Source organism: Mixophyes fleayi, chromosome 4 (assembly GCF_038048845.1).
Source record: "Mixophyes fleayi isolate aMixFle1 chromosome 4, aMixFle1.hap1, whole genome shotgun sequence".
NCBI lineage: Eukaryota > Metazoa > Chordata > Amphibia > Anura > Limnodynastidae > Mixophyes > Mixophyes fleayi.
Window position 1 is genome coordinate 88,942,397 of NC_134405.1, and position 72,089 is coordinate 89,014,485.

The following is a 72,089-nucleotide window of genomic DNA, read 5'->3' on the forward strand; positions in this document are numbered from 1 at the left end:
CGCCCGCGGCGGTGCTGTATACAATACAGCACCGCCGCAGATGCTTCTTTGACAGCGCCGCGGCTGTTATATAGTACAGTGCCACTATGTAGGGGCTCTCTTCGCTGTTTCCTATTCTATATGGAGGTCTTATAATGTCTGTGCAGAATAATTACATAAACGTATGTAGGAATGCACCTAATGTTACTGTTTTGACAAGGCTGGTATTGTTACATTAAAAGTCAATACTGGGTGTTTTTCTTCCACATCCTGATCACAGATGCTCTTGGAAATAAGTTAAGAGAAAGTAGCAAATCTCCACTGTTTTGGTTTGCAGAACTATTCACCCATCCTGGCCAAAACTTTATAGAAACAAATAAACCCAATTACTGTACCTCCGAAGAGCACAATACAATGTTCAAAACCTTATGCTTTAATAAAACCTTTCCTTTTTTACGCTATGCACTTTTGATTAAAATACAGGAAGAACAGTATCCCAAGGGCACACAATCTACAAAAATGAAAAGTATTACCTACAAATTACATCTCTTTTATTCCCTATTATGACAGGGCTTCAAATTAGTTCAATGAGCAATAGACCAGACTTTGCTCTCCTTAAACATTTTGCTGTAAGATTCAGCTGAACTGCTGGCGACATGTACCATAATGTTTAATCAGCGGTTTGGGTTTACTCAATATGTTGATTACAGGGGGTGAAACTACAAAGTTAGTCCTACTCATGCATATTGGCATTCAAGGAAGTGCTTGTTGGTGATTGCAAACAGAATTAGAGAAAGTGTGTTTTATGTTTTTGTTTGTTTGTTTAGTGCTTTATTTTGCAGCTTATACCCACAACTTTTTGTCCATTTCTAGGAAAGGTGCTAGGAAACAATTAATTGTAAGTTCCATAACACCTTATCTGAACCTGGTATTAGCAGTGACAGGGTTAGAAGGACAGTGAGCTGAAGAGTCAGCCATAGCCATCAGCAAAATTATTTGTTTTATCTGAAACTGCTGCTCTAAGTACTGAACCCATTTTAATGAAAGACCAGATAAAGCTGTGGAGTCAGTTGCCTCTATCTTTCTTGAAGGCGTATCACAATTGGAGGATGCTGGACAGACAGGTGAATTGAATGAATCGTGTCTGCTCTCTTACAAGCTAAACACCTATCATGGCACCATTTACCTTCTTCTTGCTCCATACTCCTGTTTGAAGGCTTATAGAACGATAACTGAAAGTTTAGCTGAAGACAGTACATAAGCATCTGTAAGATGATTCTGCTGTAAGACATGCATTAGAAGTGTGTGGTGTCTGAGACGATAGTTATGGGTGGATTTTTTGCAAATACCTTATTTTTAAAATATGATGCAGAGACATAAGGGGGTAAATGTATGAAAGTCCGTTTTTTTCATCTCCCGGCAAATCGGCGACTTTGCAGCTAAAATTTAAAGCGGCGATGGCTTGTAAAGCTTGCCTTTACAAGCCATCGCCGCTTGCCTTTACAAGCCATCGCCGCTTTAAATTTTAGCTGCAAAGTCGTCGATTTGCCGCGAGATGAAAAAAACGGACTTTCATACATTTACCCCCTTATGTCTCTGCATCAAAGTTAGCTCTCAATTTAAAAACACAAATGTATGGCCCAAATATATGGGACTCTCATTGTTTAGAGTAGGACCATCCTATTAGCAAAAGCAACGTGGAGTGGTGGGTGGCTTCAACATACATTTGCAAATGTGTGCAACTAAGACTTTTGCATTTTCATCTACAGTAGAAATAGCAGATCTGTTGCTGGCTATAGCAGTGTACTGGGGGTATTTGTCTGTGTTTGTTCCTTTTAGGATAACCCCACCCTTTCATGCACCTGATGTAGCCTATAGATTGATTTGAGCAACTTCCCTTTTCTTTATTTGTCTGAGAGGCATGTTGATGTCAGTAGCTGAGGGGGAGTGCTGACATTGGATTGCTATTTGGAGGCTTCTGGGGTACCTCTTTGGTAAGTTAGCTCTCAATTTAAAAACACATATGTATGGCCCAAATATATGGGACTCTCATTGTTTAGAGTAGGACCACCCTATTAGCAAAATCACCGTGGAGTGGTGGGTGGCTTCAACATACATTTGGAAATCTGTGCAACTAAGACATTTTTATGTACAGTAGAAATAGCAGATCTGTTGCTGGCTATAGCAGTGTGCTGGGGGTATTTGTCTGAATCTAAGGCATGAAGAATGCAGGCAGTTCTCATATTAATAAGGAGGACCTACCCAGTGCTTACCCAGTCTCTCTCTCTCTGTATATATATATATATATTAGTGGTCAAATTGGGCTGATATACAGTGGTATGTCATACTGTCATTTCTCCTTCTGCCTTCATGGTAAAACTGTGAAATTCCTTTCAATTACATTATTCATCCCACCAATTCTAAATTTACACTTTGACCACTATATATATTGTAGATAGATAGATGGATGGATGGATGGATAGATAGATAGATAGATAGATAGATAGATAGATAGATATTAGATAAATAGATATTAGATAGATAGATAGTAGATAGATAGATATGAGATAGATAGATAGATATGAGATAGATAGATAGATATGAGATAGATAGATAGATAGATAGATAGATAGATAGATAGATATGAGATAGATAGATATATATGAGATAGATAGATTGATAGATATGAGATAGATAGATAGATATGAGATAGATAGATAGATAGATAGATATGAGATAGATAGATATATATGAGATAGATAGATTGATAGATATGAGATAGATTGATAGATATGGGATAGATATTAGATAGATATGAAATAAATATTAGATAGATAGATATGAGATAGATATTAGATAGATAGATATTAGATAGATATTAGATAGATAGATAGATATTAGATAGATAGATAGATAGATAGATATGAGATAGCTAGATAGATATGAGATAGATAGATAGATAGATAGATATGCGATAGATAGATAGATAGATAGATAGATAGATAGATAGATAGATAGATAGATAGATAGGAGATAGATAGATAGATAGATAGATAGATAGATAGATAGATAGATATGAGATAGATAGATAGATAGATATGAGATAGATAGATAGATAGATAGATAGATAGATATGAGATAGATAGATAGATAGATATGAGATAGATAGATATGAGATAGATAGATTGATAGATATGAGATAGATTGATAGATATGAGATAAATAGATATGAGATAGATATGAGATAGATATTAGATAGATAGATATTAGATAGTTAGATATTAGATAGATATTAGATAGATATTAGATAGATAGATAGATAGATACTAGATAGATAGAGATAGATAGATATTAGATAGATAGATAGATAGATAGATATTAGATAGATAGAGATAGATAGATAGATATTAGATAGATATTAGATAGATAGATAGATAGATAGATATTACATAGATATTAGATAGATATTAGATAGATAGATAGATAGATAGATATGAGATAGCTAGAGATAGATAGATAAATAGATAGATAGATAGACAGACAGACAGTATCATGGGTGTGCATTGAACCTCATCAAGTGAGGAAAAAATCATATTTTCTTCATGTTAAAGAACATTGACCTTGTTTTTGACATACTGACCTTGTCCTTGACAGTGTGTAATTTTTCTGTGGAGCAATTGATAACCTGGAGACACAGAATGACATACACAAAGAGAACAATATTGGAGAATAGGAAATGTGCAGCCATTAAGCCACAGAACGATATTTAGTGTACAAATGCTTCAATTACATTCTAGTTTACTCTAGCAGCCAAAAGACAGTTTGGAGATTTATTTAATTTTAGTTAGGTGAGATTCTGCTTACATTATGTAAACTGCATTGTTCACATTTAATTAATTCTGGTTAATCCTGTGAGCATGATTAATTTATGATTCAGTCACTTTATTACATAGTTCCTTAAAAGGGGATCTGCTCAGTACCCCTGTTCACCTAGGACAGAACATGTAATAAATATAGTGTACTCACAGCTAGCTTCCAAGTCAAGTTGTCAGAACATGATTTGCTCTCTCCTGGTCTCCCTAATACAAAGCTTTATTGCTAGAATGCACCTGTGAACCCTGTTTTTTCTTGCCAAATACACAATTCAAAAGGCATTATATAATAAACACACTGACAAATTCTCCTTAACTACTCACTGACCAGAGGGATTCCTCCTTTCATCATCAAGCCAGATTTGCGATCTGGGGGTCGCAGGTTTCATCAATAATAACTTCATTAATTTATCCGTGTAAATTTTATATTGTTTTTCCCAGAAGAGAGAGGCAATTTTTCTGTTACTATATTGAAGTAAATATAATTTTTAATTCTGTTATACAAAGAAAAATAATGGAAAAAATAAAGAATGAATATTTTTTTAAAACAAACTTTTTTATTGGATTCTTTATTACATTAAATAACAAACACCATTAACAAACCCAAACAAGACACAGCTACACCCAACCCATAGCAAAATAGTACATTCTAAGGTACCCTTGCAAGGATTAACGTAACACAAGGTACTCAAGACAAAATCAGGTGAAAAAAATCAGGTCACTTCATAAACTCTATATACAGTAAAAGGTCACAAGTCAACAATATAATAAATATCTGATAAAGCAAAGAAAAGACTTAAAGAAGTTAGCAATGGGGTAAGGTACAAACACAAATCTCTACCCTCATGAAGCAAATTGTGATGTATATGAGGCACATATAAAACACAAATAGTAGAAAACACATGAACGGGACTGCGCGCCGCAGCGGAGAGATCATGTAATTCATCGAACAACGATTGCGATGCATATCTAGAGTTGGTCCACATTGATCAAATTTTGTAATATTTTACCATAGCGTTCCTACTAGTATGAGTATATATTTCATGCCCGACTGCATCGTTCACCAAAGCAACCCGTTTGTGGAAGGATTCTGGCTATAATAATAATTGGAATGCGGACAGCAGTTAGAGTAAGCTGTACACTGGCTCAGCTCTTTGCCCAAGCTCCTACTTTTCCTCACTCTCACAAATATAAAGCATTAGATATTTCTGAATACTGTTGACAATTGACAGAGCAGCGCTGAGGATTAACTTCATACCTAAATCAAGGCTGTTTTATGATCTACTGAACTATCATCCCTGTTCAGCTGTGGGACTCACAGAGTTCAACTGTTATTGCTGTTTCAACATTGTTTAGCTGCTTACTGAGCTCAATTGTAATTGCTGTTGTCATCTCTGTTTGGCTGCTGGACCCTCTGTACCCAACTGTCATATCCTGGACCTCATCATGTCAGAGTTACAGAAACTACTCTATTAACTCCGCAGCCCTTTCACATGGTGGTCTCCATTTCACCCACACTCCCAGACCTGGAGGGCAATAAGGAGGTGGGGATGGACTACTTCTCTCCCCACAGTGCACATTCACAGTTCTACCAAATGTCCCATCACTCACATTCTCACCTTTTGAAGTACATACTGTTAGGATTTTTAACCCATTCTCAATGCGTGTTGCTGTCATCTATCGCCCCCCTGGACCCCACCTACAATTTGTTGAACACTTCTCTGCATGTTTCCCTCACTTATTATCTTCTGACATCCCCACCATCATCATGAGTGATTTCAACATCCCTATTGCTAATCCACGTTCCAATGCTGCTTCCAAACTACTCTCTCTAACCTCCTTACTTGACCTCTCCCAGTGGATTGAATCCTCTACTCATCAGGATGTCCACTGTCTTGATTTTGTTTTCTCTATACTATGCTCAGTTTCTAATATTTTTAACACTCCTTTCCCCCTCTTGGATCATCACCTTATTAGTTATTAGCTTAATCCTAGTTCTTTAACCTTCCTGCTGTCAAACTCTTCCAGGCCTCCTCATAATCGCAGGAATATTAACTCTATTGATTTTCAACCGTTTTCCACCTCTCTCCAACACCTTCTCTCCCCAATTTCTACATTCTCCTGCCGATATGGCAGTTCCTCATTTTCACCAAAACCTAGCAACTGTCTTTGATTAAGTGGCTCCAGCGACTCTTCATACTCCACGTAGACTTCGTTGTCAACCGTGACACACTAAAGTAACACGAAATCTACAAAAACTTTCTCGGAAATCTGAATGTCACTGGCGTAAATCTTGTACCTCTAATGATTTCAGTGCATATACTGCTATCTACCACTTCTATCGAAGTGCTCTGGACACTGCTAAACAAGCATACTTTCAATCTCTCATCTATGCTCAGGCTTCTAACCCCAAATGCCTTTGTAACACATATAAATCTCTTCTCAATCCTCCTGCCCCAAACCCTCCGACTACCATCAGTGCCCAGGATCTTGCTTCCTATTTCAAGAACAAAATTGATAAGATCAGACTTGAAATGGTATCATCTCCCTCGACTAGCAATTGGCTCAATTCTTACCCAGCACCCTCTGATACTCTCTCTTCGTTTGATCCCACAAAGGAATAGGAAGATTTTACTCTCTTCTTATCTTCCTACTCTACCTCCTGTCCTCTTGATCCCATGCCCTTACAAATTGGCAGGTCCCTGTCTCATGTACTCATTCCACCCCTAAATAAAATCTGTAATCTACCTCTCTCTACTGGTATCTTTCCATCACTATTCAAGCACGCAGTGATTGCTCCTATTCTAAAAAAAAGTAAATTCTGCCCAAACTCTCTCTCAAATTACTGCCCCATCTCTCAGCTCTCGTGCCCCTCCAAACTTCTCGAGCAAATTGCCTACACTCGCCTCACATGTTTCCTTTCTGCAAGCAACCTATTGGATCCTCTTCAATCAGGCTTTCGCTCTCAACACTCCACAGACACTGCGCTGACCAAGGTTGTCAATGATCTCATCACAGCTAAAACTAAAGGGGATTACTCTATTCTAATTCTCCTGGATCTCTCTGCTGCATTCGACACTGTTGATCACTCTCTCCTCATACAGACGCTACAATCCCTAGGTCTTCAAGACACTGTCCTAGCCTGGGGCCTGATTCATTAAGGATCTTACATGAAGAGGATCCTTATTTCAGTCTCCTGGACAAAACCATGTTACAATGGAAGGGGTGCAAATGAGTGTTCTGTTTTGCACATAAGATAAATACTGACTGTTTTTTCATGTAGCACACACATATCAACTTTAAATTTCAGTGTACAAATAAGCTATCAAGTATTTGTGTGCTACATGAAAAAAACAGTCAGTATTTAACTTATGTACAAAACAGAACACTCATTTGCACCCCTTCCATTGTAACCTGGTTTTGTCCAGGAGACTGAAATAAGGATCCTCTTCAATTAAGATCCTTAATGAATCAGGCCCCTGGTTCTCATCCTATCTAGCCAGTTGCTCTCTTCCAGTGTTAATTTCTCTGGAACAACCTCCACTCCGTTTCCTTTATCAGTTGGAGTACCACAAGGCTCACTCCAAGGTTCTCTGCTATTCTCTATCTACACCATTTCTCTAGGAAAACTAATAAGCTCCTTTGGATTTCAGTATCATCTCTATGCGGATGATACACAATTTTATCTATCCTCTCCTGATCTCTCACCAATTGTGTTGTTTCGCGTTACTGACTGTCTTTCTGCCATTTCATCTCGGATGTCCTCATGCCAACTCAAACTCAATCTTTCAAAAACAGAATTAAAAATATTCCCACCCATACAATAGAAGATTACTGCTTGACATTTCTATTTTTGTTGACAATATGACCATAAATCCCACCACATAAGTTTGCTGCCTAGGTGTGATCCTTGACTCGCAACTATCCTTTGTTCCCATCAACTCCATATTTACATCATGCTGCATACATCCAGAAAACATTTCCAGAATACATACATATGTCACACAAGACACTGCAAAAACTTTAATTCATGCACTCATCATCTCCCGCATTGATTATTGTAATTCCCTCCTTACTGGTCTTCCCAAAATCAGACTTGAACCCCTACAATCTATTTTGCATGCAGCGGCTAAATTGATTTTCCTTGCAAATCGTTTTACATCTTCTGAGCCACTCTGTCAGTCTGTAACGGATTTACTGGATAATACTACTAATCTTGATTAGCGCTGGCTAACCTGAGGTGCGGAGTCTAACAATCTTCCCGGTGTTCACCAAGAACCGCCGCTTCGCTGCCAGGAGTCGCAGGTCATGATCCTCAGGTTTGCCCCAAGATGTAGTACAGCGGAGTAGGAGCAGGATGAGGGTAGTCGGACAGGCCGGGTCATTACACAGGAAGGTAATGCAGACAGAATCAGAAAGCAATCTCGGAGTCAATCAAGCCGGGTTGGGTCACCAGAACAGAAGAGTAGTCAGCTAGCCGGGTCGGCACACAGGTATGGCAGATATGCGAGTAGAGAGAGGAACGTCAGACAATCCGGGTCAAGAGCACAGGCAATCAGAGTGGTCAGCAAGCAGGGTCGGTACACAGGTGAAACAATATCCAGAAAGGTAAGCAAGCCGGGTTGGTACACAGGAGGTCAAATACACTGGGAGCAGGCACAAGGAGGAACAGGGATCAGGGGCCAGGAACAGGTAAGTTGCTCTGACACGTACCAAGTGTCAGAGCGATATTTTTATACCAAGCCCAGTTTGAATTCCCTGCCAAGGTCTTTAGTGGTAATGTGACCGCCGAACCCGGAAGTGCGGTTTCCGGGTCCGACGGAGCGGCGGGGGAACGCGGAGGGGTAAGTGTTCGTTACACAGTCTCTACATTAGTTGCCTGTTTTTCAACTAATCCAATATAAAATTCCTCTTAATCTCCCTAGGTTACCCTGTTACTAACCTCTACACAGCTAACACAAGACAACAACCCTCTGGCCAACATAGTTGTGTGACTGATCATACAGCCCACTAAATACTGGACAAATATTCAATATGCTGTAGCACTTACCCTTGTGTATCAAACCATTGTCCCATAGATTGTAAGCTTACGAGCAGGGACTTCTTACCTCTACGTATGTATGTATTACCCAGTATTGTTTTATTACTGTTTGTTCCCAATTGTAAAGCGCTACGGAATCTTCTGGCACTATATAAATAAATGTTGATGAAGATGAAGATGATGATGATGAACTCCAGCCAGTGAGTGGTAAATTATACGTCACCTCTTCCATTGCCCTGCACAATTTTATCAATTGTTCCTTTCCATTTTCTCATTACCTACCTTAGATAATACACATTCATTCACATCTCTCCATCATGCACCTACTCAATTTACACTCTCTCCTATTTACTATCACCACACTTCTCTTCAAACTCCTCTTCTTTCTTCATCATACTCCCTCCCCTTGTACCCAAATCCACACGTACACAATGACACCTAAGTACCCTTAAACCAATCCACTTCTCATCTTCGCTAAAACAACTATTGTCTCCTATGTCTGCATTGTCCTGCCCTAATCAGGCTGCCTCTTTCCACAACAAAACACTCAATTCTGACCTAAACTCCAGCTACCACTTACAGTCTCCGACGATCCAAACTCCAACCAAGGCACAACAGACCCGCTACCTGCAAAAGTGCTGCCGAACTGCTGAGCGCCACTGGAGGAAATCTCGTTCCTATTATGATTTCCTAAACTATAAATTCATCCTTTCACCTTACAGTGCTGCCCTTTCAATTGCCAAACAATCATATATATCCTATTTTGAAGCACTTTTCATGCATTTATTAATGTAAAAAGCAAAAGGGTGCAAGGTTAACACAATTTATGCAATAATATTTCTTCTATTCAAACGTAAATATATATATTCAATCGTGTTAGTTGATCTCTGCCCCAACTCTCATTAAGTGATAAAAATTGAGAATTGACTTCTGCATAACCTACTTTGTAAAGTATTGATTTATAGCTTTTCATTAAGAAACAATACACAAGGAAGCACCAGAGTAATTCCTGGACTCTCCTTTTACTTGCCTCATACACGGTAACTAGTGTGAGACACACCAGTGTTTATTTGAATCCCACCACTGTATATATATATATATATATATATATATATATATATATACATATATATATATATATATATATATATATATATATAAAATGCATTTGCAAATATGTGTAGCAGAATTCTTTCAGTAAAGTGCTAGCCACACCCCCACATTACGGTGGCCACACCCACTTGGCAAATGACACTCCCATTTAGATGGGGGGATGCCAGTGTCCTGTCTCGCAGGGCACTAAAATGTCTAGTTACGGCACTGACCCTGCCCACTGCTTTATTCCTCAGATCCAGACTCTCTCCTTGTCCTGTCACCAGAATAGGCCCTTTTCTTGCTCAATCAAGGTTTCCCACAGCCTTCAAATCTTTAGGTGCTCTCTAAAAACCCATCTCTTTTTTGATGTTTACCTTATCTCTGATGATACTATTCACACTAATACACGCTCACAGCTGTCCTAATCTCCAGTCTAAGCCACACTCACTCCTCTTGTTTCAGCTGTGCGCTTCCACTTAGAATGTAAACTCTCTAATGAGCAGGGTCCTTCATACCCTTTGTTTTCATGCCTGCATTTATTTTGTCTGCCTTGTATTTCCTTGTTTTATATATGTCCTGTTTTCCCTACTGATATATAGTGGAGTAAGTTGGCTCTGGAGGAAGATGAGGCTGAAGAAAAACAGTTGGAAAGCAGCAAGATCGATCTGGAAAATGTATAGATGGAATAGACGCAAGAAAAGATAAGTTGAAGGGCATCTCCATCACAATGGAGATGAAGTCCATTGGGAATGTTGTAATCACTGGTATGAGTGTAAGACAGGTCAAAGAATAGGAAATAAGTGAATCAGGCATTAAAGTTTTCAAGAAATTGGTAAACTGGACCTGGTGAGTGATAAATGACAGCAACACAAAGAAAAGAGTGGAGAGCATAGACAAATAGTGGGGACTTCTGATGAAAAAAAGGAGAGGGAGGTATGACTTGGAAAGTGCATCATGGAGAAAGTAGTATACCTACTCCAACACCTTCACTGTGGGTCTGGGAGTGTGTTTGAGTGTGAGGCTCCCGTATGAGAGCAGGGGACAGTGTGTCAGAGGATGTAAGCTAGATTTCTATGTTGGTAAGAAGGTTGAGGTATGTTGAAATTAATAGATCATGGATGGATTATGGATGGATCATGAATGAATATGAGTATGCTACAAACATATCTCATGTTCCAGAGTGCACAGCAAAAAAAGGGAGTGGGAGTAAACTTGGATAAAGTTGGTGGAATTTGAAATACAAGGTGGTTTTGTACGCTTGTTGGAAAGTTGTTCCTGCAGTATTAGCTATGCTATCCAACTTTAAATGATGTTTCATAGCAATTGTGTTCTTAACACATAAAATAAAGGGTTTTTGTATATGTTCGCAATTTGGACGAAAGTATCTGAGGGGTTTGTCTGTTGTTACGTGGACACATCTGCTACTCATTCAGAGTTGGACCATGTACACACCTGCGTGCAACTTTTTAAATCACAAGTTAAGGTTGTGATTGTGTTCTACTCAGGCCCATTGTGTGTATGATTGTCCAACATCTAGAATATATCCTATGGTATGTGTCTGAATGATATATAGTGATATATACATCTAACACAGAGTTAATTTAGGTCAGAAGAGAAATAGTTTTTCTTGGGTATACTGAAACGACCTTTGTGAGGCGTTAACTAATGAAATTAGTTGTTAGATGGGCATTAAAGTATTTGCCTCACTAACAGCCCCTCTTTGACATTAGCACATTCATTTACAGTGGGAATGGCAGCCCAGTGTAGGGTGTGATGTCTCCAGTAGCCATGACAAGGAGCAGGGTTGAGAAAGAGGACATGTAAAGATGTTTTGTGTTGATTCTGCTTATGTAGGTTGGTAAGTAACCTGACTGCAGGAACCAAAATAGTTCATGGGTGCAGACTAGCAAGGAGGGAAGTGGTAGTGATGGGGGAAAAATAATGGTGGAGGTAGAAGTATGATAAAGGAAAGAGAAGAGGTGTTTGGAGAGATGTGTGGTGAAATTGAATAGGAGAAAGAGGAAAGTTAAATTGAGTAGGTGCATGATGGAGTGATGTGAGAGATGTCAAAAAATGTGGACTAGTTGGTAGTTAAGGAGAGAGTGGGGAGCAACAATAGCTCCTGGTAGGGCAATGAAGGAGCTGGAGGCTCCTATGCCACCCCCGTGCTGGGGTAATGGGAAAGACATCCACCAATGCTTGGACATCAACTCCGGGACACTGACAATTGGACTCAGTGTTTACAGTGACCAAACAAAGATGGCAACTGCAATCACAATTGAGATCAGTGGGTCCAGTAGCTGAACAGAGATGGCAACAGGAATGAAAGTTGTACTCAGTGGGTCCAGTAGATTTAGGTGTAATGTCAATCCTCAGCACTACTGTGTCATTAACCAACAGTATCCACAAATCTTCCATGCTTTATAATTGTGAGGATAAGATAATGTGTTAGGTAGGTCCTAGAGCTGAGGTAATATGAAGCTATTTTCTAACAGCAATCCATTGCAGACCTGTTAAGTAGTAATGTATAACCTGTCCACGCCACTACAGGCAGCTGAAGCCCCTTTAGGACATTGTCCTTTTGATACAGGTAAAAAGCTGAATGTAATCATAAAAGTTACAGGGAACTCACAGAGTTTGCACCAGTGTTTGAATCCATCAAATCACACAGTACACTTCTGTAAAGCAAGTCTGACAAGTTTTTAGTCACTCCATTTCTTAGAGATGCACCTCCCTCCTAACATGGCAGCCTGCTGCAGAAGAGGGAAATAGAGCATGGTGGATTTATTAAGCAGAAACACTTGTTGTTTCATGTATATAATTCAGCTCACTAATAAACAACCTTTGTCATATATTAATATCAAATAGTGGCTTTATTTATTTTTTTAAAGGCTGACATCAATGCTTATTTCTGTGTGAGTATTTTTTGAAATCTCATCCCTGTGAGACTAAAAAAGTTTCCCCATCTATGAACGCCATCTGTCCTCACATACCCACCAACAGGTGTCAGCCCTTCCCTAGAACACTAAACAGCTTCCCGTTAATTACCACAATGTATATCCAAGCCTGTGATTCTGATTGTGAAACATCAATCAGCCCATCTGACTGCACATTATATGTTGTGTTCTTCTGAGCCTGTGCTAATAAATTCAGATTTCTGTTTGTCTGCACCACAAACTTGTCAATACAGTTGTATTACCTTATATATGTGATACCTCCGTATTCTATAAGGGAAACCCAGGGGCCAGTATTATATCTCTTACTAGGCTACTAGAGTGCTCCGAAATCTTTCACCTCCCTCGTTTATATACTAGAGCCACAGACATTAGGCAGGACATGGCAGCAAGAAAGGGAAAAGAGATACAGAAATTCGAACTAAAATAAAATAAAATAATCATTGTAGCAAGCATAACATAAAGGAAGATTTAAATACGCCATTGAATCAAACAATGCAAATTCATGTAGCTTCCATGAATCCCAGTAGCCCCAGACAGTTCTATTTTTGACACTGTACAGCTGACCATACACTGGCCAATGCAGCCGCTCAACAAGAATGTGAGACGCCAAATCCCTGTTAGAGTTGATCGTACATGTACATAAATGTGTATGGCCAAAATCTGAAAGATAAAGACGTGTTACAGCTGAACATCAAGTCCTGTTGGAGCTCTATTATAGTGGTGGGACAATGACATTATATGCAGTCAGAGGCAGTCATCTGTCTGAATATACTATCCATCTGCTATATATGCAGTGCTGGGTGTGTGCCACCATATATAAACTGCAATACTAACTGGGCTGCCATAGGTGCATCCATGTTGTAAACCCCCTGCCAATAACACCAAAGGGTCCAGTGTAGGGTATTAGGAATCGGTTCCAGGACCACTGACAACCACAAACAAGAATACTGCTTGCTCATTGTGAAGGTGCCTGGGCTATTCCTCATTTTAAAGGACAATCTCTATAACATCACATACATCTAATAGTAACTAAATGTAACTAATAAAGGAAATCTTTATAATAACCACTAACTGCTCAAGGTTTCCCCAAAAAATGTTGGAAAACTGCAAGAAAATTTTTTTGCAAAAAAAAAAATGTGTTACTTGTTTCTGGCCCTATAACTATGTCAGACCTAGAATAAGGCAATATATGTGATGTGTCTACATTGTAAAAATTGTGTTGGTCACTAAGAATAGGTACACACTGAAGGTTTTCATCCAATCATTGTGCTAATCAGCCAACATACGACTGTTCGTATATTCAGAATTCGCGTTAGTGTGTACATTTACACCATGAATGAAAGTCTTTTCAAAGTGCCAATCGTCGTCTCATTGGTTGGTTGTACTGTTTGATAATCTCGATCCAGTCACCTTTCCGATTATGTAGTGTTTATGAATTCACAACCAAATTACGACTCCTTTCAGGGCGTGTGTGTGTATATAATATTTCTGATGTCTTTACCTCTCCCACGTAGTGTGTTGTCCACACGTCAGTCAGATGGCAATTAGATGCTTCTAAGGGAAAAGTAATAGTAGCAGTGTATTGCATTGATGTGTAGAGCATATATCTGTTTGCCTAATTATTCACCTTTGTCTGTACAGTCTACAAAAAAGATATGTATTAGATATGTCTGCTTCCATAATTAAACATCTGTGTACATCTAGTCTACATAAATAGCATGTAGCAATGTATTCTATAGATGTGTTTTGGATAAAACCATACATGTATATTCAACATGTTTCGTACTTATGACTTTATTGTAAGTAAATATACATATTTATTGCAAGTGCACCAAAGAAACCACGCTTTTTTAGCCTAACACATTTTTTAGTAGACAATACCCATAGAAGTTTATATAGCAAAAAAAAAAGTGTGCATCACTTATAAATCCACTGACATATTTAATGACTAAACTGGCCACTGATTTCTGACATAACTTTCTCATATACTTGAAACAATTCTATGAATTTTTTTTCAAGTTTTTTGTTTTTTTTCTTAACATGATTGATGTTTGCCCTTAATTCAGTAAAATATTTGTTCCGCGTATTCATCTTCTCGACGACACCCTTCCCATCTCCTGAAGGCATATAGCTGCAGGGGGCCCATATGTCGTTTCAGTGTGTACGAATTCAAAATCTTTTAAGACAACAATATGGCTGTCAAAAGTCACTCCCCGGACGGTTGGTCTTCCACAAATCGTTTAAAACGTGTCTAGTGTGTACCGATTGGACCTTCAGTCGCAGGTACAAACGTTGTAGGTAAAACATCGGTCTGAAAATTTTCCAGTGTGTAAGAAGCCTAAGATACAAACCACTTCTGATCATGAAGGTTTTTTCCGAATTGTGGGATTTTGTTCCTGTATCTGTTACTACATTTGCCATATGAAATGGCACAATTTAGCTCTAACTTACTGATCACACTCCATGACAAAGTGGTGGCCTAGACTCCGGTTCTAAAAACATGGCAGACCTATGTTAACCATCTCTTCAAGTGCCACACTATGTTTCATGTAGGGCTGGTGATACAAGGGAAGCTAGGGAAGCACGATGGGGGGCCCTGTGGTTACTGGGGCGCCCCACCAGACTGCCCACAATGAAAAAATGTTGTTGTTCTTTTAGACAGACGCTTTCTCTCTTAACTTCTTAGGGGTATATTTACTAAACGGCGGGTTTGAAAAAGTGGAGATGTTGCCTATAGCAACCAATCATATTCTAGCTGTCATTTATTTAGTGCATGCTACAAAATGAAAGCTAGATTCTGATTGGTTGCTATAGGCAACATCTCCACTTCTTCAAACCCGCAGCTTAGTAAATCTAGCCCTTAGTCTCCGATCTGAACAGAGCAGGGATCGGAATTGGCGCACCAAGGCGTCGCATGCAGAGTGAAGCATCAGCAATCCTCCGCAGCAGGGGGGCTTCACTGCGCAAATTGCTCGCAGGGAGATGCTGAAAATACCAGTGCCGGCCCCGATTCCACGTACCAAAAACACATTCAATTAAAATTACCATTGTATAAAAGTTGCAGTTCATTTTATCCTGATTGACTTTAATGTGAAATAACTTGCGTGAACAAGGAAATACAGTAAATGTACCTTATTCATGGGTAAGATACCTGTGTAGCAATTTATTTATGTTTATGAGTTTAATGTGAATTGCAACTGCAATGATTTAAATGGATTTGGTATACGATTATCTGGCTAATCGCCATATGTAAACCAGGAGGTAAAAATTACACAGTTTGTGCTTTGATCAAGTTTTGTGGCGGAATAAACGCAAAATAAATACCTGCAATTATCAAATTGTGGCTGTTCCGCTTACATTGGGAGAGGACTTATAAAGACGGATACAATTAAACAGAGATACACATGTAAACATGTACAGATGTTATTAGTAATCACACAATTCTGGGCCATGGGGTCTGCTGCCAGTTTACATGCCATCTATAATTCTATAGAAACGTGTGGCTATGGTGAAACCCTGCACCTTTGTAGAAGTGTGTATGTCTAGTGACATATGTAGAAGCCTGTCAGGAGGAGGAGCTGGGGGAGTGCCAGGCAGCTGCTCTGTGTGTCGGGCAGACAGTGCCTGTGTCCGGGCTGTACGCTGCTGCAGCATGCGGGGGAGAGGAAGATAACCCCCCATGTGAGTGCTGAATGTCCTATGGGAGGTTGACCCCACGGGTTGGGTAGGCTCATGAAGCCGACAAGGTGAGTGGGACATTGCCATCTCCATTCATGTCAGTCTTCTCTTTATCCCTATACCGCTCACTGACAAAGACATGCAACTTCCCCCTGCAACTCAATTCCCGTAACTCTACTTCTGCTTCCCTTACTCCTAGCTGTGTATGCCCAGCGTGTACTTGACACCTTCTCAGACGGACAGCCCTAAAACTGCAACATAATCTCTGTATTGACTGAGATTTGCCACCTTTTATCTCATTTAATCAGACAAAAGACAGCGAACTACAGAACATACATTTTGTAATCTCTTACATTTTCTGCTGCCCTAGTGCTATCACTACATGGTGTTAGATATTACACCTATGTGTACACTGCACCTCAACACATGTTCACTGCAAAGACCTTAATAGATCCTGCTTATTCTTCACTGCATTTTACTATCTATAAAAATAGGTAATGTACACACACACATATATATATATATATATATATATATATATATATATATATATATATATATATATATTCAGTGTATATTTTGTCCTATTAGACATTGTCTACATTGTCTCTTTACAGTCTGTCTGTATGGTACAGTCTGTCTGTGGTATCCTTATCTCTCTTAATACTAGTTGCAAAGTTATCAGTCACCTCTCTCTTACCATCTGTCCATAAAAGCATATTTTAAGATCACACTATACAATGTTCTGACGTGTACCATATATTTTTAGCGATCCAATATTTATTTTGTATGTCAAATAATGTGTACCTCATTATTTACTGCTATGTAAACCCAACATAAATTCCATAAAGGGACTTGTGAATGTAAAAAACAAAAATTTTCTGTGCTGTTTTAGCCCTCCGTTTATTGGTAGAAATAGAGGAATTCAACCATTGCTGAGCAATGTGCTGCAGTTGTGGCTTGCCAGTTTAACGGGGTAGTTGTTGGGCAGTACGTTAGACCATGAAATGACTTTGCCTTTCCTAATTTCCACACTGCTGGATGTGACTACAGGTACCGCTTGATGTGTATAATACACCCTGTTTCAGACAATGATGATTACTGTATTTTGGATGTTATGTATAATGTGTAGGATGTATTCACCTATGTCCCAATATACAGGTGTCACTGCTTTTGTCAAATAAATAATTTTCTTTAAATGTTACTGCATTGTGTTCTTTTGACAATCTTTGTATGCCTTAGTTCAGCCGCAGGTCTACCATGACTACAAGTGTCTTATCTCATTGTAATTTGCCTTTTTTTTTAAGAATGTAGTGACTGGTGTGTTTGTTCACAGACACAGTTTACACACACTTATGTATGTGTTAAAAAAAATATATCATAATTCACATTTACTGTAAAGAAAAATGAAGATTTAGCTGTGATGTAGATTAGATTTTCCGTAGTTTTTCAGACTTTAATCATGATATGCCTTTCCTGCTTGTACTAAAATAAAATTGGTTATTATATATCATATATCTGTATTTTTAAATGAATCAATCTCTTTCTTTCCGTCCCTTTGCATTTCTCAGTCTCTCTCCTCTTTTTTCCCAATCTCTCTCCATCACTCATTCGTTCTTTCACTTTCTCATCATTTTTTCCTCTCCCTCCCTACTCATCCTCGCTTTCTTTCTCTCATTTCATATAACATGTACATTTGAATTCACTCTCAACATTTCATATCTGGCAGTTTGGTTATTACATGCCTCTTTATCTCTTACCTATGTAGGTGTTGGCCAATTAGGAAATAAGAGCAAGAAGTGTAGCGGTGTATTTAATGATAAATTGGTCCCAGTGCATGCTGGGAGATATCCAATTCCATATAAATTATACAAAATGACTTTGACTTTGGTTGAGACCCTCAAACAGAGAATAAAATAATGATTGATCATCAATATTAAATGGTTTTATCTTGGATTCTGTCAAACTAGTGTTGAGGGCACTTATGTGGACCATCACTAAGATAATGAAATGTATTTTTTTAATAGATGTTATATTTATCCTCATATTTCTCTTTAATAACTAATAAATTCAGCTCAGTTTTGGAACAGGTCCTGAACACTTCTCATTTAATATCACATTAATGGTTTCACCATGGTAAAACGTAATTTCTATTTCTCTTGCATATTTTCAATTGTTACTCTTTACAGAATCTCCAAATTCCAGAGTTAGACAACGCCCCAAGACAAATCTTAGAAAAATGTTTTTGTAAGCAAAATGCACCTGTAATGCTTATGTTAAATATTTAGTGTTTAAGTTGCAAAATATAAATAATTCAAAATATTTCTTTTTTTTCCCTTTTGAAATGGGCAGTAGCAGGTGCATAATTTGATTAATTGCAGACTGCATGTTTAATTAAGAATTATATTAGGTTCCCAAAACCAACTTTTCTGGAAAATTAGGCACAATGTGTGTGTGTTCTTACAAAACTATAGTTAGATTGATATAAGAATTTGTTTAAAGAGGTTAAGACTAACAGTGCCACCTACTGGTAATAAACAATATAAATGACATTTTATGTGTATAGAACGTGTTGCCTTTAGGACAATGCTTCTCAGTTTGGTTAAAAGCATGTTCCGTTTGCCAGGTAATAATCCAAGATAGGAAGAAAATATTCTTAAAAAAATTAAGCCATTTATGTTTGTGACAGTCTGATGCATAAAAAGGTCGCAATAATGGCATTAAAGTGCACCCCACACACACATACATACAGTAAAGGCAGCCATTGTCTAGATAATGCAGGTTATCAATTCACTAGGAGCACTAGTGATATCACAGAGGGGCTACATTTTATGTATTGAAACAATGCATCATGTTATCTCACTAGGTACCATTCAGATGCCTAGTGAATTGATAGGTTGTATTCTCAATAATATTGGTTTAGCTCACAACATGGCCGTCTTCACTGTGTGTAAGTGACAGGTGAACTTTACAGATTAACAATTTAGTGCAAGTACATGCATTAATTACAAACATTATAGGTTGTATATATCCTTAAAGGGGATTTCCACCTTCTGAAAACTTATTTTTATTTATTGACTTGTATGTGTCGTCTGGCAAACTTTACTAATGACATATATGTGGTTTACTTTCATGCATTATAACCAATTCTTTGGGCTAGATTTACTAAACTGCGGGTTTGGAAAAGTGGAGATGTTGCCTATAGCAACCAATTAGATTCTAGCTGTCATTTATTTAGTGCACACTACAAAATGACAGCTAGAATCTGATTGGTTGCTATAGGCAACATCTCCACTTTTTCAAACTCGCAGTTTAGTAAATATACCCCTTTGTCTCATTTGGCAGTTGTTTCTTTTTGTACACTTTTAACAACACAATGCTGATGTCTGAATACAGTTGTGTCCAATGCAGAAAGCACAATGGAGCTGTGTCTTATCCAAAGAAACATAAAGGAAAATAAGCGACTTTCATGATATAAATAGCACTATTATAATTATTATAATTTATTTGTATAGCACCACCATATCACACAGTGTTGTATAGAGAATATTTGTCTTTTACGTCAGTCCCTCCCCACACACACACACACACACGTCAGTTTTGTCAGAAGCCAAAACCTCCCAGTATGTTTTTAGACTGTGGGAGAATAAAAAGAAGTCACAAAGAAAAGAAAAGTATTAAGTAAAACATTACAGAACATATACAAATGAATACATTAAGCCTTAACAGAATGTGGAAGGATGGCTAGGTAGTGTTAACATTGCTTCTGAAAATTATAATCAGAAGGTGTTTCTGAATAATAGTAATTACTAATAATAGGCATACTGCGTAACTGTCTTTAGATGTCAGGTGTCTTATACAGATCATTTACTTTTAACGTGGTCTCACTCAAAGGGGGGAATTCAATTGGAAGCAGCGATATATCGCGATGTCCGGCTGCGCACATGACCAACTAATGCATATTTTCTTGTGCACCTCTATAAGCAGAGATACATCGTCACAGAATGCCTTCGTGGACCGTTCCGGTGGCACTCCGCAGCACACCGTTTCCGACTAAATTCCTCCCTAAGGGGCTGATTCATTTAGGGGCACATTTATCAATGTTCGGCAAAAATGAAAAATAGTTATCAATCCTTATCGCATAGATAAGGATTGAACTATTTCTCAAATTTATTAAAAACGGATCACAGAAACAGCAGTTCCGATAAACTGCTGTTTCTGCGATAAAAAAAATCACACTTACCCCCTCTTCGGAACACGATGTCCCCTGATCTCCTCCAGGTCCTCTTCATTTTTCTTTACTCTGAAGTTGCGCATGTGCAGTTCGAAAAAACTGCACATGCACAAAAAAACATCCCCGCTCTGTCTCTGCAACTATAGTTACAGAGAGAGCGGTGAGTGACACGGAGGGATCATGTGATCCCTCCACACATGCGCTGTTCAGCTCTGCTCTTCTGAAATCTGACAATTATGATAATGTACGCCAGCTTCACATTATCAAGACAAGTTACCGAAAAAAAAAATAATTCAGAACTTGTTAGATTGCGATTGGAAGCAATCACCATACTGTAGAATGGTGACTGCTCCCAAAAACGAAAAGGAATGCAAAGCAGCAGATATCCACAATATCTGCGGGGGATGCACCCTTCTTAAATATGCAGAGGACACAGAGGGACGTTTTTTTAATGGTAAGTGCACTATCATTATTTGTTAAATATGCCCCTTAGTGAGGTTCCACAGTAGCCTCGATTGATGTCTTCTTTCTGGCAATAATCTTCCCCCATTTTTACTCGTACCTCATACAGTTGTCTGTTGTTCCATTTACAATGCATCTGTGGTGCATCAATGCAGCTGAAAACTCCCATTTACCTCAATGGCAGCACATTGTAAACAAGATGCTGTTATGAAGCGTTTATATATACATTTCCAAATTGGTTAGAATGAACATACTTGTAAATGCATATAAACTCATATCACACACATTTATAAAAATGCAATGCAGTTTATGGCAGGGAAATTGGTACCCGAATATCACAGATTTTCCTGGGCCCCTCTATGGGCACACCGCAAGGAAACAAATCCTCCCCCTTTACGTGTTCTCACCTGCATTCTATTATGTGTTAGAATACACCACACTTGAGTACTTTGGGCAACTTCTTTCCAGGAGAGGGGCGTGACTGGAGGGTGGGAGGGAGCAGGACATGGCCAAACACGTCATTTTGACCCCATACGGGGCCAAAATGATGCGATTCACCACAAATCGCATCATTTTGAGACACCAGTAACGGGATGCGGGAGATATGCCTGCTCTCCAAGGAGTCCGTGAGATTGACCCGAATTTCGGGAGTCTCCCGGACATTCCGGGAGAGTTGGCAAGTATGGAATACACATAGCAAACACTAGTGTACACATAGCCTAACCTAGTCTACCCAGCAGCTATGTGACTGTTGTAAAATATAAAAGCCATCTTTGTTGTGCATCCGGCTACTGATGCTGGTAGTTGCAGTACCACCATCCCTATGCTCCCTAAGGTTGCTGCTCACTATGTAGACCAGAGGTCAGCAACCTGTGGCTATCAAACAAGTTCCCAGAATACCTTATCAGCCACCCCCTTTACACCCTGGGCAAAAGAAAAAAATACAATCTTATCAATATCTATTGGCAAGCAGCTAATTCTGAAAGATGACTTGTAAACTGCTGGCAGTACTTGCTGCCTGCTGTATTGTGTGTTTTGCAGTTTTTCACAATTACAATAACAGGCCAAGATCGCAATTCAATACTAAACAGTAATCACATTACAGCTGTCTAGAATTGCCTCTGCTTGCATTTCCTTAGCAATTTACACTGGTGCTGTGCTTTATCCTTATTTGAGGGAAAAACACATTTATTTTATAATAATTCACCACTGCCATGTTCTAGAATACCTATCAATCCTCTGAGACAGTCTGTGGTTCCAGCTTTATTAAAATGACGTCATTTGAGGCAAGACTGTCATTTAAATACAGTAAGTCCATACATTTTCAAGAGCCCTACAAGGATGATTAGAAAAACTTTGGTGTAGACTATATAAATTGTAATGCGTAATCCCATGTATTAGCAGAAATAATAAAAATGTTTTCATCACTTATTGGTTTATTATAGAGTTTTAAAAAATAACCCAACTGCTTTATGTAGACTTATTGGAACTGGGGGGTAATAGCAATTTCTAATACCCTGGCACTGGCTTCATAAAAAGGTTCTTTCATCATCAACTCTCCATATATGCTGGAAAAAAGCTTTTCCTTTGTTTCTCTTTACACTAGAATTTATCAATTTAAAGAAAAATTATTAATTATGTTAAAACTATACAGAAAAGGGGGAAATTAGTTTAAATACAGAGCAGAAAATTGATTCATACCGATAGTGGGAGATTGGATTTTGTACCCAGGGATCCAAAACTATGTTCCTTGGCTTGTGAAGGGTTACATGTGGTGTTGTCAGCCCAATTGTTCTACGCTATCCTTGTCCAGATTTAATGTCTTGTGTACTTTGTGCTGCATAACGAAGGCTCCATCTAGCGTAAAAAATACACACTCGGTATTAGCCAGGAGCAGTCGCTGTCTCCGTAGACATATCCAGTACATTTTGATAGTGTTTGAGATCTGTTTTATGCACATATAAGGGTGTGATCACCACAGTCCTGGCAGGGCTGATCACTGTGTTCTGCCAAACACTGGAGTGTGAATCAAGGTACAACATATTTATACAATATTCTGTAATCATGGAAAAATCACCGGGGTGCAGTTTCCAGCAGATGCAAATTTGCACAGGTTTGTGAAGTAAACAAACATAACTTTTCTCTCTTTGCCATCTGCATCTTGAAATATACCAGTTTTATTTTCCTTTCCTGATGAGATTATGAAAATAATATTCTAGTATAAAGGAAATACACTATGCATATGACTCCTTACTATACACCTTGTGTACACTACAGTACTACTTTCCCGTAATGAGAAGTTCCCTGATCGCCAAGTGAACATGGTTTTGGGCTAAATGCTTACCCGGGTTTGGCGTTCCTCCTAATCCTGTAACGGTCAAGAGGTGCAGTCCTTGCTCCTACTATCACCTGTCTCAGACATCAGGGGACCAGCTGGCTCTGGACCCCAGTAAGAAGCATTCAGTATTATATTAGAATTGACTAAACTCCTCCACAATCTGAATTTTTACGTTAGGATGGTTTTAGCCTTAATCTGTTTGGTAAACAATATACCTTAACTAAACGTATTTTGTTTACAAGAATGTTTTGACATATTCACATAGACGTACAATCTAAAAGAGTATATATTTTGCTTTCAGGCCATTTATTTTGTACTTTTCACTCTATAGCACTCTGCAGCTGCTGCTGTTACTGTCTATGTCTATTACTGTCTATGTCTATTTTCTTGTTTGAATTATGAAAATAAGACCACACAAGGCATGTATACATATGTACAAATGTATTTATTGTGCATAATGATCATTAGCATGCTCTAATCAACCTCTAATTCAAGGCGGTACCAAGGCAGAAGACTAGAAAAGAAAATTGTTTCCACTCTCCATTAGAAGTAACATAAAACATTTCTAATAACTTGATTTCTGTCACAAAACCAGCTAATTGTTTGGGACATGACATGGCTGTACTTTGCCTGCCCCCCTCATAATTGCTCCAAACTATTGCTTCTCAATCACTATGGACCTCATTTAGAGTCGAACGTAAAGTCCGTTTAAGGCCCATCGAACATAAAAACACTATCACACATGTGCAGCAAACACCATGTCCGCAGGCATCTTGGACGCAATTAACACTTGCGACAGCTTGCGGCTCACTACGAGAGAATGGGAGGAACGCGGAATTGTGAAGGCGTGACCATGTAAATACGTCCTGGTCGCAGTGAGGCGCAGACGCAACACACGTCAACACGTCATTTTTGTTTATAGGGCTTGCAGTCAAACATGTGTCTCTGTATTCTTTTGCAAAGGAACTTAAATCCAGGTCATGTAAGAGTTTTGGATCAAAGGAAATGACAGCTCGATACCAAACTATGACTTTCTTAGAGTATTGCCTCACAATAATATATTGACAGAATCACAGATTTATATATAGAAGTTGTTTTCTAAACCTCTGACATTTAAGGTTGGTGCTGTTATTGCTATTTATGGACATTTCTCCATGTATGGATCTTAAATATCTAATCTCTTACTTTGCACTTTTCAAAAGTTCAGTTATAGTTCATATACTAGTAGAAAGCAAATACGTTGCACTGTAGACTTTGTCCATTTTTGAGTTTAGTCTTGTGTCCGTTCAGTGGCCTACAATAAAACGTCTTCAAAAGAGGAAATAGAAGTACAAAGGAAAATTGTATCCCCTCCATAGGCCAAAGTCCATTTCAATGAACTTAAGGCAAGATCTGGAAGCTTGCACATCTAAAATTTTCAATGTTGCAAATGTCTCTATTGAGGAATCATTACCAGCTTATCCCTTCCGTATAACATGTACTTCTGCTTTCAATATGAGTTTGTGATGTCATTAATTAAGTATAAATATACTTACAATGTTCTGTGTGGTTGAAAGTCCATCTTATCTGCTGTATCATGATTTGTAACTACTTCAAACAGATTGAGGTCCATAAAATTATATGAGTCTGTTTCTGGAATACTCTGGTGAAGGAAAAAACTCACATAGGAAACTGAAGTGCTATGTGTCATACAAATGTGACAATCTTCACCTGCTCTGCTTTTTATAGTGTATTTAAATCCATTCTAGACTGCAATTCTTTTGCACATTAAATAGTCTGGAATTGCAGTTTTGCAATGCAAGTTGTTTTTTTAAAGATAAAGGAAGATCTGTAGACAATGATTGGTTTACTGTTAAAGCTGCAACATTTACTGGATAAAAATAGGTACCAATTTCTTCTGCAGAAACATTTAAAATTTGTCTCTATCATCTAACCTTTTCTTAAAGAAGAAGTAAAAACACTTTTGGAAATTAATATATATCAAAGGCTGAGCATTACCAAGCTAAACACTATATCATACTTGCCTACTTTTAGGCACTGAAGTCCGGGAGATCCCAGACAGGGGGCATGGCTAGAAGGCGGGAGGGGTGGGGCGCAGTCAATCGCGTCATTTTTCCCCCGCCCCCGCATCGAAAATGATGTTTTGATGAAGGTGGAGGGGCCAAAATGACGTGATTCACCGCAAATTGCATTATTTTGGCCAGGTACTTGCCGGTTCGGGAGACCGACCCAGATTTCGGGAGTCTCCTGGACATTGCACTATACATAAGATAACTGGAGTGCTTATACTTAGCTAAATATCTCCACCAGGACAGCTTTGTAGATTTGTCATGTAGCATCGGTGGATTTATAAACACAGCAGGCTCAGTGATGTCACAGTAACTCTATAAGACTGTATTATCAGCTTTTTGACCTGTTTGAGATCCCATCAGGACACTATCCTAAAAATGTGGGAGGAGCTTCAACTGTCTGGAGTGAAGTTGGGAGATAACTAAAATATTACCTCCCTACACTTTCTCCTTTAACAGAGCTGCGGTGAAAAGTCAGCACCGATCAATGGGCCTGATGTCGAGTTTGACACAAATTGGGCATAATTTACGCAAAAAAATCCAATAAAAGTAGTGTATTTATATATACCTCCCAACACTTGTATAGGCTGCATGGTGACGGGACTGGGGCTGTAGTCAAATTGCAGTGGGCCATGGTTGCATCCAGGAGCGTGACTAGCACTTTTGAATCGCTAGGCTGCCCTGTTCTGTCCTCCCCTCCCCTCCAAACCCCTTCATTGAATAGAATACCTCAAATCGGAACTGTCCTGCCTAAATTGGGACACTTGGGAGGCATGATTTGGGTTCACATGCTGAGTGACAGGCATCTCAAGAGGCATCCAGCTCTGCACCTGTAGCATATATGCCAGGTGTACACCAGGCATACATACACCCACATATGCATACACATAACTGGGCCAAAATGACAAGAAAGGTTTGTTTTCGATAGCAAAAAAACACATTTGCTATTAGGCTTGATATAATAGAACAAATATAGTATTCCTTCTTACATATGAATAAAACTAGCAAAAAAAAATTTGTAAAATCGCCCACAAGATCCTATAGTATATGCAGGATCAATGAAGAAAACACCTATCAACTTCAGAGGTGAACTCTCAATCAGCCAATCAAAAGCAGCTAGCTAGTGCTGGCGACTGTCTTCATCATCAGAGTGTATTTGCAATTACACTCCAGCAGTTGCAAAAGATACTGCTCCTAACAAGTGTTTCTCTATATTTCTCTATATATACAGGCGTGCTTCCATGCTGGTCTGCCTCAGTCGTATTTTTGTGAACATGCCCTTTCTGTGAAACTGTACTTTGTCTACATTAGATTGCCCCTTCCCTACTCAGTTTCACCTCTCCAGTCGTAAGGAGACGCAAGTGAAAGAAGCGTGCAATTCTGCATGCACACATATTGCCCCACCCCCTTCCACCCTCACTCTTCACCTCACCACCGGGATCTCTTGGAGGGGAGGTGTAAACAGTTGGTAAATATCCCTCCAATAGTGAAATTTTCTTTATGTTGTTTTAGATTATGGAAAAACATTATTGTGGTCTTTTAGGATTACCCTGATTATATACAGAAGAAGGTACCTACTAGAAATGGACAATTTGCTTCTTCTTTCAATATGGTTAGTTAGCCATTGATTAATTCATCTATGCTTAAGCAGTGATAGCTGGAAATTCTAACTTCTTTTTGTGTCTCTCAGGCAAATGTTGGTCTAAAGTAGCCAAACATCACCATTTTCTTCAGATATAATACATTTTTCTCACCTCTCTATTTAACAGATATTTTACAGGCTTCCCTACATCCTTATTATTACAAACTCTTGGAATGCCCTCAAAAGAGAGGTCCTTGTGTAATATTGCATTGCATAAGGGAAACCAATAAAACAAACATCAGAAATTATATGTATTAGTGTGTGGGAGCTCTAATCTAGAGTGTTTAAATCTTACGTTTTGTAATTTGTAAATCGGGCAGCTAAACTGAGGCTTGTAAAACTAGGCAATCAAAAGTCATTTGTAGCCTTCTCTCTGCAATTGCTGGCTTATTTTTCTTCAGAAATTGAGATAATTTTTTCCCCTTGCTAATGCACCTAGAATGCAATGTATTTTTACAAGCCTTGTAAACCTCACCTTCGTTTTATGAGAAGATAGATACTGTCAAGCTTCCAGGTGGTTCATCTCGCTTATGTTCAACTCTGTGTTTTTACAAGAGATTGAGAATAGGCAGTAAAGGGGTATGTGCATACAAACTAATTTTTCTTGCTGGATATTTGTTACAATTTACACAGAACGTGACTTGCCTTCTTATTTGATTAATCTAGTTTTTCACAGTATGGGCAGTTATATAGCTGTAAAGAATATTAATCAAGGACAAGAAAAGTTCTGCACATAACTTGTGACAAAGAAATGTTAGTTTTCGCTTTGAATACTTAGATTGTTCATGACTGATAAAAACCCCAGACATTTCTTCCAATTTTGTGCCAAAGAAATCAGTTAGACTTTATCTTTTATTATTTGAACACTACTAACACAAAAGGAGAGACTCTGATTGGTTGCTTTTGGCGTGCCCGTTTACCTAAATGTCTCGATTCATCAGTGAGCAATGAGTTTAGTTTTTTCAACCAAATTGTCCACATGCCACTTCAAGCTGCTCACCTACAACCAAATGTGCCTATTTTTGGGCAACATAGTTGTTTAACTGATCCCAAGCTCAGTTCCTTTCAGTCCAATTGGTCTGAGCAAGTGGGTGGGGTCTGTTGATTGAATACATACAGATAAAATAGACAAGTAGTGCATGTGGTTCACACTTAAAAAGTACATTGTGCAAAATAAAGTCTCATGCAATTTAGGTCTTACATACATATATGAATAACAAAGACTTGTATTTGCCCTGTATGCGCTCTGACAACTTTACTATAATTGCAAGTATTAGTTGGGGAGGTGTGGCTTCAAGTGTAGAATTGCTGATCTTAACATTTATACAGTCTATCATACAAAAATGTGGCTATTGTTCAACATGTATTTTTCATGAACTAACCTATGGGTAGATTTACTAAACCTTGGAGTGGAGGTGTTGCCGATGGCAACCAGATTCTATCACTTATCGAGTATATTCTAGAAAATGATAGTTAGAATATGATTGGTTGCTATGGGCAACATCTCCACTTTTCCTTTTTAAAAGGTTTGATAAATCTACCCCTTAATCTTTTTATTGAAGTTGCTGCCAAGACATATTTATGTAAGTGAAGACGCAAAAAAAGGCATGATGCAGCACATACTTGCCAACTCTCCCGGAATGTCCGGGAGACTCCCGCATTTTGCGAGAGTCTCACGGACTCCCGGGAGAGTGTGGCAATCTCCCGGATCTGCCCACTTCACTAGGAAGTGCCCACTTCCTAGTGAAGTGGGGCCCATCACGCCCACCTCCCCGGCAGGCTCCCAGAAACCAATTTTCTAAAGTTGGTAAGTATGTGCAGCATACTGTAAGCTGTCCAATAAAGATAATTAAATCTTTATTGCATCTAAGATATTTCATTCATTTAAAGTATTGTTCTAAACACATGGAGACCTCACCCATTTTGTGAACCTTATGACTCAGCCTGCTATTACATGTTCTTCTGAGATAGTGACATTTTCAAACACAAACTCAAGTAAGACAGTGCCCCCAGTGGCCAATTTATGCAACTTGAAATAAACTTTCAACATATAAGCATATCCCAAGTAAGGCAATGCTCTTATTTTATTCACCAACACAGCAACAAACATTTTTGTAATATTATTTTCCAGCTAAATGTTTTATTTCCTTTTAATGTATATGCCTGTCATTTAGCTTTGTCCTTATCTGTCAGTCATATAAAATATTGCACATATTGTACAGATTTGGTAATAGAATACACAGCTAGAAGTAGGATGAAATTTCCTCCCTCTGATTAATCACCCACATACTTGTTAATGGAACAGGATGACATGGTGCTTATCATTCCTCACCATGGACGTGCTTTTATCAGCTCTCTGTATAATGCGGTTCTAAATGTTTATGCTAAAAGCCCAGTAAAAATTATTCATCTTACCTTGATTTGACACTTCTGCTTATTAACCCTTACAGTTACAAGAGGCCCTGTAAAAGATAGTGGGGCCCAGAAGCTCCCTGCTTTATGGAAGAATGTTACATGAAGAATTAGTCAATCTGAGGGCTTGTACACACGGGTGCGTTGTTTGCACCTGTATTAGATCAATCTGAAATACATTCAGTCGTATCAAAGCGCAGCTACAGCACACCTCAAAATAGAAAACATTGTTCCATATAGAGATAAGATACTGATTTATCCATTTGCGTTGACTCTTAAAGCTTATGTGTATAGACCACCTTATCTCCATAGGGAACCATGTTCCCTATTTTGAGATCTATTTGCAGTGCATTTCAAGGCAGATTACCCAGTGTAGTAGTTTAATACCATAGACACTGCATAATCAATAACCATATATGATTATTATTATTATTACCATTTATTTATATAGCGCCACTAATTCCGCAGCGCTGTACAGAGAACTCACTCACATCAGTTCCTGCCCCATTGGGGCTTACAGTCTAAATTCCCTAATATACACACACACAGACTAGGGTCAATTTGTTAGCAGCCAATTAACCTACCATGTTTTTGGAGTGTGGGAGGAAACCGGAGCACCCGGAGGAAACCCACGCAAACACGCGGAGAACATACAAACTCCACACAGATAAGGCCATGGTCGGGAATTGAACTCATGACCCCAGTGCTGTAAGGCAGAAATGCTAACCTCTAAGCCTCCGTACTGCCCATGATTATGTTCAATAGGTGGTGGTTAAGTGCTCCCGACCAAAAGTGCGAGAGGGTATGGGGCCAGTAGAACCAGGGGTTTCCATTTCCCATACATGCTTATTCTAGTACAACCATGTATTTTCATGTCTGTTTGTAAGGGGCCTAATGCAGCTGAATGCACCTTAGATCAGGATAAGATAGGTGCACAGAAAGTGCCAGAATGTTGTGCCAGTCACAGACAGAGTATCCTGGACTTGTAGTTGCACAACAGCTGAAGAGCCTATCTCTAGTCTAACAGTTTAGATAACTGAACTGATAACGAATATGATGACAGCAGCACTTACATCTCGACTTACATTGTCACGTGCTTATTTAGTTCTTTCTTGTATTAAAGGAATTGATCATTTACAGATATTTTAACCCACTAATATTTGTCATGGCTGTGTACTGTTTGTAAAGTTACAACTACTATTAACATTTGTGATGTATACAAGAATGTGGGGAGCTTATAAGACCTGAAGGTATTGGAAATAAAATTCTCATTATTCAGGAATATTTTTTTCCATTTGCACATCAGATTCACTGTCATTAAATCTGACACCACAAAGGGAAAAAAAATCAGTTGTTTGATGACAGCATACACATCTGTACAAAACAGACATTCATGCCAATCACAAAACTACAGGATCAGAGCCTGTTGAGCCACTTATACAATCTGCTCATGTATAGGCAGCTTAAGAGCATTAAAGGGCATTGCAGCCAGCATATTTCAGCCAAAAATTACTTAAACGCTGGCCACAAATTCCATTATATTGTCAGTGATATCAGACAACTTGCTCCATATTACAAGCCTCACTGGGAAATACATCCCTATTTCCCATTTATTTACTAAACTGCAAGTTTGAAAAAGTGGAGGTGTTGCCTATAGCAACCAATTAGATTCTAGTTATTTATTTAGTACATTTTACAAAATGAGAACTAGAATCTGATTGGTTGATATAGGCAACATCTCCACTTTTTCAAACCCGCAGTTAAGTAAATATACCTCTTGGTATTAACTACATAGTCAAGGAACAATCATGCGTTATTAATCCATACACTTCAACAGAATAATGGCACAGCGTGGTAATATTATTCTAGAGACATTCTGAATGTTTACATGGCATTTCCAAGCAATAACTTTTAAATAAAACATCTCTCGGATGTAGTAGCCAGTGTAACTAATTTATTCAAATATTTGTATCAGTGGAAATAGAAAATAATTTCTTACATTACTTTAGAATTAAGATATAACTGAATATACTCGACTGATATAGGCAATCACAAACATGGGACAGATTTGGCCATTCAAAGCTTATGGAACCCTATTAGCGCAGTCGGCAGATGACCAAACATAGACAATCAGCAGTCATCTGCCATGTTTTCAGACATGACCAGAAATGATCTCAGGTTTTTTTTTAAACACATCATTGTTGGGTAAAGTATCCAATATTGCTGTATTTGTGACCAGCTTAAGTGACATTTCCATTTTATTAAACCATTTGTCTCTCTGGTTTTTTTTCTCCACCATTAGAAAAAAAAAGTGGATTGTTAAAAGAGTGCCCTGTGCTAATCTAGAATACTTGCAGTAGTGCACAAAGAGTTAAAAGGATATATGTGACACAGCCATTGTCCACAAGCTCAAACATCTCGCTTATGAAACTTGCACAACGTGTTCCTTATATTTGACAGTTCTTAAAAAGCAAATATGTCTGTTTACATATAGGATATGATGCTATGAGGACAGATTATTATTGAAAGCATTGTATAGCATTTCTATTTCTTTGTGCCATTAAGGTCTTAGCGCTTAGTGGATAAGGGGCGCACGCAGGATTTTTAAGTCCCCATCCCCAAACAAAATCATATAGAGAGAGCTGCTGCGCATGCGGCCGTGCATGCGCAGCCGCTCCATTTCGGCGACACTGCACTGAACAGCAGCCGCGGCGCTGTCAAAGAAGCGTCCGTGGCGGTGCTGTATTACTACAATACAGCACTGGTGCGAACGCTTCTTTGACAGCGCCGCGGCTGCTGTATAGTACAGTGCCGCTATGTTCTTCGCGGAGGGGTTTCTGGAGAACCAGAAACCCCCCGTGCGTGCGCCCCTGTGGTTGGGATTCTTTTGGAAACCCAGCCATTCCTCGATATTGTCTACTTGACAAATTCAATAGCACTGGTGGAATGTCCACTTTTAGTGCAGCCACTACAGGATCTGACTGTGAGGGGGCCATAGAAGAGGAGGGTCCTCTGTAGTATCATCCTCGACTCCTCTCTCTCCTTTGGTCCCCACATTCTCTCTCTTGCTAAATCCTGCCGCTTCCAGCTGCGGAACATCGCTCGCATCCGGCCCTTCCTCTCCCAAGATGCCACCAAATGTCTTATTCACTCTCTGATCATCTCCCGCTTGGACTACTGCAACCTCCTCCTTACTGGCCTCCCCCTCTCTCATCTCGCTCCCCTTCGATCTGTACTTAACGCAACCGCTAGGCTTATCTTCCTTTCTCGCCGCTCCTCTTCCGTCTCCCCCCTCTACCTATCCCTTCACTGGCTCCCATTCCCCTACAGAATCCTGTTCAAGCTCCTCACTCTTACATACAAGGCCCTCGCCAATGCCACTGCACCCTACATCTCCACACTCCTATCTATTCATGCTCCATCCCGCCCTCTCCGTTCTGCCAATGACCGTCGACTCTCTTCCCCCCTGATCACCTCCTCCCATGCGCGTATCCAAGACTTCGCCCGCGCTGCCCCCCTCCACTGGAACAAGCTCCCTTCCTCCATCAGAACCTCCCCTAATCTGTCCAGTTTCAAACGGACTTTAAAAATCCACCTTTTTCTTAAAGCCTTCCAGTCTCCCACTTAACTTCCTACCTTTTCTTCTGCCTCTTTCCCCTTCCCTTATCCTCCATTCCTCCATCCTCCATTCCTCCCTCTCTCCCCCGTGTCTCTCTGTCTGTCTACCCCACCCCTTAGATTGTACGCTCCTTTGAGCAGGGTCTTCTCTCCTCCTGTCTTCACCACTTTTAACTCTGCTCTCCAGCTACCTCGCCCTCCTCCTTGAGGACCCTCTTCCCCTTGTTCCCCCTTGCTCCCTCCTCCCCCCTCTGAGGGTCTCCCTGTCACCCGGGTCCTCCCCCTTGGACTCTGTTTTAGGAGGATCTTCCCCTCTCCCCTCCCCCCTAGCTGTGCTTTGAGCTCACTGAGTTACTGTGCTTATTGTTTACTGTACTGTGCTGTCTCACCTCGTATTGTAATTTCGTTTGTCCCTATTATTATAAATTTTTATTTATAGGGCGCCACTAGGTGTCCGTAGCGCCCTATAAATAAAAATTTATAATAATAATAATAATAATAATAATATGGAGAAGCATCTCCAGGCCCTGCCCAAATTGTGCTGTGGAGCCCTGTGATGCCGTGTTCACTAGTATGCAGAGTTTTGGGATGCAATGTTAGGGAACTGTGTATGGTTATAACTCTCACCATTTTGAATGGCTGAATCGCTATAAGGGCCTGTGCACATGGACGTGTATTTCCTGTGTCTTTCATCCCTTTTTTTTCCTCTTACATGGGAAAAGCAATAACAATGTACACAAACTGTGTTATTGCAGTTTTTTCCATCCATCTTTGGTCCGGTTTTATGAATTAAAAAGGATTTTTAAAAGGATTTTTAAAAGGGGTGGGGTGGGGTCGAAAAAATAGGCAAATGTATTAAAAATAATATTTTTTTACAAAAAGTGTAATAAATGGATCTGAAAAAATATGCAATTTGTTATGGTAAAAAAAAAAAGTTGTGAGGTGCCTCAGTGCGACTTCTCCTTCTGCCTTCATTGTGTGTGTGTCTCAAACATCTGATAATAATCATTTGGAGCTTATTCAAACACAATGTGCCGTTCCCCTCTCCATGTGCTATCTTTCCAAGCTCCAGATACACGAGTGTGAGATATACAGGATATTAATGGATAAAGCAGGCATATGACATCATTTGGCTGCCACTTAGAAAAATAACACGTTGCAAATGGAAAAAGGGAATGACTTTCTCATGTAACAAAGTGAAGTAGGACATGTACTTTTTTTTGTTTTGGGGAAAGGGGGGGAAGTTTTGCACATCAGAAAATAAACTTTTAATTTCATAGTGATTTTATTCATGAATAACTAAAGAAGAGTTTAATATAGGTAAAGGCATCGAAGCCTATATTCTGTTGTCACATAAAAGGTTACACTTTTTCCTTCACACAAGTGTGACATCTGGTGACAAACGTCCGTGGATAGGTACAGTGTGTGTTTATTTTCCCTTCAGGGCTTTACTTATTAGGCTGTGTGTTTTCTCAGTTGCTGGATGTGTGAGGAGGAGTAATGTCTCCTGCCCGGCTCCTCCTGCTAGCTGGGCCTGTGGAGCAGGAGGACGGGCTGCTGGGGGTGGAACACTTTGAGATCATTCATGGGGGCTGGGAAGGAAGGGGGAGCTGTGTAGACATTGGAAAGGACTGGAGGTGATTGATAGCTTTGCTGTTGTGTAGATGGGGTGGGGGGGAAGAGTGTGTAATCCCTCATTGCAGTGTTACTGGCTGCAGCGCTTTGCACAACTTGGTGTCTGCCGGAGTGTGATCTATTCTCTCTCTTCTTTTTCGACTGCTGGTCCAGGGCGAGGGTTGTGGTTAAAGCCCGAGCTGGATGGATGGGCATGGGGAGAGGGGCAGGACCCAAAGCCCTGGGACTCTTCAAAATCCTCACCGTCTTCTTGTGCACATTCCACACAGGTAAGGAAATCCCTTCATCTCTTTTTATCTTCTTAGTATCAGATCGATCCCCTCTTCAACAGAGGGGCCCTGTATAGTCACTAACCACATGTGTGTGGCATGTTCTGATCACTGTGTATGATGCTTGTAATACTGTTTTATTCCTAACCATTAATTAAAATGAATATTTTACCCAAACATACAACATGTGCCGGAAACATTGCTGGTTTAGTTTATTAAATGTGCAGAACATTATAATAATATATGCTATTATTGCACTGTGTACACAATTAATGTGCTGTCTATAGGGATCTTTATTATAGTTAGCCTTAGCATAAAAGTTTGGGTGCATGTATTTCCATCCTAGTCTTAGCACCCATAACAATGTTGCTATATTCCCGGGAATGTACTCTGCTTTTAAGGCATTATTTGCAGTGTCTCCCTATTTATGGCTTTTGAAGGTACGGCCGCGGGACCTATAGAATGAGACCAGGAATAGGCATCTGTTTCCAATAAATCTTAGTGTTTTGCTGGCTTGATCCTTGCCTGCAAATTCCTGCCAGCCTTGTTTTTGTTGGGGGAGGAGGGCAGACTCCACACTGGGGGTTTTGTTCCTTGCAAAGATCTCGAGTTTCTGCAGGCTTAAGGTTTTTATTCACCTGGAAATGTATTGCTGTTAAATCCCGAAATAATGTTTTGTTTTTTTTTATCGTTATCTTTGCATACTATATCCAAGTACTGCACAACAACTGCCAGTGTTTGTCAGATGTTTGTTTTACCTGTAAGAATGAGCTATAAAACGAATCAACTTGTCATTCTAATATATGGAAACTGTTGCAGAAACCTGACCTTTTATTTATTTACTTTAAGACTTTTTTTTCTTGTGCAATCCTCCTAGCTCGGGAAATAAAAATTATTCTTCATCGAACGTATTTACTAAATACAAATCCACTTTATAATGAAACAGATTATCCGCTCCTGAACCCCTGCTGTGGTATTCGTTTAAAGTCCTTTAAACCAATGCCATTGCTAGAATGCATTGCTAATCACAAACTGATCTGGATTTATTCATATCTGGAATTTTGGGTGTCATAAATGCCAAGATTTACCAAGTTGTGAATCTCCAAATATATTTCAAGAAATAACATTTTTTTATTATTTTTTTAACCAGAATTTATTTTGGCCTTTTGATTGCTAAATTATTCTTATATGTTTCTTTTTACCAAAAGCTTGAACTACAAAAACCTTTGTCATCTAACAAACTATTTTGAGAAGAATAGGTGCAGTATAATAGTGATTACCCTCCTAATTACTGTCAACACATACTGCTTAAAGTGGATTTTCCTCATCATATTCAAGCTTTGCTTTGGGTAAAAGATTAATCCCACTAATTTCTATAAAGCTCATCTAGAATAGTCGCTTAAGACAGAATACTGTTTTGTAAAAAAATTATACGATATTATCACTTTTTTTAACTGCTCATTAACCTTTACTGTTAGTGCAGGTTGGCTTGCAATGAGTCTTTGACCCCTATAGCCATGAAGTTGAAGATGATATAGTAGTTGATTTTAAGTGCTTTTTAATCTTAGGTGCACAACTCCAGGCTAGACTGTGTAGTTTGTTCTAGATGAAGATCTTGATTATGAATAGTCTTTAGATAGGTTGATAAACCCACTTCATGTTGTCACAGAAGGGAATATGTTTTCACAACTTCTATTAAAACTGCAGATTGAGAGTGGGGGGTCCAAATGGTTAAAGCAGCACCTTCTCAGATGCTTAACATGACTGGGTCTCATATCCACAGATGTGAAAATATTTTTCTTTATAGGTCATGAACCCCAAAAGACATCTAAAATATAATATATATATATATATATTATTTATTTACACACACATTGTAGTATACATTAGTTTGCTAATTTTGTTTTAACAAAATACCAGGTTGTACTTTTAAAATATTTACATGAATAAGATCAATGTTTGTAACTGGTGATTGATCTATATTTTTTCATACTGTAATATATGTTGTACAGCTGATTATACGATTATAGCAGATTATTTATGGGCACATCATGAATGCAGACCGGCACATGTATGAAAAATATAAGAGAATTCACACTGTCAGATTATCAGGTTATTAAATCCTCATGTAATAAAGTTTGAAGAAAGACTTAATTTTTATATCTTGTAGTAGCATAGCAATAAAATTTTATTAGCACCTGATGCTTTGTGGGCAGTGTGTTTCTTTTATAAGATGACTGTTTACACTTCTAAATTTCCATTACTGCTTTTATATTCCATTACTCTGTTAATCCTGTGGGGAAAGGGGGGGGGGGGATTGTTTCTCTCATGTCTGTGCAATAGGAAAGGTATAATATGACCTTCCAACACCCAAGAATATGTTTCCAAATCACTGCTAGGCTAGGTATCCGAGTGGTAGATTAGGGTGTTAAGTAAATTTACATTGCAAGGACAGATCAATCAGATCTTGGTTATCTGTCAGAACTACTAATGCAGATATTGCTTTAGAGGTCACACAGAATACTTACAGCTTGCCAGACCATTTGCACACTTCCTTCATATAAAGCAGATTTGTTGATGACGGGCAGATTGGGTATTTTGAGCTATAATTTAAGACACATTGCGGTGTATTAAACAAAAAAAAATATATAGTTCTATTTTAACTATCACAGTATGAACTCAGTTCCCAAGAGTTTGGTTAAGAGGGAGATAAGGAATGTATTGTGGCCAGGGTGCTGCAGACCCTTTCAGTAAACTGCTTAGTGAGATGGCTAATTGCTGGTGGGTTACTCTGTGTACTTTTCATGGTTTCCAGCACCTGTGTACACTGCACACAGAACCCAAAGTAGATTTGTTTCCTGTTTTCACTCAGAAGGCTGTGTATACACCTGGTCAAATAATTGGTCCTATTAACCACCAATTATTGGAGTGAATTGTAATTGCTCTGTTGCCCTCAGCTGTACATATAGGTTAGCGCATTATACCGAGGTATTTGCTGGGGTTACATCATAGAGGGCATATTTTAATGTATAGTGTTCCTGCACCCAGCTAATGCTTAGCTGTTAATGTATACAATGTAGAAAATTTTGCTCCTCTGAGTTGTAGTGTAAGTATAAGAGTTTATTCCCATGTGCTGAGAAAAGGGTGCAAGTTATTGCACATTTTAATAGTGCATTTTACATGCGCTTTCTGGTTTTACGAATGTTTATACATGAGAAATAGGTTGTGTCATGCTCTAAAACTTGAAATGTGGCATTAAAATCACAGAGCAGTGGTGGGAACAGCACCATTTACTCCCATTTGACCTATTTTAATGCGCGTTTCATGCTTCTATAAATGCGTGACAGGCACAGAAAAAAATAGATAGGTGTGAATGAGCCCTTTATGTGTTTTATAGAACGACTCTTCTTTCCGGTGTTATCTGTAGTGTGTAGCGCAAATCAGAACTTTTTTTTTTGCTTTGTGACTACAAATAAAAATCATAGATCAGCTCTAATTTTATTTACTTTATGAAACTGTACCCCTGGGATATGGCTACACATGCTGCACCTTCCTGTAACGGTCAACTTTCTTTTGACAATGTCAGGAGTCTGCAACATAAGACCAAAAAAAGTGGTATGGGACTAATTACAATTGCACATGGTGGCATCAAGTTCATCTGGAACCTGAAAATCTTATGTAACTCTGGCCTTCCTAAGGGCTTGTACCCACTTGCATTTAATACTTGGATTTTACTAACGTTTCTGAGGCTAATGCATTCTTTAGTACATGTCTATGCGCCATTCCAGATTTGTGTACAGTGGGTAAATGCATTTAGGGGAGTCTACAGTGACCCAAAAGCTAGTAACAAATGCATGTCGGTGTTACAAAAAGAAAAGTAAAAAGTGACAAATGTAATTCAAATGGCTAGGTGGCCTAAGTATTTTGTCTAATTATCTGTTAGGTATTGGGAATATGGTGACAGCTATGGGAAGCATTTTTCTTATCTGTAGATAAGTGTGTCCTGCAAGATTTGTACAAGCATTATTCAGGCCTCCATGCCGTTTTTACAAGGTGAGAAGAACAAGCAAATAAAAGACTAGCAGAATATCTAGGATACTCATTATATGATACCTTGTGCATGGGGCTCCAATCGCTCCATTTTGTGTTCGACTGGTCACACTTGACGATTCATACGCACTAACCTTTGAAATACATTAAAGGCATGTAAAAATATAAGAAGCCGTATTGCGTTTATGTACACATTTTAATGTGTTTACAAGGGCGTTCCATCTGTAGCAAAACTCTTATCTTGTTCAAGCCAAACACATGTGAAAAAGCATATGTATATTCTTCTTAACGGCTATTGCAATGACCTCTAGTTTGAGATGAATGGAAATGTTCATCTGCATAGACACATGGAAGTGGTATACAGAATAACGTAGCGCAACACAAGTTAAACGCATGTAAACACAGAGATATGTGCGGAAATACAGAACTCTAAGGCCACTGGGAACTTACTCTAAAAGAGGTTTGTGTTAATTATATAGACACAGAGCCGTAACTTAGAATTCTAGCGCCTGGGGTGAAAAAGACAAATGCCGCCCCCCTAGCCCTCTATTTTAACCAAATTAACCTAAAATATTCCTAAATTGCGCCCTGGGCGGTCGCCCCTGTCGCACAGCCCTAGTTACGGCCCTGTATAGACAGAGCTAGGTATTCCATGCTTATTTTTTATATTTATGTGCAAACCACAAGCTGATGACCCTGTAATAGATAGAATAATGCTTAGCTGGTGTTTTGATTTGTCTTTTCCCCTTGCAAGAGATTCTGGGATAGGATATAGGGTAAGATGATATTTATGACAAGAGAGCTGTTAGCCTAGCAGAAGCTCAGTCTCCGGTTACTCAGACCGGTGTTTTACACACACACAAAAAAAATAATAAAAAAAGAAATTTCAGCTACAGTAACAGAATATATTTAGCTTGTGAACGTCCTTATTTAGGTGGGTAATGTGTACACTTTCTTAACAAGTGTTGGTGATATAGGAGTAATATACAAATTGCAACGACAATTCGCATACAGTTCTGCAGCTAGTAACAGGTTGTCAATCCCTGTTTGTATTGCCATAAAATTTACTTTTATGAGGAATATACTGCTGTCCAATTTACCATAGTGGGGAGAGTTTGTTTTCTGGAAAAAAAAAAAGTTAAGTAACAAATAATTGAAGTTAACAGGCGTCCTCTTCCAGATGTTTGACACTACAAAAAATACAAAAGGGAAATGGTTTGCAGCAAACTAATCATGCAGCATTCATTTACCATGTGTATAAATTTAGCTTTGGGCCATATGTCTCAGAAGATTCCTGTTGTGAAGGCATTGAATGAAAGGAGCCCTGTATCTTTAAGACTGCAGAGGTTTTTTTCTCTTTCTTTCTCTCTCCACCCAACCCCCTTCTCAGTGTAACTGAAACCTGATCTAATCCCTTTGCACATGGGGTAATTTATTGGCCTATTGGGCTTTTCTTGATGGCAAATTGCATTGTCTTTATTCTTGAGTCCAAGCTTTAGTGAGGCTGCCACATTCCACAGTTCCTATTCTCAGCTGATCTTTCACACCCCTCTGAGTACAGGCAAATACTTTTATTAGACTGCTTTGTTATGCAAACAAGAGAATAATAATCAGCCCATTATGCCACAAGATTGCTTGATTAGCAGTTCAAAAGAGGTCACTTGAAGGGGTTTGGAGGGTTTTTTTTTCTTTCTTCCTCTTTTTTTTTTTGTCTTCTATTTTTGAATTAATAAAACTTTAACATCCATCAGGTAGTTAAACCTATGTTTTTCATATTGATTTCCGAAGATAAGACTTTATGAAGTGACCTTTTAACTAAATTCCTTCTATGCACTTAATGATAATGGCTATATGTGAAAGAAATGGGAGCATTACTTGTATTTACAGCTGTCAGTGCAAATGTGATTATTTGAACATTTAATTAAGATTGCTGATCAACTAACTTTTTATTCTGGTGGAAAATGCTGGGTGATGTGATGCTTTGCTAACAGAGTGAATCTATCTATGAATTAAACTACCCCCAATCACTTGGTTCTACTCACAGAATGTTGCAATTAACCAATTATACTAGAATTCCGTTCTGAGTACTGTGTATGTGAAAATGTGCTTTTTAAAGCAAGTTACATTGCAGTGACCTGTGCCATAGCGTAATGAATCTTGCCACAGTGTTTTATAAACTCATAATTGTGATTAACGCGGTTACAATGGGTGCTTTCTTTATGAAACTCGGCAGAAGAAAGTCATTGGCAGGTCCTTTTGGGTTATTACAACCTGAAACTTCAATCCGGAAACGTTCATATCATAATCAGGGCCAGATTAAGACACTGTAGGCCCCCTGGGCTAGGGGTACTGTGAGACCCCCAATTGTCAGGCGACGTATGCCCAATCCGTTATTACTGGGGGCCCCTAGTAATATCAGATTGGGCATATGTCGCTTCACATGTTTATTTGAATATACTGCCGGCAGAATAAAAAAAAATTTTTTTATTATATATATAATCATTTATTTATATAGCACCACTAATTCCGCAGCACTGTACAGAGAACTCATTCACATCAGTCCCTGCCCCATTGGAGCTTACAGTCTAAATTCCCTAATATAGACACACACTCACACACAGACAGACAGAGAGGGAGACTAGGGTGAATTTTGATAGCAGCCAATTGACCTACCAGTATGTTTTTGGAGTGTGGGAGGAAACCGGAGCACCCGGAGGAAACCCACGCAAACACAGGGAGAACATACAAACTCCACACAGATAAGGCCATGGTCGGGAATCAAACTCATGACCCCAGTGCTGTGAGGGAGAAGTGCTAACCAGTAGGCCACTGTGCTGCCCACATATATATATATTACACGCTACCGGTAGGCCTTTCTTACAGGCCCCCCAGCCGCACGAGGCCCCTGGGCTATAGCCGATAAAGCCCTGCGGTTAATCCGGCCCTGATCATAAGCAATAAATGGGAGAGTAGTTTGAAAATAAGCTTCTGTCTCATTTTATTTTCACAGTTTTAGCCTCTGTATATCAGTAGAGGCTAGGTCAATGTTGGCTAACCTGTGACACTCCAGGTGTTGCAAAACTACAAGTCCCAGCATGCTTTGCCAATATATAGCAGCTTATTGCTGGAAGGGTATGCTGGGACTTGTAGTTTCACAACACGTGTAGTGTCACAGGTTAGCCAACACTGGGCTAGGTGCACTACATGGTGCATTGTGTACTGAACCAATTTTCATGAGAACACATCCTATCCCCTCATTAAGAACATCACTGAGGCATGTTGAAGAGTGCCTTAATAATGTTACTTGTGAATATATTTATAGGTTGACTATTGGTTCAGCGCACAAAATGCCTGATTCCACTGTATTTATGTGATGGGGAAACTAAAGGGAGTACATTTGACAATATTTTGTCAAAATATTTTTTTTCCCAGAAATGTGTGTGTATATTTAGCACATGGTTTTAAATATTGATATTTATGCCACACAAAAAAAATTGGAGAAAGCCACAAGTGACGAATGATGTATAAAACCAATTAGTTTGATAGGAAATGCAAATTTGGGAGCCATTAAGCGTAGCTGCACTCTTGTCCCTTTTACTGGGTGAAGGGAATTGGAGAAACTTGAATAAGTCTTTTTAGTGTTCATTTCAATCAGCTAATTTTTCAATCTTCTGGTCTCTCTGTTGAAAGATGTGGCAGCCACAAGCCAAGATATGTTGGCACTTTGTCGTTGTCTTTCTTTTCCCCCCTCTGTGTCAAAACCAAGTAAATAAAGTTCTAAGGGTATGGATGCCAACAATACCAACGTCTCCTGCCAGGCATGAGTCACACAGAAAGGTTTTGTGATCTCTCCAGGTTTTAAACAACTGTGCCATTGAGTGAATGTCTCACACACTGAACTCTGCATCTCCTATATGGTGGCTAGCTAGCTTTATGAGCTCTCCTCTTTGTGTTCATTTATTCTAAGGTAAAACTTGACCTAATTTTAGCGAATACTGTTTCTTTCCACATTGAACTCCTTTTTTGTGACTGAGATGCAAACACAAGATTTGATATAGTATGTCTTATGGATTTAACACAGAAAACAGTCCAGATAAAGACCATGTATCTTTACGGCTTGATGTAGAATGCTCAAATTACTTGCAAGTTTCTGTGTTGCATAGTACGTAATCTGAATGAAGAGGATAATCTTGGACAATTTTATTATCCAGAACTTTCAAGGACTGAAATATTGTATAGATGGAGTTCTATGGCCTTTATTTTCGATGTATCTAGGAAGCCACTGCTATCCTCTTGAAATTTTATTAAGCTTTTGGGATCAAGGAATATCATTTTATCTATAAATCTGTCTCATTTTGCTGGACAGTCACAGGCATAGACAAATTAAAATAAGTATTCTGTAAATGATTTAAGATTCCCCTATTCAGAGTGCAATAGAATTCTGGGTTATAGTTGAGGTTTTTGTCAAGCATGTCTAGCAGTGTTGCGTAGATCTCTGTTAAAATAGTTTATGCAGTGGTTTTGTTATCCGATTTACTAATTGAGTCCTAAAATAAGCACTATTATTGCCTCCTGATCATCAAATTTGTGACTTTAGACCCCAGACACAATTTCTACAGCTTCAGGTTTATAGGAAAACTGTACACTCTGCTTTTTGTAGAGAAGTGAAGGGATACTAAAAATAATAATGCAGTAAACTATAATCTAGGACAGACCTGGACAACCCGTGAATTTGCAGGTGTTGTGAAACTACAAGCCCCAGCATACTTTGCTAGATGATAGCTGATAGGGTATGCTGGTACTTGTAGTTTCACAACACCTGGAGAACCACAGGTTGTTCAGGCCTGGTATAGGAGTACAGCTTGTGAAAGCTTAGTAAATAACTGGATAACAAGAGGCAGGCTGTAAGAGTAAATTGAGACTTGTAGTTCAACAACAAGGGACACAGCTAGTTACTTTAATCAGTGGCAGAATATATAATGTAACTTATATATTTTTTTTGTTCACTTTTCTTGGCATAGACATAGTCACTCATTCACTAGCTGCAAGACACTCACATGTCACTACTGCATTCAGACGTATGCTTTTGATGCCTGCAGCCAATATGTGCTCTTAAATACTGTGGATGTTTGGGGAGGGAGGTGGGAGGAAATGAGACTCTAACAACCTCACCTGGGAACACAGCTGTCCTGCATCGCCCGGGGTTGTATTTCATAGCTCAGCCCTAACACAAGGTAATACACTGTGCATTAAGCAATATGTTTTGTTTTTTTTAAAAATCGAAGAGACAACAGCCTGGCCTGCAGGCTCTCTTTAACTATTAGCAGGCAAGCTGCAATTGGTTGGTGTAATGCAAATGTCTGATTGGCTGCTATAGGCTTTCTACTTTTGCATTTTGTTAGTAAATACCCAATCTCAAGCAGTTATTGTTGTAGAATTTAAACCCTGTATTACAAATAACTTACACCAGGTATGCCCCCAGACTGTTGTGTCTAGAAGTATCCAGTAATCTGCTTGCATGCACAAAACATGTTTCTTTCAGTGTTAATTGAAGCTAAGATAGGTAGAAGGAAATACACTGTGTGGTCTTCCAATGCCAAAGTCTGCAGTGTATGACCTTGCACAAGTCTCTGCTTCCAGTGCCCAAAGTACCAAAATTAGATTGCAAGCTCAACTGTGCAGGGAAAGGCCTATTATGTACAGTGCTGCATAAAACAGTAAAAAAGTATTTATGTATATATGTGTGTATAGACATGGAGATCTCTTACAATGTGTTTCTTCAATTGGTATTGGGCTTTTAGCTGTTTCCCAGGCTAAGCATTCAGTAATATATCACAATAACTCATAGAGCCACATCTCCTCTACCCCTCCTCCTCCTTTTTTTCACAAGTATGTATCTCATAAACATCTGTATCTCATAAACATCAAATAAATTCTGGTTGCTGTGTGGGTGTGGGGGGTTGGTGTCAGGATTAGCAAAGCACTTCCAGCTTGTGCTGTGTTTTACTGCCTGGTACTGATTCTAGCTGATAGCAGCACACTTAACATGCTTCACTTGTACTTTGTTTTATTCTAATAAACCCCAAGTCTTTCCTTCACTGTAGCTGCCAACTATTGCTGGATGTATAATTTTATTATACTTCTGTATTAGTACAATAGTAATGAAAATGTCATTATCTGTATTTTACTATACAGCTTGGCATTTACTTGGGAGTAATGTAGCGAAAATTGTTGAAAATGTTTGGAAATATTAAACGTTCATGTTGTTGCCTATGGGCAGCAGACATTTTGCTGGGTTTTTTTTTAGAACGCAGTGACATCACGCGTGTCTCTGATAATAGCGGCTTTGGAGACTGGACACTTGCGAATGTAAATTTACAATTGATAGCAATGTATTTTTGGGCCATCTTTGGAGCAGGTGTGCTGCCATGATGGCGTTTCTCTTCCAGAGAATACATGCACAATATCTGCCTATCTGTTCCTAGTTAACTGACGGGCTACATTCTAATGAACAGTACAAAAAATGGCTACCTCCAATTGTGTGTAGAAGCTTGGGTATACTTTCATTTCCAGAAAAGTACTGTACTGTTCATAATAAAATAGTAATTCTGAATCATGACAACTATTTATTTTTCCCCTAATGAATGTTATTGAAAATAACAATTGGAATGTGTAGTTTGAGTGCTTTACTGGTAATATTAGAATGCAGAAATTTGGCCTAAAATAGACTTATCTGTTGAGTGGGCAGCATATCCTGTCTGATCTTTTTCTTGATATTAGATAACAACTTTATTTGTTTTGTGAGCTATAGGTTTTTAATCTAGAAAAACATGTGGAATTGATAACCAACAATGTGTCTGCTTTTGTGATGGTTGCTGACCAATGTCATATAAGTGTTGTGTTATGTAGCGTCTTGCTGACTATGTTTTGTTTCCCAGCAGTCAGCTCATCGTGTAGAATTCTGAAGTGTAATTCCGAATTCTGGTCGACGACATCAAACTCCCATCACCACACGGGGTTAGAGGACTCGGTGGAGTTTTGCACAGCACTTCGGACCTACGCTCATTGCACACGCCGCACTGCCCGTTTTTGTAGAGGAGACTTGGCTTACCATTCGGCTGTCCATGGCATCGATGACCTGATGAGTCAGCACAACTGCTCCAAAGATGGCCCCACCTCACAGCCGCGTGTACGCACCCCGCCTCCATGGGACAGCCAGGAGAGATCTGACAGCCCTGAGATTTGTCATTACGAAAAGAATTTCCACCGACACTCTGCAACCCCTAACTACACCCATTGTGGTCTCTTTGGGGACCCCCATCTTAGGACGTTTATGGACACTTTCCAGACCTGCAAAATACAAGGCGCTTGGCCTCTCATAGACAATAATTACTTGAATGTGCAAGTCACCAACACTCCGGTACATTCAGGATCAACTGCAACTGCTACAAGCAAGGTAAAAAATGGGTAAAATTGGTAATATAATCAATAGACTATGCTAAAAGTGCAAAGAAAACCTTTCCATCAAAGTTTAACAGGCTCTTACAGCAAACGCAATACATGTTTCTGTGTGGGAATTTTCACATAGTTCAAATGCAAACATTCATTGAACCTTCAAGCTCTGGTGAATATGAATTATGTTGAAGGTATTATCCAGAAATATAAAAGTATAACCTGTGCCCATTGAAGCGGGAGGATGCCTACAAACATATGTATTTCCCTTTAAGAAATCTTGGCTTTTGCTACTGAAAAAGTTGTATTAGGTGATGTATTAGCATTATCACACCACCTTATGACAGGTGTATATGGAGAAGCACTAACTGCAGGATTGCACAATTAGGGCTAGATTTACTAAGCTGCAGGTTTGAAAAAGTGAGGCTGTTGCCTATAGCAAACAATCAGATTCTAGCTTTCATTGATTTAGTACTTTCTACAAAATGACAGCTAGAATCTGATTGGTTGCTATAGGCAACATCCCCACTTTTTCAAACCCGCAGCTTAGTAAATCTTGGTCTTTGTGTTTTTTATTTGTGTTATACGAGAACACAGTATTAAGTTTCAACTGTCCCCATGCTCCTGAGAATTATAAATCTTTAGTAAATTAAATACAATATAATTTGGATTTAGAAACAAACAAAAAAAAAATCTACTTTAAGGGTTGCTTGGCCCTTCACATTTATTTAATGCTTACATATATAGTTGTTAATGTAATTACAGCTTTAAAATGTTCTCCGTATTGAGTTTATGGTTCTGTTTCAAGATTTAATTCCTGGGAAAATGTGTTTGCTTATTTTACACAACTATGTATGGTTAGGGTTTCCGTAATGTCAAATTGAACAAGTATGGGGGGTACATATGGAAGGCCGAAATATTGCTGACCAGAGAGCTGGGAAATAGGAGAGCAGAAACCATTCAATGATGTTGCTGCACCTGTTCTTCTATAGCTCTCTCTAGATAGGTTCCTGCTCTTTTCCACCTGACTTTTTAACGTTCCCAACCAGTTTCAGGCTGGAGAATCAATTGGTTGTTTTTGATACCTTTGGTCTGAGCACTGAACATTTGTTACTAATAAGTTGTGCAATAGTTTTCCTTGAGGTGGATAAGATTAGGTATCACATAGACAAGTGGCATTTCCCTAAATATATTTTTTAAGAATGGGCTTGTGTTTGTTTTGTTTTTTCTTTTAAGTCAACAGTCGAATATGAAAAACAAATGACATTTATTGCTTGTTTAATTCACATCATGTTCTGTAGGGCCTGCACTGTGTGTGTGGCGATGACCAGTATTGCATGAAGCTTCTATAAACAGTGGTATGCGTGTTAGGAATATATATTTTTTTTTTCCATCAGTACAGTTATATAGGAGCCAACAAAAATGAGTCCTGCTCTAGACATGGGTAGTCTAATGAAAATGCTCACAAAAATTAATTTGCATATGATGGTTTTCTTAGTATAGGATTTTCATTTTTTTAGCTGAAATATATAAATACTATGTATTGATTCCTTTTGGGCGCAGTCCTATATAATATATGTCAATAATATGTAAATTTCCATTAATACTACTTATCCACCTGTAGTCTAATGGAGCAGTGTTTACTCAAAATCCGCCCAAAATTATAATCTAGTATTGAGTGGAGTGGAATATGTTGGCGCTATATAAATAAATGATGATGATGATGATTATATCCTATCCCTTTCCCCTTGCTTATACCTGAAGGGATGTTTGTCCTCTGCACCCCCCCCCTCCCCCCCCCAGTAGGTGAACACCAAGGTCACACATTGTTAGGTGGAGGCCTAAAACACTGAATGAGTGACATAATGTCAGGCATCCAATATTTAATGTTCCCGTAGTATTCCCACATGGAGTGCCAGCTGCCGACATGGAGGAGCAGCAGCTAGCAGTTTCTTATCTGTGAACTGTCGACTGCTACTCCTCAATCTCGGTGATGAGCTGGGAGTTTGGAGCTCGGCTATAATGCCTGTGCCCAGTGCCACTCTCCCAGGCTAAAGAGAGTAGGAGATGTGGTCCCGCCCCCTCCTATCGCCTCTGATAAGAAGCAGCAGGGGGTAGAGGTGCCACCTCAGAGGGGTGCGGGGGGGGGGATGCCAAATATGCAGGAGGCACCTAAGGTGCCCACAGTGCTTTCGCTGGCACTTGGTTTTGGTGCGTCTCTCCTGTGTATTTCCATTCATATTCGTACATGGTAATCAACAACTTATACATAGCTTTAGAGACTTTGGATGTAGATGAAATAAAGCCGTTAGTGAGATCAGTGATATTTAGAGTCAGTATTTCAATGTGTAAAATTAAGATCCATCCCTCTCCAAAATAGCATGAACTTTATGGACCTTTATGTAACTATCCACACTCCTCACATGATCCCAAATTATTATTTTTTTGGGGGGGGGGGGGGGCGGGAGTGCATCCATGCACTCCCTCGCACAACAAAATTTTCCTGTGGCCTTCAAACGTTCCCTGAAAACTTACCATTTCAGGGAAGCTTAGTAAATTCTCAAACTACCTTAATCTCTCTAACTGATTACCATCCCTCTACATAGTTCACAAAACAACTTACATGTGTTCATTCTATGTTCAAACAACCCTCTGACCCCAGACCACTATTGCTATGTGACTGGATAACTTGGCCCTACAGAGCACATTTTACCCTTGCAAACTGGCCGGACCAATATGTATCCTTACATATATGTAGCACTTTTTTTTTTTTTTGCTGCCTCCGACGGGCCCCCCTGCACCTGCCCATTGTGCCCAATGGGAAAGACGGCCCTGTTGAAATATGCTAGTGCTATATAAATGTTGATAATGATTCATGGTCAGTGATGATTGCTGAGGACCACAGAATTTTGGCATTACATTATATGTTCAGAATGCCTTTACCAACAGACAATAGGTCAGCTATGATGCTTTTTTTCAAAACTAAAGCCAGACCAAACAGCTCATTTTATGTAGAAGACCATTAATAAAATATTACTAGCTACTTAAGATGGCTATGAGAAAATAGCAGCAAACACAGTGTGTATTATTATTGATGGGGGAAAAAATCTAAGTTTAATTGTTAACTAAAATATGAATGTTAATTATTAATCCCTTTTCAATTCTCAAAGGGTGCAGATACGTTTAGAATCTTGTCTGGATTACTCAGGATCCTGTGAAACTAGTTAGACCTTACCGAGAAGCACATATTTGTCCTGATGGGTGGAAGCGTGTGGTTGCATGTATGAAAATGGAGATTGGTATAAATCAGCACTCTATTTGTATCTGTGTTTAGCAACCTTTGCTGGGACTTTTTATTTCAGCATTTTGAACCATTCTGAGAAACTCTGCAAAACAGGACATGCTCTTGTATTCCTATTCATTTGCACAGCACCGTGGGGGAGATTTTATCATACTTTTCTTTCAAACTCCTGCACAGCTGGAGAACAAGAACAATAACAGACATATTGATTGAATGACACCTTAATGAATGCAAGTAGATGCATAGATTTTGTTTTTACTGCTACAGCATTTTATCGCACCGGCGTGAAGCTTTGCTGCTTGACGCCATTATTTCCAAAAGTGTTATTGTGTTTTGTCTGATTAATGTATAGGTGTGTGTGATAAACTATGAAACATGATTTAGAGAGCCTTGTTCTGCTATCATATGGATCCGTGGGCCTAATGTCTGTTCCAATGTCTCACAAACTCTGCCTGCTTTAAGTAACTCTGCACGGGTGCATTAATCTTTTGCTGGACAACTCCCAAGAGCCAGGTACCCAGTGCACCTAAAATCTAAATATTGGCGCCTATTTTTTCAACTCCTTTCGATTGCTTTCAATCGATACATCTCACCAGAAGCTGGCTCCTGAGTTGGCCTGTTGGAATGTTGTATTATTATTTTGTCCACCACTGCATTATTCAACAGTTCAACCAGTTGGATGCATCTGTTGATACACTTTGCTCCTGTGACAATATCTACAAATCATGCCTTTGTTGTTAAGAACCATTCCGGCTATTCGGTCATGAGGGAGTTCACATAAATTTAATTTGTTTTGTTTTCTTTCTCAAATTTTTGTTTTGGGTTTGTAGATTGTATAAAAAAAGAAAAAAACAAGAAAAAAAAAACAAGCATTGTCAGTATGAATTTTTATATTGATTTCTCTTTTACTTCCTCATTGCAGATAACAATAATCTTCAAGAACTTCCAGGAATGTGTTGATCAGAAAGTTTACCAGGCTGAGATGGACGAGCTACCTGCAGCTTTCGCAGATGGGTCAAAGAATGGTGGCGACAAGAGTGGAGCCAACAGCTTGAAAATTATTGAGAAGGTGGCTGGGCAGCACATAGAGATTCAAGCCAAATACATTGGAACTACCATAGTGGTTCGGCAAGTGGGTCACTATCTGACCTTTGCAGTACGTATGCCTGAGGAGGTGGTGAATGCGGTGGAGGACAAAGAAAACCAAGGACTCTATCTGTGCCTCCAGGGTTGTCCTCAGAATCAGCAAATTGACTTTAGAACCTTTCACTCCCAAACCCCAGAAACTGGACCTCGGAGACAAGGGGCGGTTTCCAATGGCGCATCATTCACCCCGCAAATGGCGGGAGCCAAGTGCAAAGAGAAGCTGCCAGTTGAGGACCTTTACTTTCAGTCCTGTGTGTTCGACCTTCTTACTACAGGAGATGTGAATTTCACTCTAGCTGCTTATTATGCCTTTGAGGATGTGAAGTTATTACACTCCAACAAGGACAAAATCCATCTGTATGAAAGGACCACGGACTTGGGGCCTGGAAATGCAGCTCCTCGATTAGGCCTGGAGATAACCAAGCTCCTTGTGACTTTTGTGTTTTGTGTTTCATTGTTGCTGTAACGTTATGTTTACTGTGTAAATCTTTTCAGATGAGTAAGTCGTTCCAGAGGTGCAGGCTTAGTTACCCAAGATCCATTTGTTTCTGTGAAAGCACAACGTGTAACACCTGTATAATCACATTCATAATTTATTTGATGTATTTAACAGCTTCTAAATGTACGTGTAAATATCTTTTAAACACCAGGATGGTGGCAGCAACATTCACTCTTGGAATTCATAACCCTTCTGTGGGTTTGTTCTAGTGAAACCACATCTGCCCTTGATCCAAAGTGTAAACACAATGTTAAGATCTTTTTGGAACTGTATCTTTAATCAAGCTCAGCGCCTCGCATTGCTGTTAAGACAGGTGTGTGTAATCCTTCAAGTGATGAATTTGAGGTGAGCTGAATTGAGACCTTTTGACCTTGCTTGTGCATCTCTTTAACACACAATATTTGTGGATCATACATAGGTGTTGCGTGGCTGGTAAATCTGCCTAGCAGAGCTTATGTGCACCATACCTCAGCTATAGAATCAACATTTTGAAGTCACACAGAGGAGAAGAGCATCCCCTCTGGCTTAATTGTGGTACTGCAGGTATCATGTTGGCTGTGAAATTTAGCATTTTGTGAATGTGGCTTTTGTGATTCATTGTGAGCTGTAACTGCATGAATAATTTAGTGGTGCTCACTCGGAATCGGATAAAGTAACAATGTTTAATAAGTGTTTATGTGGGAATGTAGCAATAAGCTTTTTTTATATCCATTGTACACCTATGATGTAGTGGATAAAACACTGATTTCCACTGCGAGACATAGATAAAAACATTTATTTTCTCTCAATAGGTGTTTTACAGTCCTGGTGCATTAACACTGGCCTCAGAATAACAATTCACTTATGACTTTTTCGGGGGCCCTTTAAAAAAAAAAATTGTTGCATAAAGCAAAATAATAATCTGAACATTCATAAATTGATGCGAGTTTTATGCAATCAATAAAATCCTGATGACACCCTTTAAGGTTTAAAAATCATACAGTAAAAAATATCCAAGTCCTTCAACTGCAGGCCTGGGTTAACATATTATATTTCACTATGTCAAATATAACCCTAATGGGAGCACTTTTATGGGCATAGTGGTCAAGGTACATGCTGTTTTCCCTTAGCTACAGGTACATCTAGATAAGGAACTATAGGAACTAAACAGCAGGTATTTCAGACAGCCTCTGGGCTGGAATTAAGAGCGCTTATATCACTGTGATGTGATGAAAGCAACATTCTAGAACTCATTATATTATAGTTATAAATGCCGGATTGGTGTGTAGAATAGCCTGGTCTTTAGACTGGTGTTCATAGTACAGACTATTTACTTGTATGACACCGATTACTGGAGCAGATGTATAGTGTAAATATATACCTATAGGAGTCAGATGTAAAGCAAAAAAAAAAATGCAACTTGTGTTGGATGTAATTTATGTTGCCTATAATATATGGAGCTTTTGTGGTTCTTTTATAAATTGTGTCAATGTACATAGGAAGAGATGTAATGTGTTCCAGTATATAAAAAAAAAAAAAAATAGATGTGGTAACTACTTTTCACCCTATTAAGCTTAACCTTGACTTACACTGATGTGCTGCACAAGTTTAAAGCACTCATGGGTAATTTTGTGGTTTTGGTTCAACAGATGCAGAAAAAGCTATATAGCAGCAGTAATACAATATGTATCGAGCAGCAGTTATCATGCTTTTGACTGGCATGGGAACACAATCTTTAAAGTGTACTTGTGTCCAGGAAGGCGGAGGATGTTTAATTTCTCTAGAAACTAATTGACAATATTCAGGATGACGACACAAAGTGCCCCCTGCTTCAGTGATAGAAGTTACTAGTGAATCCATCTACATTGTCATGAATATTGGTTCAGCCCAAACAATGGCTTCTTCCACTGTGTATAGAAACACTTTAAAAAAAGAAAAAGGAAAAAAAAAAAAGGGGGGGGAGGGGTCCTGTCCAAAAATTGGTTGGTATTATGGTATTTCCATAGCTCTCGCAAGGTTTTCTGCATATGTATTTTCATTTAGGGTTACAACACATTCTCGGCAGATATGCATTCATGTCTAGCATTCTGAGATTGAATTAGTGGCAACGCCTCTAACTCTAATTCTTGTTCCTCCTTTATTGAATCTGGCATCCCTCTCGGTGCAGCTACTTGGGTTGGGAGCATCCACAGTTAAATTAAAAAAATCCACTATAAAAAAAAAAAAAAAAAATGCAACTGGTCTTCATTGTGCAGTGTCCTGTTCAACTCCAAGAAATCAGCTGGAGAAGAATTGTAGAAGTTAAAGACAATTGGCACTCTGGATAGAGGACAGCTTGCTTCTATGAGATTTGTTGTACTCCATCAAATCATCAGAGAGCTCTGGTTTGATAAAGGGTATCCATTGAATGGCAAGGTTGCTTAACCCGTATTTTGCTGGAGTTTAAGTACTAATAAGCACATGTATAGATAGCTTTTGACAATCCAGCTGCCTCTGAACTACATTTACCATGATGGTGTGCCAGCTTATCAAGTCCCAAAGGCTGACTTACTGTGTCAATCTAATTGAATTGATGGATCCAAGTCCTAAGTAGCTGTTCCCTATTCCAAGTGCAGTGCCATTTACTATGAAGTGCTAGTAGTTAGTGGAGTTGTAATCCTTTAGACACAACATGTTACTGTGTCTAGTATGCTGAATATTACATACTTTATTGATTAGTGTTAATGCCCACTCTGTTTAGCGGTTAACACCACTGTCCTATTGTCCCTGATAAATCAATGTTTAGAAATAAAATGGTGAAGCACTTTATTTTGGTTATGTTTAACACATTTTCTGGTTAAATTATGCCAAGATAGACCCAAGTGATGAAGAAATACCGTAAGAAAGCAAAAGGGAAAACAAAATGTGTTCTTTAATATGCTCATAAACATTGACTCATGTAGATAATGTAAATTATTTATTGAAAAAAATGCAAGTAAAGGTTTTTAACATGAAGTCTGACTTATTCTCTTTCTTGAAAACTTTCTTTATTAACACAGCAGTTACAACAGTAGAACCTGAACATACTTGAATTTTCAGGCTACAAAGGTTAATCTAGAGGAGGGGGAAGTGTGCACAGGGAGCATAGTATGTGTGCTGACTATTCACATAATACTGCAGTACTGTGAGAGAAAAATAATAAAGGTAATAGCCAAAACACACTAGTCTTAAAATCTCTCACGACTGCTCAGCATATAAAAATGTAATATAATAAAATAATGAAAAGAGCAGCTTTTAGTCAGTTGTGGGGATGGTGGGGTAGGGAAAATAAAGGTGGAGAGGAACAGGAAGTATTTGCAAGAGATAAACATGGGGTGTGGTGATGTGGAGTTAATTAATTACTCCCAGGACTTGAAGTGCCATTGAACTGGTACCATGGGGTCTAAGTTTTGTGAAATTTAGATACAGAGTTATTCTGGAGGCTATAAAGCCCACTCTGTTTATTAGTGTCGTTCTAGGTGGAGGTATGTGGGGTTTTTTTTGTTTTGTTTTTTTAGTTGTTTGGGGTTTTTTTGTTTTCAAATATTTTGCTCTGAGGGTTTTCACCGAGTTGCAGATGTGCATTATCCGTTTGTCCAATGATTTATTGAGATTTTTATTGGACTGTTTAGGAGAATGATCGCCGGGTCACTTGGTACTTTCACATCAGTGACTTGTTCAGTCAAGCTGATGGTGGTGTTTCAGAATTGTTGTGCAACTTAAAATATTTGTTGCCTTATATAAAATTGCTATTAATACACAGATGTATACATACCAGTTGGATGTATCGTGCTTATTTCATATACACCACACCACAATCTTCAACTGTAGTTAATATGAAGCCACTGTCTCAGCATTGTGCTGGTGGGGTAACCTGCTCGTTCCACTATCTACCTGTGGTTTCCTGAATGCCCCCATTTCTCTCCTCGTCATGTCCGTGTTCCTGTTACATGTAGCCCTGTCCTCACTATCACGAATGGACAGGTCAGTGCGTCGGCACACTCCTCTACTGCTGCTATGACCATTCCCAGAATCTGATTGGGTGCAGGTTGTTCTATCTTTATCCACAACAAAACTGAGGACATTCCAGAGTAGGAGTTGAAGATTGAATGCCATAAGGTGTACCATAAAGTCTTCAGACCCTAGTCAAATACACTTTAATGTAAAACTTCCCATAACTTGACACATTTGGGATATTTTGGATTGTATTTACACTTATGTAGTTGAATATAAGATATTGATTGATAAAAAGCTATTACAGACTAAATCCACTGTGCAAAAGAAAGCAATCTTACCCCAGGATCACAACTTTATTCAATGTAATGCTTTGTGATAGTTTGTTAATTGTAAGGATTGTTTTAATAGCAAAAGTATTTATGGTCTGCTTAAACGCAGCAATGCATACTTAACGTCATAGCAAATTACGTGCATTAAATGCAGCTGTGGAAGTACCGTTGCTGGTGCTTAGATCCACCCCGTTCCCTCACCCTCCAAAATCACCCTGACCAACTGCCACATTAAACATCTGAAGCTCAAAGCAGCACACAGGAGGGCCACCAGTTTGGCAATAGGGATCAAAATTATAATTATAATTTCTCTTTGCTGGGAACTTTACATGTCACATACGCTGTAAGTAAACATAGTTCTGCATTTACTTTTTGACTGGCAAACCTGTATATTCTTCGGGGTGGTGTTAAGGAGTGAAACACAGGAAGCCTTCATGTCTGTGATTTCAAAGGTTTTTTTTTTTTTTAATATCTCGATCAACAATCTCTGGAATATAAGAGTGTTCACTATATGTGACATCTGGTATACATAATTAGAAATATATATATATATATATATATATATATATATATATATATATATATATATATTATACAAGTTAACCCGTGCATGATACTCATGCATTTTTTTCTGTCAAATAATGTCAGATATATACCAAATTTTAGGTCATTTGGATGAGCCCTTTCTGAGAAAATAGTTTTTTCCACAGACACACACACACTAACACACGCCTCTACACATGCAGGGGCGGATCTAGGAAATGTCTGTTCCCCGGGGGGATGTAAGGGCGGGGCGATTTAGGCCCGACCCCTTTCCGACTTCTGAGGTTGCCGGGGGCTGCACAGTATGTGCAGGTCCGCTCGGCAGTGACAGGCAGGGACAGTGTGCTGCCCGGCTGCTCTGATTGTGTTTAAAACCCACAATCGGAGCAGCCGGGCAGCACACTGTCACTGCCAAACGGACCTACACATACTGTGCAGCCGTCGGCAGCAAACCCCTGCTAGGGGGGGGCAATTGCCCCGATCGCACCCCCCTGGATCCACCACTGTACACATGTGTTCATGAGGTAAAATTACCTCACGAAAATGAGTTTGACCCCTCAACTCGTCAATAATGTCAGTATACCAAATTTCAGCCCTTTTTGAGGTTTTTTTTTCCACACACACACTAAGAATTTAGTAGGTCAGGTAACCCGTGCATGATACTCATGCATTCTAGTCAAATCAAGCTACTTAAGGTGTTAAAAACTCCCCACTGTCGCCCCCGGCAACCACCAACCACTCCCAACTGTCACTTCTCCTTCAAGAAATATATAGGTCAGTGTATAACTCTGCCCAGCAGGTGGCGTTGCAGCTTGTTTTTGGTTTTTTTCACACAGACTAACACACGCCACTAGACATTTATATTATAGATTATATATATATATATATATATATATATATATAATCTCTATCCTTAAAACTATACCTGAATTGTGGAGATGACTGCCTTGCAGGACTAAATTAGCATTCTAATGTAACGTATGTGTTTTTGCATTTTTTTCAATGGGTTCTCTAGATTTTCACAGATGTTACTTATTGAATTATGAAGCCAAGATACATAATACTGTACAGGAGATTGTGGATTGCAGTTGAATAAAAAGGCCTATACTCTGTGCAATGTTGTACCGGTCCCAAACAGCTAATTAAATATATTTAGTAGATTGGAACAGTCACAGAGTTTCCATACTGTAGAGAAATTGACTATAACCACTTTCTTGGCACATTCCTTGATTAAAAATATAGATTAATTTCAGATATATGAAAGTTAAGCTTGCATATTAAATAGAATGCAAAACATGGCGTTTACCTCATTCAAGAAATAATAATAATTTGCAGCCCTAAACATCTAACTCATCATCATCATCATTTATTTATATAGCGCCAACATATTCCGTGGCGCTTTACAATTGGGGACAAACATAGTAAACTAATAAACAAACTGGGTAAAACAGACAAAGAGATGAGAAGGCCCTGCTCGCAAGCTTAACTCGCTTCTTAAACAGCAGAGAGCGTGACTCTTGTATTAAAACTTCATATATCAGGATTAACATTGTCATCTTAGCCCTATAGATGGGCCTTCCAATGATCTTTTCAAATAATAAAAACATGATCAAATTGGATATGACCAGTCAAAATGTAAAATAAATTCTCTCTGCCACAGTTATTTTTAAACCTCATCTAGCAGTCTGTCAGGAAACAGTGATCTTCATTGGAAGGAGTAAGTACTGGAGAAGAAATAAGCCTGTGCTTGGTATATACCATTTTATATATGATACCAGCTGCATGACAATAAACCTCCATATATGTATACAGAGCAAAAAGACAGTTGTTGTCAGCACTTATCCTTAACACTGCATATCTGTGTGTATCTAGTAAAATGAAAAGATTAGTTCATATTTTGATCAAAACATTTAACCCTGCATCCTAGCATTAAGGGCACATGATTGTATGCAGGTCCTATACTGACCTATATGCTTTAAACACCATTGAAAATGCAGTTTAAATCAGATGGACTCACCTCCCAGGTATATGGGCTTATATCTAGCAAGGGCTGGCTTGTAAGCCACTGCCAAGTGAGCATTAAATAGTCCTGTAGCATATAGGTCAGTGTAGGACCTGAATACAATGAGGTCCCCTTGGCGCTGGGATGCAGGCTTCAATGTCTTGATCAAAATATGAACTAATAACTCATATTTTCATTTTGCTTGCTACACACAGATATAAAGTGTTAAGGATACTCACAGACATCAACTGTCTTTTTGTTAGGGGTGAGTACTGAACTGCACCATTCTTGGGCACATTTTATTTCATTTTTTTTTTATATTTTCACGTGGGTCTCAAGTCCATGACAAAGATTGCACCACTGGGCGTCTGCTGAAGGATTAATGGAAGCATAACATGGTCCACGTCTGTCAGCTGTTCTGACAGAGCAGCAAAGGAGAGCCTCCCTGCTGTTCTGTCTGTCTAATGACTCAATCACATGAGGCTGAGCCCTGATTAGAGGAGCTTAACTAGTGCTCCTCTGATCACTGGTTCTCGGGGTCATTTTATTGAAACAATGAAGAATAATCTGGTAAGAAGAAGGGGTAATATTGAAAATAATCTGATGTGGGGGATTTTTTGATTATGATGGGGTATGTGAGAGAAATGGGTGGGCAGAGGCTGGTGTGAGAGAAAATATTGGGAGCAGCAGGGGCATATAAGAGAAAAGCTGATGGGCAGCGCTAGGCATGTGAAATAAAGCTGGTGGGCAAGGCTAGGCATGTGAAATAAAGCTGGTGGGCAGTGGGAGCATGTTAGAGATAAGATAGTGTGCAGAGGTTATCATGTGAGATTGAAAAAAAAGAAATATCTGGTTGGCAGCGGGGGCATGTGAGAGAAAGGTAGTGAGCAGAGGGACATGTGAGTATGTACCAGCTTTGACCTGTGTATAGAGGAAGTAAATAGAGTGATGTGGACCAATCTGAACCCAAACAAGCATCTTGCTTAGGGCCCCATGGAGTCTTAATCTGACTTTTTTTTTTTATCTATTAAAATCAACCATAAACCATAAAATAAAAACATATTTATTCTAATCTGCCAAAAAGAAATGTACGGTCACAGAGAAAAACAACATAAAATTCAGTTGTGCAGATTATAAAATAAATAAAGCATATTCCATTTAAAAAAAAAAGAGACAAAACCAAGACATGAAAATTGACCTGGTCGCGAAGATAGGAAAACCATTGAGTTATGAAGTGGTTAAACATATGTAAAAATATGATTTTTATTCAAAGGATAATTATACCCAAAAATGGAAATCCAGTCTTTTGTGGAATAAAGTGAAGTAAACCCAAGTCCCCAAAGCTCACCTGTGGTCCAACGTTCAGGATTATATTTAAAGAGATGTATAAATGTACATGGAGTTTGGATCCGTGAGAAGCATTTTTAAGCACTTCAGTTCCAACCACCCTTAGAACAATGAGAAAAGTGCTTGGATAAATAACTGAAACTTTATGTGGCTGTAGACAAAGCTAGTAATTTGCTCCTTTAAAATGTAACAGCTCTGTTCTTTGAATGACCCTCTGGCAATGAACAGCTTATCAGTTTCCTATGCATATTTTTTCACACTCTTGTACTCAGACCATGATAAACAGCTCTCTATCTAACAAGAAGTAGGATCTTATCTCCCACTCTCTGAGAGTTCCCCATGCACTCTGCCCCATCCTGAATAACACTTGAGGTTTATCTTGCAAGTCTTGTGTAAGCTTTTAGCAGCCTCTCTTCTCAGCATAGTCAATCAAGTCAGTCTGGCGGCCTTTAGTTCTGTTATTATATTTTATCTAAAACTAATGAAGTGAAAGAGTTTGTTGAAACTATGATGATACAACACCTAGGTCCCCCCACACATAACAATATGATGAATTTAAATCAAAAGTTATTTTCATTAAACAATTTGTACACGTGCAGGAAATAAATGCTCTGTTATTTATCTCAGCACTGTTCCCATACAAGTAATTTTTCTTAAGGTGTATTTGTAAAGAGAAGTGCTAGAAATGCTTCATGGATCAAACTGTACATTTATAGATATCTTTACAGATAATCTTGAACTTTGGAGCCCAGGTAAGTGAGTTTATTTCACACAAAGCTGTGGGTAGAATCATCCTTTAATAAAATTCATATTTCTGTGTTTGTTTAACCACTTCAAGACTGGATGGTTTTCATATCTTGCCATTGAGATTTGATATTATTTGTGTCTTTTCTGCGTTCCTCTTTGCATATCCAATCTGGAAAGAAATCTTACAAAAAAACATCTCCCCATAGACAACAACAGCACCCATAACATACACATATGTGCAGAGGTTAATTTTTTTCTAGCGCACAATAATTTCGATTAAAGCATATTGTGAGTTGTAAGAAAATGATTCCATATCTATATTTGAGACTGTTCTCTTTTATTTGAGTCTTGTATTTTAGCTATTAATTATTACTTAGGTATACAAAAGCTGTGAGGTATTAATTTTCACCCTAAGGCCTGGAAACAACATTGTCATTGTCACCTGCAACCACAAAGCACACAGTTTCCTTGTTCCCGTAATATGGCAGTTTACCATAAGGGCTAGCCTTTGTGTGGTCATGTGTGATATCCATTGCTGGCCCCAGCACGGAAAGTAATCTCAGGCCTGTGCTGCCATTTCTTATCCCTCTACCCCCCACCAGGCTGAAAGTACAGTCTTAGAGGTTGTCATAGTGCATAACCATCCCCCCTCCCATCCCCCAGCCTGTATGTGCAGCTTCTGCAAAATCTGCTCGTTCCCCTTAGAGCAGCCCAAGGAACAGAAGATTTTCCTGGGGTCCCTCCATTTCTGTGAAACTTGTCTTAGCTGGTTAATACTGTTAGCCAGACCAAAATGGCTGCCAGAAGTGGGTGTGATACCACAGACCAATAGAAAGCTGCAAGCACTCTGCAGTTTTCCATTTGTCTATGCTGTCACACCCCTATAGGTATGGTGGGTTTCATCTCCGCATTACAGTCTTCATATATTTACAGCGCCAATATACTATACACACAAAGGGTCTCATTTAGGGCCTGATTCATTAAGGAGAGCAAAGCTTAAAAAGGGAGTAACTTTGAGGCTGGTAAAGACCATGTTGCATTGGAGGGGAAGGTAAATTTAAAATGTGGCGACAGATTTATAGTTAGGATAGGGTATGTCCTGGATCAACTTTAAATTTCAGTGTATAAATAAAGCTATCAAATATTTGTGTGCTACATGAAAAAAACGGTTAGTATTGTCCTTATGTATAAAATAATAAACTAATTTGCTCCCCTTGCATTATAACATGGTTTGTCCCGGAGAACATTTACTCCTTTTTTTTGCCTACTTTCCTTAATGACTCACGCCCTTAGGGCTAGATTTACTATGCTGCGGGTTTGAAAAAGTGGGGATATTGCCTATAGCAACCAATCAGATTCTAGCTGTCATTTTGTAGAAGGTACTAAATAAATGAAAGCTAGAATCTGATTGGTTGCTATAGGCAACATCCCCACTTTTTCAAACCTGCAGCTTAGTAAATCTAGCCCTTAGAGTTAAAGAGTGAATCCAGCTAGAAGGTGCAACTTGGTTAAACCATCTTGCGCTGCAGGAGATATAATGTGGGGATAGGTCGGGAGGGAGTGTGCCCCTGTTCTAAATTGTAAAGCTGCCCAGTAGTTTTGTGTTACATGTCTATAGACAGGGCTTAATAGATCCAATTGTGACATCCAGCACATTACAGCTTTGTGAATGCTGTAGTTGTATACATTTCAGTAATAAAATGACAACAATGGCCTCTCTATAGATCATGGAGACTCTTGGCTTTGAGTTTTATACTTTCTTTAATTCCTAAAAAAATGCAACAATTTGAAGAAAAACGAAAAGGCACATTTTACATGTAAAGCTACACATTCACCATAGTATAAAAGCAGTCTTCCTCCAGTGGATGATCTATAATTAATACTAATAGGTTAAAAAGATAAATTATGTTTATCAATTTGATTTCTATAACAATTGCCATTGCTCTTCTGTGTATGCAGGATGTGACTTGAAATTCCCTCTTTACAGGATACAAAATGGATACTTCCTGATTGCTTCTGTGACACAATGGTCAAGTCACACATTTGTAAGAAAACAGTAGTAGGTGGTTACTTTTATTGAGGTGCACTAAGATATCCATTAAAATATAAATGTTTATTGGTATTCATTCAAATCTGATTTTTATGCCAATAAAAATGGCAAAATAAAAACAACTTACAACTAAAAAACAATCCGTTAATAGTGCAATTGTCTAGTGTTTTTTAACCAATTTATTACTTTTTACCAAAGTACAATCAATCTACTTATCTCAGAATAGTACCACTAATAAATACAAACTGTCGGGAACCCCTCCAGCCAGTACAACAACACCCGGAGTCTGCTCTGACAGTCTGGTGTTCACTGGAGCCCCTAGTGGTGGGGACAGACTTGGCCGCAGACTACAGAGGGTCGTGTGATGTGTACCAGCTGTGGAGAACCCAGGAGCAGAGGGTTATGGCAGACAGCGAATCCAGGGAACAGGCCGAGGTCAGGGGTCAATTGCTAGATAGAATCGTCAGAAAACACGCCAGGGGTCGGGGTCACGAGCCAACTCAGCAGAAACGAAGGTACAAGCCAAAAGGTCAAGGGCACAGGCAAAAAGACAAATCCAGAGTACAGGCAGGGGTCATACACGGCAAACAGAGGTCCAAAGGTTTAACACCAACAGTACAGCAGCAGGCAGCAACACAGGGGTCTGGAAGCTATAACCGGCAGGGAGGCTAAGCCCTCCCTGCCTTAAATACAGAAATGGACCAATGAGAGCCTAGCTCTCTAATTACACACAGGCTGCCCCATGATTAAATAAATTAGCCCGCAGGCATGCCTCAGGATTGTGCCCGCGCCTGGCTGCCCCATAGTGCCGGGACGCGGCGCTGTAGAGAAAAGCGTCTGGCCATTGCTACGGCAAAGGTCGGCTGGCCCCCGGAAGTGACGTCCCGGTGGTCATAGCGACGGCCGAGACGCAGGTAGGAGAGTCGTGGCGGCTGGGCACCACCGCGTCTCGTAACACAAACACTCCTGTTCACATATTCAATATCCACTCTGTCTTTGATCATGTATCAATGTAAATAAGATGTTCCAGGTCTATCTTAAAGTTTAGATCTTTTTAAACTATCAGTTATACGCTAGGCTGTCCTATAATTGCAGTGAATTACATACAATGTATCAGGTTTCAATTCCTCTGAAATAAAGATTGCTTTAGTAGCATTTTAAATTGCAAATGTATAGATGTCAACATTTGAAAATATTGTCCAGGACGCAGTGCTGTGTAAACTAACCCAGATGCCCCCATCATAACTTGTTAATTGACCATTGGTTTATAATGCCTCACAAAAATAGTAACTCAAAAATGAAATGGATATTTAGAGATCTCATAAAGCTACTATTTAGTACTATTTAGATAATGAAGAGGTGAACCAGTTAAAGTGATTGTCTAATTTTGCCCCCAGTTGCCCTGCAGAAACAGGGCCTAAGTCCGAGCTGGTCATTTTTACCTTTTTTGTATTATGAATTTACACATATATGCGTGCCAAAATGCAGTTATCTAGGTTTGTGGATAATGTCGTCTGCAGCGGACTGGCGAGGACAATCATAATATGAGTAGAGTAAGGATATGTTAACATAAGTGCAGAACACCCCATGTAGATAACAGAATTAGATGTGAACGCATCCCAAGATAAAACTCTTAGGAGTCATATCTCTTGCGGGTACTGGAGAACTGGTGCAAAGATAGGCAAGGATGCCCATCAGCAGCGCTATCTAGCTGCTTCTGATTGGCTGTTTGCATCTTGACTACTTCCAGCTGACTTTACTTAATTCATTAGTCACTGCTATATTATATCAAGTTGCAGGCGTCTATTCGCATTACTTATTTGTAATTTCCATTTCACTACTGCAGATAAAGATTCCCAATTTCCTAATTAATAAGCAACAGATGTGGAGGTGTTTTGTATTTAATATCGTATAATACGGAAAATGTGACTTTCACATTTAACTACTAACAGTGTCAAGTCGTATCTCTACACTATTATTTGATGTAAGTATACAAACTTCCACTCCTGAAATACACCTGGCATAAGTACTATCTTTTGTTCTTTTTTTTTTTTTTTTTTGGGGGGGGGGGGGGGTTTACTACTGTTTAACATAGGCACAGAAGTACGCTTTTTTACGTCATACTATTTATGCCAACGGTTGGAGTGAAAACTGTGTTCACCTCTTAAAGTGGCCCAAGATTAGCTGATCTGCAAATTGAGCTGGCTCAGGTAACAGAAGTGCCTCTATTTTCTACATAAGGGGACATGTTATAGTTAGGGTTTAGACCACCCTTTTAAAACCCAGCAAAAATGTAGGACCTCTTTTTTTTATAAAAGTCTGTGTTAATTTGTGCTAAAAGCAACATTGCTGGGAACACTGAGGGCATAATCTCCCTGTGGACAAGGTATTGGCATATTCTATGGTGACACAGTGCTGGCATACTTTGTGTCCATACAGTATTGATATCTCTGTGGAAGCACAGTACTGGCATATTCTGTCAGCATGGCTATAGATTGTAAGCTTACGGGCAGGGCCACCTTACCTCTCTGTCTATCTGTATTACCCAGTATTGTTCTATTACTGTGTTTGTTCCCAATTGTAAAGCGTTATGGAGTATGCTGGCACTATATAAATAAATGCTGATGATGATGAACTCTTTGGAAGCAGGGTACTGTCAAACTCTCATGTGCAGAGTCCTAGCACAACCAATGTTTTCATTGTTTGGGTCCACTTCAATCTCGTCTCAGGCAGCAGAAAGTTAGAATCACGCCTCCCTCCTCCTGGTCTGGAGTGCTGCTTGACCCCATAGGATAAAAGTAGGTTAAAACTAGTGCTATATTGTGAGCTGTTCTTAATTTGCAGGTACTATCATAGATGTTATAAATGTTCCTAATATATATTTGCTTTTTTTTTTTTTTTTTTTTTTTTTTTGTTACTTAATACTACGTTGTATAAGCACAGGTGTTTTAAAGATAAGTTTAAAAGTCAGTAAAATTGTATTATGATCATATGCAGAAGACAAGTCACATTGGGAGTCTTATAGAGTATAATCAGGGTCACACCTATCAGGAGGTGGGATAAGCACCTTGCCTCAGACGCCACAATGTGGGGATTTTCAAGATAAAATATATACTTTATTGCATTCATTTGTTTTAGCCTTTGCTGTCATACTGCTCTAGGGCCTGCAGCTCATTGAGCTATGAAACACAACCCACCATGTCATTTGGCCTATCCTGAACGTGCTCTCACATCATGTGCTTCTGGTTGGACAGTGATGGAAGCACTGGGATAGCAGTAAGAGACTGAAAGTGGAGCCCTTGATTCCCAATTCAGACCAGAAAGCACTGCTCCTGTTAGGGTTGTCACCCTATGTGGTTGCATGCTTGAGTTTTAAAAACGCTTGTTGGTCTTTCTGCCTGGACAACACATTCAACCCAAGTCACAGACAATCACTTTGACCTTATTACAGTTCAGGGGCAGTCAGCAATGGCATATTCTGCCCTGTCTCACTTCATGCATCCTTAACTCTCCCTTAATTAACCAGTTACTATCTCCCCTCTCCACTACCCCTAATACACCCTACCCTCATTTCCCAGTTCCTAAATGCCATATCCTCTACACACTCCCATTCCCCACCTCCCATCTCTATTTCATCCTCCCCTCATTTCCCAGTTCCTACCTCCCATCTCTTCTTCACCCTCCTCTCATTTCCCAGTTTCTACCTCCCATCTTCTCTACACCCTCCCCTCATTTCCCAATTCCTACCTCCCATCTCTGCTACATCCTCCCCTCATTTTCCAGTTCCTACCTCCCATCTCCTCTACCCCCTTTCCTCATTTCCAAGTTCCTACCTTCCTTCTCCTCTACACCCCCTCATTTCCCAGTTCCCAACTCCTATCTCCTCTACACCCTCCCCCCCTCATTTCCCAGATCCTACCTCTCATCTCCTCTACACCCTCCCCTCAGAGGTTTCACTAATTGCTAGCCTTTCCTTATTTCATTTTCCTATTTCAAACAGGGTCACAACATTCCATGATCCAGACAAGCAGCAATTAAGCTTAAGACACGAGCAGCAAATGGTGAAAGCCTCAAGAACAGGTAGGAGAGAGCAGAGCAGTCAGCCAACTGTCCTGATTCAGGTGGCCCAGTCCCAATTTTGTATGACGTTACAGCTCATTCAGGAGTTTGTCCTCAGTTGGGAGGAATGTCCTACCTCACACTACACTGGGTGTGAAGGGGGAGCTGTAGTGCACACAGCATTTCCCATGTATTTGAGGGGGATGGTTAAAAATTGAAGGTCAGCATTGTCTCAAATTATAGCCATGACTCTTGCATGCTTGCCATGCCCAATCTGGTAGAGTAGCATGGAAACCACCATCCAGAAAGCCTGTGTTTGCCTCTGAAAGTAATTGGGGCTCAGAGAGGGTTTCAGAAGAGAGGGAAGGAGAGACAGAGAAGTGGGAAAAGCTACAAGGGAGAGAAGGAACTCTCATACACATATAAATATGCACACTTATAGATCAATAAATCAAAAGTGAGGTTGAATTCAGTGGTCGAAGTGGGGGAGTATACAGTGGTATGCCATGCCGCCACTTCGCCCTGCTCGCAAACTTACAATCTATAGGTCAATGGGAGTCGGATACATGAGGTTAAAGCTACATATTGCATATTGGTCCGGCCAGATTGCAAAGGTAAAAAGTGATTTGTATGCTAAATGATCCAGTCACACAGCAATGTTAGTATGGGGTCAGAGGTTGTTGTCTTGTGTGAATTGTGTAAAGGGTGGTAATATGGTAACCTAGTGAGTTTAAGAGGGTGGTTAAGGAATATTATAAACCTGCCTAAAGAGGTGGATTTTCAGAGAATGCTTGAAAGTTTGTAGACCAGAGGAATGTCTTATTGTACGAGGGGGAAAATTCAACAGAGTGGGTGCAGCTCAAAAAAAGTCCTGTAAACTGGAATGAGATGTAATGAGAGTGGATGAGAGAAGCAGATTGGAGTTGTCAAGTTGGGAGATATTTTGAGACAAGTGAGAAATATATGTTGGTGCAGTTTTGTTGATGGCCTTGTATGTTAGTAGATTAATTTTATATTGGTTTCTGTAAAAAACATGCAACCAATGTAGAGACTGACAGAGTGGCTCAGCAGAGGAAGAACGATTTGCAAGGAAAATCAGTCTGGCCACTACATGCAAAATAGATCATAGGTGTGAGAGTCTGTTTAGGGGAAGAGCACTTAGGAGGTAATTGCAATAGTCAATGTGGGAGATGATAAGTGCATAAATTAAAGTTTTTTGCAGTGACTTGTGTGAGATATGTGCCTATTCTGGAAATGTTTTCCTGCCAGCATTTCCAAGTGCTCTGTTCCTGCCAGCATTACCAAGTGCTCTGTTCCTGCCAGCATTTTCAAGTGCTCTGTTCCTGCCAGCATTTCCAAGTGCTCTGTTCCTGCCAGCATTACCAAGTGCTATGTTCCTGCTAGCATTACCAAGTGCTCTGTTCCTGCCAGCATTACCAAGTGCTCTGTTCCTGCCAGCATTACCAAGTGCTCTGTTCCTGTCAGCATTACCAAGTGCTTTTTCTTCCTGTCAGCATTACCAAGTGCTCTGTTCCTCTCAGCATTACCAAATGCTCTGTTCCTATCAGCATTTTCAGACTGCTCATTCCCCTGCTATATTCTACATTCAGCAAGAACATGAGCAGGAAGATCATCCAGGCTGCTAGGTTCTGTTTCAGTCCTGCTCCAGCTAGTCCCAAGGGTACCGAATCGGCTCAAGAAATACAGACGACCGTGACAGCAAGCTTAATGAAACTTGGAGGGGCATGGGAACTGAGAGATGGGATGCTAATTTTAAAGAGAGTTAGGGTCAGAATTTTGTTTTTTTTCAGAATAGAAGTAATCACTTCATGCTAGTGTAATGTCGGGAAGATACCAGTAGTCAGAGAGAGATTACAGATTTTAGTTAGAGGTGGAATGAGCACAGGAGACAGGGAGCTATCAATTTGTGAGGGTTTAGGATCAAGAGGACAGGAGGTAGAGTTGGAAGATAAGAAGAGGGTAGATACTTCATCTTTTGTGAGATCAAATGAAGAGGAGGTGACAGAGGGAGCAGGGAACAAATCGAGTATGTTGTTGGTCAGGGAAGAGGATATAATTGCATTCCTTATGAATCATGTCCATGCTGTAGAAAGCAACATCTTGGGCATTGATGGTAGTCTGTAAGGTTGTTTTGGAAAGATCGAGAAGAACTTTAAATGTATTAAATGTTAGGCTAACGGCTTTCAGATAAGCTTTTGGAACCAAGCTAATAGAGGTCTTCATCTTTAGCAGTTGCCCCTTTTTCCGTAGAACTGGACTTGATCGGAGGTACTCGGATGCCCCTATTACTTAACCCTAAGGTAGTAAAACCTTATCAGAGTAACCGTAGTGCAGGATGGAGGATAACCGGAATACAGAAGGCAGATACTAGTGTCAAGTAAAAGGTTATGGGCGGGTTGCAGACTGGTACTCCAATAAATAAGCAGAGGTCAGGGTAATCAGTGTTTAAGCAGGGACAAGGTCAAAGACAAAGGTCACAACAGAAATCAGGTCAGTAACAGAGTATCCACTATATAGCAGAGAACAGGATATATATAGAGTTATTGGGTATAGAAGGTGTTGCAGAGACATGAAAAGATGCTGATAGTTAATAGAACTAATATTAATAGAACTCTCTTCTATTAATAGAATTAATAATAATAGAACACTCTTCTATTAATAGAACTAATAAAAGAGATTTCAGCGGTTATGAGAAGCTTTGTAGAGTTCATCAGTAAAAAGGTGGTGGTAGAGAGCTTGTAGGTTATAAGGTGATGCCCTGAGAATGACAAGGAACTGTGAAATATATAAGAAACTGAACATAGTCCAGAGAGACCAAAATCAAAGCAGTGGCCATTCTGAGTAGATGAGTCAGTCCATCAGGAGAGACCAAGAGAGGAGGTTAACAAGAGATGTTTGGAGGTAAAAGGAGAATGTGGCTAATCAATGAGCACATTGAAATCACCCAAGATTATGGTGGGGATGTCAAACAATAATACATGAGGGAGCCAGGCAGAAAAGTGTTCAAGAAATTGTTGGGATTGTTGGCATGTACTTCAAAAGACGAGAACATGAGCGATGGTACATTTGGTAAAACTGTAAATGTGCAACATGGGGAAAGTAGTAGTTTGTTACAAGCAAAATGTGCATTCAGTAGTGCACATTTCTAGGATTTAGAAAGTTCTGGAACACAAGTATATTTGAGGTTTGCTGGATTTCTATATTGCTCTAAATCAGAGTGACGTGTGTGAGAGATGTGACGGTGGGGAGGTGGATTTGGTGATTTATCACCAGCTAATAGAAGATGAAAGAGATAGAGATAAAAAGATCATTGTCAGATGTGTAAACTTTTATTTTCTGGGGACAGATTGAGGATGTTACAGTTAATGACAAAGAAAGTAAGTTCATGAATGTTAATTAGCTGTAGCAGGTAACAATTGTTTCTGGTTGTCTTCAGATTTTGTTCAATGTTTGTTCTACTGTATTGTTTAACTATGATTTTTCTAAACTTTATGAGTAAATCACTTAGTTCAGGAAATAACAGACACATCTACCTCCAAACAAACTCTACCCCCCAGATTTGAAGTCAGAAAGAATTTATTGGTTGGTGAAAATATTGTCAACAGGGTACAATCTGGAATTGTCAACTTTTGTAAATAGTTTTACTGTCAATTTCATAAAAAATACTGATGAGCAATAATTTTACCGACACTTTGTTATGTTGTAACAATATTTATCTAAAAATTAAAGTAGAAAAAGATTCTAGAGAAAATGAAATGTACTGCGAAGGTAAAAGATAGCTGAACATGTGTGAAAGGCACTAGTTTTGTACTTCTACCTGGGCTAGTATGGAATCGTGATAGAACGCTGTTCTGCCACATATTTTGAGCGCGGGAACTGCATTCCATCATGTCCCTCCCTGTTATTAATCACTGATCGACTTCTGTCTGTACTACTCAGTAGAACAGACATTACCCAAGCATGGTGCTGTTTGTGCATGAGCAGTGTTGATGCAAAGCTCCTCAGTAGTCAGTGCCGGACTGGGACTAAAAATCAGCCCTGGCATTTAAAGTACACAGGCCCACCTGCTGTGGGCTCCATGCACAATATTGTTGCGTGCTGATGTGTCGTTGCTGGTGTAGTGCAATATAAAGCCTCAGCACAAACTTATTTATCACAAATTGTCTTCTGGCCACCCTGATCAATTACCTTTTTGTGCAAAGCACCTGGAGCACCGGGAAAAAGCACAAAACCACAATTTTTTTTTTGTTTTAAAAAAAATAATAATTATATATAGTTAAAATACAATGTATAGTGAGTGTGCCTATGCTACTTCCCACTGCACCATATAAGACAGTAATTTTTTGAGATGCAATGGCCATAGTAATTTATTGAATCATAATATACTATATGTAAGCCACAGCATCAAACCAAAAATAACTTAAGTATTTTATATAACAACTAAAATTAACATGTAAAACATAAACATTGCACAGAACTGAAATTAAGTACATAATTACTGACATTGAAGCAAATCATAAGTCAGCAGACCCTCCAACATGACCCCTTCCACCAGGTACGAGAGGCTCTGCTCCTAGACTTCCCACATCATTTATGACTGCTGTCACCTTCGCTGTAACTTTTATTAGGTATCTACTATATAAATGCCTAGTGGCGTGTGTGAAAAAAAACAAAAAACAAGCTGCAGCGCCACCTGCTGGGCAGAGTTATACACTGACCTATATATTTCTTGAAGGAGAAGTGACAGTTGGGAGTGGTTGGTGGTTGCCGGGGGTGACAGTGGGGAGTTTTTAACACCTTAAGTAGCTTGATGAAGGATGTGGCGATGAAGATGAAGGATGAGGCGATGGAGAAAAATGATGAGGTGGTGACATGTGGACAAAACCACGTTAAAAAAAGGGCGCTTGCGTTGGGAAGTAACGCTCTTCCGCTGAGGAGGCCTGGGCTAGGCCCAAATGTAGCTTGATTTGACTAGAATGCATGAGTATCATGCACGGGTTAACTTGTATTTATTATATATTGAAATACAGTATATACTGAAGTTACCTTCAAGTATTAAAATAATAATTATTTGGAAATCAGACAGTATAAATAAGCTTAAACAATATCTAAAGGATACAACATTATACTGAATAATATAGCGGTATAGTTATTGATTCTAATCTCTCCAGTGTGGGCGAGGAGTGATATAAATGTTGTATCCTTGCATATTGTTTAAGCCATTTCCAAATAAGTCACTTTGGATCATTTTAATGCTTTAAAGGTAATTTCAGTCTATGTTAAATATA

General features: G+C 39.2%; 1 protein-coding gene across 2 annotated transcripts; it reads left to right on the forward strand.

Moving 5' to 3' along the window:
* The first annotated feature begins 16,546 nt into the window (after positions 1 to 16,546).
* Positions 16,547 to 54,722, forward strand: RGMA (repulsive guidance molecule BMP co-receptor a). Of its 2 annotated transcripts, none has more exons than XM_075207710.1 (4): positions 16,547 to 16,690; positions 35,186 to 35,301; positions 46,290 to 46,807; positions 51,027 to 54,722. In XM_075207710.1, the coding sequence occupies exons 1-4, from the start codon at positions 16,677 to 16,679 to the stop codon at positions 51,714 to 51,716; spliced, it is 1,338 nt and encodes a 445-aa protein (XP_075063811.1). In that variant the 5' UTR covers positions 16,547 to 16,676; the 3' UTR covers positions 51,717 to 54,722. The 2 variants fall into 2 exon arrangements, with proteins under 2 accessions (XP_075063811.1, XP_075063812.1); XM_075207711.1 differs by having other exon boundaries at positions 16,548 to 16,690; positions 46,293 to 46,807.
* Positions 54,723 to 72,089: the final 17,367 nt, after the last annotated feature.

Excerpts from the sequence above, each read along its gene's own strand:
- RGMA (XM_075207710.1), top strand. Across the intron at positions 35,302-46,289 it reads CTTGTGCACATTCCACACAG|CAGTCAGCTCATCGTGTAGA; the intron begins GTAAGGAAATCC and ends TTTGTTTCCCAG. Across the intron at positions 46,808-51,026 it reads CTGCAACTGCTACAAGCAAG|ATAACAATAATCTTCAAGAA; the intron begins GTAAAAAATGGG and ends TCCTCATTGCAG.